This window comes from Salvelinus alpinus, chromosome 22, assembly GCF_045679555.1.
Source record: "Salvelinus alpinus chromosome 22, SLU_Salpinus.1, whole genome shotgun sequence".
Lineage (NCBI taxonomy): Eukaryota > Metazoa > Chordata > Actinopteri > Salmoniformes > Salmonidae > Salvelinus > Salvelinus alpinus.
Window position 1 is genome coordinate 27,079,610 of NC_092107.1, and position 70,866 is coordinate 27,150,475.

The following is a 70,866-nucleotide window of genomic DNA, read 5'->3' on the forward strand; positions in this document are numbered from 1 at the left end:
AGGGCCCTGGTCTACCTGAAGGCCTATAATGATGAGAGGGATGCCAACCTAAACTAAGCCTTGACACCAAACATATGATCTAACAACAGACAGACAAATGGCCATTACTTGTAGACTAAGACGTTTTTCCTTATAGCCTACATGATACAAATCTATCCGTATTTTCTAAATCTTCAAGAGTTCAAATCAAATGTCTTGTTCATTTCATCCCCAGTCCTCTAGAGGGAGTTTCATTGGAATGTCGATAGGAGGGGCTATTCTCCCACATCGGCGGACAGATGTTACAACGAGCAGGGAAAGCGGTGTCCGCCGATGTAGAGCGCAATCCGAGGCTCATAACAGGGGCAAATGAACCCAATTCCGTTATTTTGTGATGAGAGACTGCAACGAACAAAAATAATACCACGTTTTTACGTGTTTTATTTGGACACATCTGTCCGCAGTTGGCGTCGTGCAGGGTCCGCCTCACGAAGTGGAGCGAAGAGTTGACAACAGCCGGGAAACAGGCTAGAGGAGACACTGTGGAATATCCAACGCCAGGGAGGGAGAGAGCGGACACGGGGCTGGATGTAACCGGATTTACCCTCCCCAGCGGTTCGCCATGGGGGAGACCAAAATTATCTATCATTTGGACGACCAGGAAACTCCGTACCTGGTCAAGTTGCCCATCGCTGCCGACAGGGTTACTCTTGCCGACTTCAAAAATGCCCTCAATAAACCCAACTATACATTTTTCTTCAAATCTATGGACGATGATTTCGGGTAAGACCATTGTGCAAAGTAACTTACTTTGCTGCTCTTCCATATAAATACGGGGCGTAGAAGTGGTGTATTTATCTTTCCTGTTATTGATACTGTTGCGTAGATACTGAGATTTTACATTCCCGTACTCATTCTCTGCGCCCCGCTTCTCCTGTCAATGTCACTTGATAGCCTATGACTTTTAGAGCGCCTTTACGCATTGCTAAAATACAGTAAATAGCTTTACCACCAGTGTTTTGAATAGACTACAAATATGTAATCCAATCTGATCAAATGGGATAGATTGTAGTTTATTTCATATATCAAGAGCGTCCATTTTGGAAATGGAGGACCCCGGTTATTGGCATCACTGAGGATACTGGGTGGGGGGGCAGTGGTGCGGTTGGAAGTCAGATTTTTGTATGAGGGACGGAGTTGTTCCAAACGCTTGCTTTTCTGTTAATGCCACATAGGAAGTGTTGATGGTTTCCGAGGTCTCCCTTCCCACCCCCTAAAAAACAGACTATGCTTTGGGGAGGCTAGAGGGAAAAACGGGTCAATCGACAGCTTTTAATGGTGAGTTAAGCGCACGGCTTTGCGTTTTCTCAGAAGAGCGGCCGTCCGTTGTGATCAATTTCGAGCGTAAAAAGGGTTTTACGAAATAACGAAACTTTGTGGAATTTTCCTAAATTCGATAGTTTACAGGGCAACTCCATCATGCACACGAGACAGTAGTCCTCGGTTGTCACTAGTTACCACAGCCACAAAGTCTTAAACACCCCCGCCTATTCTACAATTGATCTTCTTAACATGTGATTGTAAACCTAACCTTAACCACAGTGCTAACCTTATGCCTAAGCCTAACCTTAATACTAAAAAGCTGATTTTTGTTTTCATTAAGTTTTAAGAATTTTGTCTTTGACTGTGCTATCTAGTGGACATCCTAGTTCTCCCCATACTCTGATTTACTGAGGGTATTGTCTGTCTGAGCTGGTGGATTTTACTGTTCCGTGCTCTGTAGAGACTGATTTAACAGTAGTCAAAAAAAAAAATGCTTGGAAGAGGATGAACTTGATATTGTCCATTCCCAATGCCTTAGTTTTTCTTGAAAATGGAGACTGGAAAGCGACCATGGAGAAGGTTTCTCTTTTGTAGAAAATGAGGTTTAATCTCCTTGCCCTCATAAATCCAACCGTCATTACAGTGTGTGTGTGTGTGAGAGCTTAGCTTGAATGTGTTGGAGAAAGATAAAATACATTTTGTGATCTGTGCTTATGGCTACTTTGTAGCATCTAGTAAATTGGACTTGGAAATATTGTGGACAGGGATTGGGATTACCCTATTCATGGTTGATACCAAGACACACACAGACATACACACAGGCTAGACAAAGTGTGGTCAGCAAGTGGTATGGTTTCATCCTCCTTCTGCCCAGCAGTGTACAGTGCATTCGGAAAGTATTCAGACCCCTTGACTTTTTCCACATTTTGTTACGTTACAGCCTTATTTTAAAATGTATTAAATAAATAAAAAATCCTCATCAATCTACACACAATACCCCCATAATGACAAAGCAAAAACAGGTTTTTAGACTTTTTGGAAATGTATTAAAAATATAAAACAGATACCTTTCTTACATACATTTTCCGACCCTCAAAATTGAGCTCAGGTGCATCCTGTTTCCATTGATCATCATTGAGATGTTTCTACAACTTGATTGTAGTCCTCTTACGGTAAATTCAATTGATTGGACATGATTCGGAAAGGCACATACCTGTCTATATAATGTCTCACAGTTGACAGTGCATGTCAGAGCAAAAACCAAGCCATGAGGTCGAAGAAATTGTCCTTAGAGCTCCGAGACCGGATTGTGTCGAGGCACAGATCTGGGGAAGGGTAAACGTTTCTGCAGCATTGAAGGTACCCAAGAACACAGTGGCCTCCATCATTCTCAAATGGAATAAGTTTGGAACCACCAAGACTCTTCCTAGAGCTGGCCAAACGCCAAACTGAGCAATCGGGGGAGAAGGGTCTTGGTCAGGGAGGTGACCAAGAACCCAATGGTCACTCTGACAGAGCTCTAGAGTTCCTCTGTGGAGATGGAAGAATCTTCCAGAAGGACGGCCATCTCTGCAGCACTTCACTAATCAGGCCTTTATGGTAGAGTGGCCAGACGGAAGCAACTCCTCAGTAAAAGGCACATGACAGCCAAAAGGCACCTAAAGTACTCAGACCACGAGAAAAAAGATTGAACTCTTTGGCCTGAAATGCCAAGTGTCACGTCTGAAGAAAACCTGGCACCATTCCTACGATGAAGCATGGTGGTGGCAGCATCATGCTGTGGGGATGTTTTTCAGTGGCAGGGACTGGGAGACTAGTCAGGATCGAGGGAAAGATGAATGGAGCAAAGTACAGAGAGATCCTTGATGAAAACCTGCTCCAGAGTGCTCGGGACCTCTGACTGGGGCAAAGGTTTACCTTCAAACAGGACAATGACCCAAAGCACACAGCCTAGACAACGCAGGAGTGGCTTCGGGACAAGTCTCTAAATGTCCTTGAGGGGCCCAGCCAGAGCCCGGACTTGAACCCGATCGAACATCTCTGGAGATACCTGAAAATAGCTGTGCAGCAAAGCTCCCTATCCAGCCTGACAGAACTTGAGAGGATCTGCAGAGAAGAATGGGAGAAACTCCCCAAATACAGGTGTGCCAAGCTTGTAGCGTCATACCCAAGAAGACTCAAGCCTGGATTCGCTGCCAAAGGTGCGTCAGCAAAGTACTGAGTAAAGGGTCTGAATACTTATGTAAATGTAATATTTCTGTTTTTTTTATTTTATAAATTTGCTTTGTCATTATGGGGTACTGTGTGTAGATTGATGAGGGGGACAAACCAATTGAATCTATTTTAGAATAAGGCTGTAACATAACAAAATGTGGAAAAAGTCAAGGGGTCTGAATACTTTCCAAATGCACTGTATCTGTATATCAATGTAACACCATGGAGGAATACAATAATAATGAAGTGGATGGCTCAGAAAAAAAAATTATGCACTTGAATTATTACTCAGGTAAAAAGTAACCTTTTTACAGAATGGCATTAAAGAATTGCAGTTCCACATGTGGGAACATTGCTACTGCAACATGTTAACACAACCTTTTCACATGTGAGGGGAATAACACTATTTCACCCCCAAATGTGAACTTACAATTCCACATTCGAAAGTTAGATTTTCACATGTGAACTTGTGATTTCACATGCCAAACTACAATTCACGTGTGAGGTGAAACGACATGTTATTCTCCTCGCACGAGAAACGGTGGTGTCAACTCTATTTAATACCATACTTTCACGTGAAATTAAAGCTCAACATGTGAAAACAGCCATTTCACATTTGAAACTGCACATTTAAAGTTTTTTTTTGTAAAGGCAGGTGCTGCTTCTGCTGCAGACCTGTAGCTGAGCAGGCATAATTATTTGATGTGCTATTCCTCCCTTCCTTGCAGTAATCACTGATCTTACGGGCATGAGCGGATTGGTGGAAGCTATGGCGTGATATCCTTGCGCCCACCTATCCAATCGTGTTAGATTAGTGATTACTTTAAGGAAGGACTGAAGGATGCATTGGAGGATGGTATGTTAAATAAATACAAAAAATGTATGTAAACAGAAGCCTGGTGTGGACCACTAGATCCTCACCCTACCGCTCTAGACCCCCAACCGGGTACATCTGTTTCTATAGTTGTGTGTGTGTGTGTGTGTGTGTGTGTGTGTGTGTGTGTGTGTGTGTGTGTGTGTGTGTGTGTGTGTGTGTGTGTGTGTGTGTGTGTTTAGTGGAGCAGAGTGCTCGCTCTCTCGCTCTCTCTCAGGAAGCTGACCTACTTTCCTCCCTTCTTCCTGTTTTATTTTCCTGTCCTCTTCTCTGTTGACTTGAGACTATTTGCATATTAGATGTGTGCGCATGTACTGGGGGAATAGGTTAGCTGTCTTTGTCTCTGTGTTTGTGTCTGGTCTCTGTGGATTTTTAATCGGTCTCTCAGTCCCATTTGTGTTGTTCATGGCTGGGAAGATAAAAGGATGCAGACTCTGAACCTCAGAGATTATTACCCTCCCTTCCCCCCCCTTTCACCTCTGTCCCTTCCCTCCTGCTCTCTTTTCCATTCCTCCTGTCCCTCTTTTTCATCCTCCCTCTTTTTCATAGCTCTTCCCTCCTCCCTCCCTCCATCCGTGTGTGTCCAGAGCAGCATCCGTCTTTTTTGTCCGTAGTCAATCTGATCAGGGTGTGCTTCACTGCTTTTCCACATCAGTGGAGTAGTCTGCACCTGCAGGCCTGGATAGATGAACCAGTCAAACAACCCATATCATGCTGTCCTTTGAGGCTCAGTTGGTAGAACATGGCGCTTGCAAAGCCAGGATTGTATTTTCGATTCCTGCTGGGGCCACCCAATACAAAAAAGTATGCATGAGCTACTGTAGGTCACTTTGGAACAAGGATGCATGCACTACTGTAGGTGTCTTTGGAACAAGGATGCATGCACTACTGTTGGTCACTTTGGAACAAGGATGGATGTACTACTGTAGGTGTCTTTGGAAAACAGTTGCTATATTATTATTATGTTTTAACCAACTCACAGCACAGGCCAAGAGGTACACATTGGTAATAGCTAACAACTGCCTGATTCAGAATGACAAACAATCAGAATTGCAATGAGGTTACAACAAAACATTTTTGGGGAGAGAGTCCATAAAGTGCTAATGTAATAAAAGTGCTAATGCAAGTTCACGTGTCCTCTCCTTGTCTTGGTATGTGTGACTGGGAGTGTGGATCTATGCAGATGTGTTGCCAGAGTTCTATTTGTTGTCCTTTGGTGTTGTGACAGGTCCGTGTGACCTGACCAGAGAGAACTCTGGGCTCTATTTATATAGGCTATAGAACCCAATTACTGATCAATAGTTTCTTTCTGGCCATATCACTTGGTGAGGAATCAGGGAAGATAGGGCATAGAGGACAGGGGTAGATGATGATGGAGATGGATGGTTTCAGGGACAAACAAAGAGGGGCAAAGGGATTGAAAGAAGGGTGGTTGCGAAGTGTGGACAGAACCAGAAGATGTCTGAACAATTTGTGTGTGACGGGCGTGAGATGAGAAAGGTTGAGGTTAGGCTGAGAAACATGGACTACGATCCAATATCCATACTAGCATATTACTTAGAATGCACGCCAATACATTACCCAATTTTAAGAAGTATGCTAGTGTTCATATTGACCACACATGGGTTGTCAATGTGTCATTCACGGAATGACCCAGCAGAGTCGAGGTAAAAATGTATTGAAGATTTTGGAGAGTTTATGTTTTTTTATTCAAAGGCCAGTTCAGAACAAGTTCTCATTTACAACTGTGACCTGGCCAAGATAAAGCAAAGCAGTGCGACAAAAACAACAACACAGAGTTACACATAAACAAACGTACAGTCAATAACACAATAGAAAAGAAAAATGGAAAAATCTATGTACAGTGTGTGCAAATGTAGGGAGGTAAGGCAATAAATAGGCCATAGATGTGAAATAATTACAATTTAGCATTAATACTGGAGTGATAGATAGAGATACTGGGGTGCAAAAGAGCAAGCGGGTAAGTAATAATATGGGGATGAGGTAGTTGGGTGTGCTATTTACAGATTGGCTGTGTACAGGTACAGTGATCGGTAAATTGCTCTGACAGTTGACGCTTAAAGTTAGAGAGGGAGATATAAGACTCCAGCTTCAGAGATTTTTGCAATTCGTTCCAGTCATTGGCAGCAGAAAACTGGAAGGAAAGGCGGCCAAAGGAAGTGTTGGCTTTGGGGATGACCAGTGAGATATACCTGCTGGAGAGCGTGCTACGGGTGGTTGTTGCTATGGTGACCAGTGAGCTGAGATAAGGCGGAGCTTTACCTAGCAAACACTTACAGATGACCTGGAGCCAGCCAGTGGGTTTGGCGACGGATATGTAGTGAGTGCCAGCTTACGAGAGCATACAGGTAGCAGTGGTGGGTAGTATATGGGACTTTGTTGACGAAACGGATGGCACTGTGATAGACTACATCCAGTTTGCTGAGTAGAGTGTTGGGGACTATTTTGTAAATGACATCGCCGAAGTCAAGGATGGGTAGGATAGTCAGTTTTACGAGGTTATGTTTGGCAGCATGAGTGAAGGAGGCTTTGTTTGCGAAATAGGAAGCCGATTCTAGATTTCATTTTGGATAGGAGATGCTTAATGTGAGTCTGGAAGGAGAGTTTACAGTCTAACCAGACACCTAGGTATTTGTAGTTCCACGGAAGGAGTGTTGTATGGCGTTGAAGCTCATTTGCTGATTTGATAGCACAGTGTCCAAAGAAGGGTCAGAAGTATACAGAATGGTGTCGTCTGCAAAGAGGTGGATCAGAGAATCACCAGCAGCAAGAGCAACATCATTGATATATACAGAGAAAAGAGTCAGCCTGAGAATTGAACCCTGTGGCACCCCCATAGAGACTACCAGAGGTCCGAACAACAGGCCCTCCGATTTGACACACTGAACTTTATCTGAGAAGTAGTTGGTGAACCAGGCGAGGCAGTCATTTGAGAAATCAAGGCTATTGAGTCTGCCGATAAGAATGTGGGGATTGACAGAGTCGAAACCCTTGGCCAGGTCGATGAATACGGCTGCACAGTATTGTCTCTTATCGATGGTGGTTATGATATCGTTTAAGACCTTGAGCGTGGCTGAGGTGTACCCATGACCTGCTGATTGCATAGTGGAGAAGGTACGGTGGGATTCGAAATGGTCGGTGATCCGTTTTGTTAACTTGGCTTTCGAAGATTTGAGAAAGGCAGGGCAGGATGGATATAGGTCTATAACAGTTTGGCTCTAGAGTGTCTCCCCCTTTGAAGAGGGGGATGACCGTGGCAGCTTTCCTTTCTTTGGGTATCTCAGATGATACGAAAGATAGGTTGAATAGGCTAGTAATAGGGGTTGCAAAAATTTCGGTGGACAATTTTAGAAAGAGCGGGTCCAGATTGTCTAGCCCAGCTGATTTGTAGGGATCCAGATTTTGCAGATCTTTCAGAACATCAGCTGTCTGGATTTGGGTGAAGGAGATGCAGGGGGGGGGGGGGGGGGAAAGTTGCTGCAGGGGGTGCTGAGATGTTGGCTGGGGTAGTGGTAGCCAGGTGGAAAGCATGGCCAGCCGTGGAATAATGCTTATTGAAATGTTCAATTATCGTAAATGTATCGGTGGTGACAGTGTTTTTCCTATCCTCAGTGCAGTGGGCAGCTGGGAGGATGTGTTCTTATTCTCCATGGACTTTACAGTGTCCCAAAACTTTTTGGAATTAGTGCTACAAGAAGAAACTTTCTGTTTTGTAAAAGCTAGCCTTAGCTTTCCTAACTGAATGAGTATATTGGTTTCTGACTTCCCTGAAAAGTTGCATATCGCGGTGGCAATTCGATACTAATGCAGAACAGCACAGGATTGTTTTTGTGCCGGTCAAGGGCAGTCAAGTCTGGGGTGAACCAAGGGCTACTATATCTGTTCTTAGTTCTACATTTTTTGAATGGAGCATGCTTATTTAAGATGGAGAGGAAAGCACTTTTAAAGAATAACCAGGCATCCTCTACTGACGGGATGAGGTCAATATCCTTCCTGGATACTCGGGCCAGGTCGATTAGAAAGGCCTGCTCGCTGAAGTGTTTTAGGGAGCATTTGACAGTGATGAGGGGTGGTCATTTGACCGCGGACCCATTACGCACGCGGGCAATGAGGCAGTGATTGCTGAGATCCTGGTTGAATTTAGCAGAGGTGTATTTAGAGGGCAAGTTGGTCAGGATGATATCTAAGAGGGTGCCCATGGTTACGGATTTAGTGTTGTACCATAATTTGTGTGAGATTGAGGGCATCTATCTTAGATTCTAGGACGGCCGGGGCGTTAAGCATGTACCAGTTTAGGTCACCTAACAGTACGAACTCTGAAGAAAGATGGGGGGCGATCAATTCACATATGGTGTCCAGGGCACAGCTGGGGACTGAAGGGGGTCTATAACAAGCGGCAACGATGAGAGACTTGTTTGGGCACAGAAATGGATAGTATGACAGAACTCTGCAGGCTAACTCCGCCCCCTTTGGCAGTTCTATCTTGTCGGAAAATGTTATAGTTAGGGATGGAAATTTCAGGATTTTTGGTGGCCTTCCTAAGCCAGGATTCAGACACGGCTAGGACATCCGGGTTGGCGGAGTGTGCTAAAGTAGTGAATAAAACAAACTTAGGGAGGAGGCTTCTAATGTTAACATGCGTGAAACCAAGGCTTTTACAGTTACAGAAGTCAACAAATGAGAGGAATGGGATTGATGCTGGGGGCTGCAGGGCTTGGGTTAACCTCTACATCACCAGAGGAACAGAGGAGGAGTTGGATAAGAGTACGACTAAAGGCTATAAGAACTGGTCGTCTAGTGCGTCCGGAACAGAGAGTAGAAGGAGCAGACCATTTAAGCCAGGTGAGGTCACTGCATGTGTGGGGGGAGGAACAAAAGGGCAAAAGGGCATATTGAGCAGGGCTGGAGGCTCTACAGTGAAATAAGACAAACATCACTAACCAAAACAGCAATGGCCAAGGCATATTGACATTAGGGAGAGGCATGTGTAGCTGAGTGATCATAGGGTCCAGTGAGTAGCTAGGCGAGCTGGAGGCACGGCGATTCAGACAGCTAGCAGGCTAGCAGATGGGTCTCAGGGGGACGTCGCAACGGGAGAGCCTGTTGAAACCCCCTCGGACGGTTTCATCGGCAGACCAGTCGTGATTGATCGGCGGGGCTCCGTGTTGGCAGCAAATGGTCCAGGCTCTGGGTTGATATCGCGCTGTGCAGACTGGCAGGAATTGACCGGGCTGAGGCTGTCAGATACCCGAGTTAATGGTGAAGGCCGCTAGCAGTGGCTTACTGACTACTAGCTAGTAGCTAGTTAGCTGGCTATCTTCTGATGGGGGTTCCGGTTCTAAAGTATAGAAAATAGCAGATCCATACCACATTGAGTGAGGCGGGTTGCAGGAGAGTATGATCAGTCCGTAGATGGAAATTGAGATTAAAAATTGAAAAAATTTGTACGAAGAAAAACGATATACACAGGACGGGACAGGACAATCAAAACAGACATCCCACTGCTACGCCATCTATGTAATATAATCCGTTTTTTATGGCCTGTACTGCTGCTGGATTAGTGCTCACTCAGTGCTAGAACAATGGTAAATCCTGTGCTGCTGCTGGATTAGTGCTCACTCAGTGCTAGAACAATGGTAAATCCTGTGCTGCTGCTGGATTAGTGCTCACTCAGTGCTAGAACAATGGTAAATCCTGTGCTGCTGCTGGATTAGTGCTCACTCAGTGCTAGAACAATGGTAAATCCTGTGCCGCTGCTGGATTAGTGCTCACTCAGTGCTAGAACAATGGTAAATCCTGTGCTGCTGCTGGATTAGTGCTCACTCAGTGCTAGAACAATGGTAAATCCTGTACTGCTGCTGGATTAGTGCTCACTCAGTGCTAGAACAATGGTAAATCCTGTGCGGCTGCTGGATTAGTGCTCACTCAGTGCTAGAACAATGGTAAATCCTGTGCGGCTGCTGGATTAGTGCTCACTCAGTGCTAGAACAATGGTAAATCCTGTGCTGCCGCTGGATTAGTGCTCACTCAGTACTAGAACAATGGAAAATCCTGTGCTGCTGCTGGATTAGTGCTCACTCAGTGCTAGAACAATGGTAAATCCTGTGCTGCTGCTGGATTAGTGCTCACTCAGGTCTAGAACAATGGTAAATCCTGTACTGCTGCTGGATTAGTGCTTACTCAGTGCTAGAACAATGGTAAATCCTGTACTGCTGCTGGATTAGTGCTTACTCAGTGCTAGAACAATGGTAAATCCTGTACTGCTGCTGGATTAGAGCTCACTCAGTGCTAGAACAATGGTAAATCCTGTACTGCTGGTGGATTAGTGCTCACTCAGTGCTAGAACATTGGTAAATCCTGTGCGGCTGCTGGATTAGTGCTCACTCAGTGCTAGAACAATGGTAAATCCTGTGCTGCTGGTGGATTAGTGCTCACTCAGTGCTAGAACATTGGTAAATCCTGTGCGGCTGCTGGATTAGTGCTCACTCAGTGCTAGAACAATGGTAAATCCTGTGCTGCTGGTGGATTAGTGCTCACTCAGTGCTAGAACAATGGTAAATCCTGTGCTGCTGCTGGATTAGTGCTCATTCAGTGCTAGAACAATGGTAAATCCTGTGCTGCTGCTGGATTAGTGCTCATTCAGTGCTAGAACAATGGTAAATCCTGTGCGGCTGCTGGATTAGTGCTCACTCAGTGCTAGAACAATGGTAAATCCTGTGCGGCTGCTGGATTAGTGCTCACTCAGTGCTAGAACAATGGTAAATCCTGTGCTGCCGCTGGATTAGTGCTCACTCAGTGCTAGAACAATGGTAAATCCTGTGCTGCTGCTGGATTAGTGCTCACTCAGTGCTAGAACAATGGTAAATCCTGTGCTGCCGCTGGATTAGTGCTCACTCAGTGCTAGAACAATGGTAAATCCTGTGCTGCTGCTGGATTAGTGCTCACTCAGTGCTAGAACAATGGTAAATCCTGTGCGGCTGCTGGATTAGTGCTCACTCAGTGCTAGAACAATGGTAAATCCTGTGCGGCTGCTGGATTAGTGCTCACTCAGTGCTAGAACAATGGTAAATCCTGTGCTGCCGCTGGATTAGTGCTCCTGACCTCTTTTACAACTACATGGAGGCCCTAAACCTCCCGGCTTGGCAGTGGGTTCAGAGGCTGAGTCAATGTCAATCACCACCACACTATGGAGAGTTAATATCCCTCACCGCTGCTGCTATTAACTTGGAGTCACATGTAATCCAATGGACACACACATTAACGCACACACCGATTTACGAACACACACTCACACGCACAGTTTGCTGTTCTGTTCTTATTCTGGAAATAGGAGAAAGGGAGCGAGTGAGTGTCAAAAAAGGTAGCATGAGATGGAGGGAAAGAGAGGAGGATATAGACGAGAGATAGAGGTGGAGAAACTGAGGGAGGGAGAATGAGATCACAGCTTGCTCAGGCCCGGGGATCTCAAGAGTAGTGAGTAAAAAGATTTTGGATGGGGGATAATCAGTTCTCAAGCATTTAATTTGCCTGCCCTGCGTGACTTAGGTAGCAGTCTGTGTGTGTATCCATTTTTTATATCGAAAACCCTGCTGAGGCACTTTGGAGTTAATTAAAACACAACATTTCATGTCATTGCGTGGCCTCATTTAGTTGCACTGTTTTCTACCTATTACAGAGGTGACTATGCCAATGTCGTGTTTCAATCATGGCTTTGCATGAGGTGAGGGAGAGTGAGGGAGAGATAAAGAGAAAGGGATGACGAGCAGAACTGTGTGTGAGAGATTGAGCGTCGGGTCGGGGGGGAGAAAAAGGCATTAAAAGAGTGAGAGAATTAGAGGGAGGGATGGATAGAGATGCAGAAAGAGAGAGTGAGAGAGATTAGTATTGTTTTTCATGTGCTTAATAAAATCAGCCGCAGGGCTCGGCCACCAGTGCTCGGGACTGCCACACCATGCATCCTAAAAGGCACCCTACTCCTTTCATAGTGCACTACGTTTGACCAGAGCCCTCAAAAGTAGTGAACTATGTAGGGAATAGGGTGCCATTTAGGGTGCCTGTGTTCAGGGAACAGGAGACTCCTTCTCTTCTCTATGGCTCTTCGTCCGCCAGGACAAATGGTAAAGTCATTATTCAAAGCATCTTTGTGTCTGAATGCATCGCCAGGTGTGTGTGTATGATAGAGGAGAGTTCCTGTCAGATTACTTGTGTGTGTGTGACTTCTCTTACTCATGAACAGAAAATACAGACGTGCTATCTTCATTTGAACAGGTTCACGCAGCAGGAAAGTAATCCTGCAGCAACAAGAAATGTGAATTTGATTTTGAATTATTAGGTGGATAATAATTAATGGACATTTGTGTAGGGGCTAATACATTTTTCGTTAGGGAAAATCAAGTCTGACATTTTTAAGTGGAAATGATAAACTACAGAATCCTTTTTAAACCTTGAATACAGTAGAAGTTAGCATTTCATGCTGCGCAGGAAAATTCGATGCGACACAACATAGTCATCAAATAAAAACATCTGTCCAGTATCTTTACACACATTCAAACGTGGCTCAGGAGCAGGACAAAACTAGGTCAGGTAAATACATAAGGTAAATGTCTACTCACTGCTCATGATTGTCTACTCGTGTTTGTACGCATGGGTAAATGTTTGTGTAAAGGAAGACATTTTAAGTGATGTATTAAACTAGCCATATTTCTTTCTATGCTTATTTTTTATTTTCCATATATGTTATGCTCTTCACCTCTAACAACGCTCTAAACAGCAGTCTGTCTGTCTTTTCCCCTTCCTCTTGGTGGTTTCTATGGCAACAGGGTTCACTCGGGGTCAGCACTTTTTCACGGAGCAGCTGGGGAGGGGCTAGTGGCATGAGCAACTTTTTATAGGTTTGTGTTAATGTTTGAGAGAGACACACTGAGAAAAATGTGTGGTATTGTAGAGCCTGTAGTGTATTGTTGCCATCTGGCCGTTGTCATTTCATGTATTTATTTGCCCCACACAACCACGTCAACTCAATTTCTCTTTACTATATGTCTTTGTTATTTTATTATTATACAGACACAATTGTTGGTATTAAAGGTCCAATGCAGATGTTTTTATCTCAATATCAAATAATTTCTCTGTAACAGTTAAGTACCTTACTGTGAAATATTTGTTTTTCAATTAAAATGCTCAAAAATAGCTTCTTAGCAAAGAGCAATTTCTCGAGCAAGAATTTTGCTAGGACTGTCTGGAAGTGGTGTCAGTTGGGAGGGGAAAACTAGCTGTTATTGGCAGAGAGATTTGGAGATTGGTCTATTAACTCCTTTAACGTCTGGTGATGTCACCAGGGCAGGCCAAAACTCCATCCCATCAAAACAGGCTGAAATGGCAGTCTTTTCAAAAAGCTCTTACACTAAAAGGGCCTTATCATTTTCACACTACTATTCCAACCTCATAGTGTGGAAATATTCACTGAGGATACAAAACATGACAGACTGACCAGGTGAAAGTGATGATCCCTTATTGATGTCACTTGTTAAATCCACTTCAGTCAGTGTAGATGAAGGGGAGGAGGCAGGTTAAAGAAGGATTTTTAAGACTTGAAATAATTCAGACATGGATTGTGTGTGTGCCAGCACACAGCAGTTCGACACATACAACAACACAGAGTTACACATGGAATAAGCAAACATACAGTCAATGTGTGAAAATGAGGTAAGATAAGGGAGGTAAGGCAATAAATAGGCCATGGTGGCAAAGTCATTACAATATAACAATTAAACACTGGAGTGATAGATGTGCAGAAGATGAATGTGCAAGTAGAGATACTAGGGTGCAAAGGAGCAAAATAAATAAATACAGTATGGGGATGAGGTAGTTGGATGGGCTATTTACAGATGGGCTATGTACATTGATCTGTGAGCTGCTACGACAGCTGGTGCTTAAAGCTAGTGAGGGAGATATGAGTCTCCAGCTTCAGTGATTTTTGCAGTTCGTTCCAGTCAAAGGAGGAATTGGCTTTGGGGATGAACAGTGAGATATACCTGCTGGAGCGCGTGCTACGGGTGGGTGCTGCTATGGTGACCAGTGAGCTGAGATAAGTCGGGGGTTTACCTAGCGAAGACTTATAGATGACCTGGAGCCAGTGGGTTTGACGACGAGTATGAAGCGAGGGCCAGCCAATGAGAGAGTACAGGTCGCAGTGGTGGGTAGTATATGGGGCTTTGGTGACGAAACGGATGGGACTGTGATAGACTGCATCCAATTTTATGAGTAGAGTGTTGGAGGCTATTTCGTAAATGACATCGCCGAAATCGAGGATCGGTAGGATAGTCAGTTTTACGAGGGTATGCTTGGCAGCATGAGTGAAGGATGCTTTGTTGCGAAATAGGAAGCCAAGTCTAGAATTAATTTTGGATTGGAGATGCTTAATGTGAGTCTGGAAGGAGAGTTTACAGTCTAGCCAGACACCTAGGTATTTGTAGTTGTCCACATATTCTAAATCAGAACCGTCCAGAGTAGTGGTGCTGGATGGGCGGGCAGGTGCGGCCTGCGATCGGTTGAAGAGCATGCACTTAGTTTTACTTGCATTTCAGAGCAGTTGGAGGCCACGGAAGGAGAGTTGTATGGCATTGAAGCTCGTCTGGAGGTTAGTTACATTTACATTACATTTAAGTCATTTAGCAGACGCTCTTATCCAGAGCGACTTACAAATTGGTGCATTCACCTTATGATATCCAGTGGAACAACCACTTTACAATAGTGCATCTCAGTCTTTTAAGGGGGAGGGGGGGGTTAGAAGGATTACTTTATCCTATCCTAGGTATTCCTTAAAGAGGTGGGGTTTCAGGTGTCTCCGGAAGGTGGTGATTGACTCCGCTGACCTGGCGTCGTGAGGGAGTTTGTTCCACCATTGGGGTGCCAGAGCAGCGAACAGTTTTGACTGTGCTGAGCGGGAACTGTTAACTTCTTTGGTATAGGGGGCAGCATTTTCACTTTTGGATGAATTTCGTGCCCATAGTGAACTGCCTCCTACTCTGTCCCACATGCTAATATATGCATATTATTATTACTATTGGATAGAAAACACTCTGAAGTTTCTAAAACTGTTTGAATGATGTCTGTGAGTATAACAGAACTCATATGGCAGGCAAAAACCTGAGAAAAAATCCAAACGGGAAGTGAAAATTCTGAGAGTGGTCGTTGTTAAAGTCATCGCCTATTCAATTCCCTGTAATATATGGATCTGAATGCACTTCATACGCCTTCCACTAGATGTCAACAGTCAGTAGAACGTGGAATGAAGCTTATGCTGTGTTGTGGGACCGGATGGGAGGGGAATGAGTCAGTGGTCTGGCAGATTGCCAGTTCTTGGTCACGCGCTTTCCTCATATCTTCTTGCGTTCCATTACTTATAGAGACTGAAAAGAATTCTCCGGTTGGAACCTTATTGGATATAAATGATAACAACATCCTGAAGATTGATTCTCTACTAAGTTTGACCAGTTTATTCGACCTAGAATATAACTTTTTGAAGTTTTCGTCCGACGTTTGCCTGCATCTGCGCGAGCGTTTGGACACGTGTACTACACATGCTAGCAAAATTAGCTAATTGGACATAAGTAATAGACATTATCGAACAAAACAACGATTTATTGTGGAACTAGGATTCCTGGCACTGCATTCTGATGAAGATAATCAAGGGTAAGGGAATATTTATGATGTAATTTCGTATTTCTGTTGACTCCAACATGGCAGAGAAATGTTGTTACATCTGAGCGCCGCCTCAGATTATTGCATGGTGTGCTTTTTACGTAAAGTTTTTTTAAAATCTGACACAGCAGTTGCATTAGGAACAAGTGTATCTTTAATTATATGTAAAACATGTATCTTTCATCAAAGTTTATGATGAGTATTTCTGTTATTTGACGTGGCTCTCTGTAATTACTCCGGATATTTTGGAGGCATTTCTGAACATGGTGCCAATGTAAACCGAGATTTGTGGATATAAATATGCACATTATCGAACAAAACATAAATGTATTGTGTAACATGATGTCATATGAGTGTCATGTGATGAAGATGTTCAAAGGTTAGTGATTAATTTTATCTCTATTTCTGTTTTTTGTTACTACTATCTTTTGCTGGGAAAATGGCTGTGTTTTTCTGTGGCTATGTACTGAGCTAACATAATTGTTTGGTGTGCTTTTCCCGTAAATCCTTTTTGAAATCAGACATGTTGGCTGGATTCACAACATGTGTAGCTTTAATTTGGTGTGTGATTTCATTTCATGTGTGATTTTATGAAAGATTGATTTTTATTATAATATATTTGAATTTGGCGCGCTACATTTGTTCTGGATTTTGGCCAAGACCTGGCCAAAAAATCCTAGAGAAGTTAACACAGTGTCCAAAGAAGGGCCAGAAGTATACAGAATGGTGTCGTCTGCATAGAGGTGGATCAGAGAATCACCAGCAGCAAGAGCGACATCATTGATGTATACAGAGAAGAGAGTCGGCCCGAGAATTGAACCCTGTGGCACCCCCATAGAGACTGCCAGAGGTCCGGACAACAGGCCCTCCGATTTAACACACTGAACTCTGTCTGAGAAGTAGTTGGTGAACCAGGCGAGGCAGTCATTTGAGAAACCAAGATTGTTGAGTCTGCCGATAAGAATGTGGTGATTGACAGAGTCAAAGCCTTGGCCAGGTCGATGAATACGGCTGCACAGTAATGTCTCTTATCGATGGTGGTTATGATATCGTTTAGGACCTTGAGCGTGGCTGAGGTGCACCCATGACCAGCTCTGTCTAAATTGTTTCAATACCTTTTTGAAATGTAATTACTTGAATTGTAATTACTTGCTACTATGGCCTAATTATTGCCTTAGCTCCTCAGGCCATTTGCACACACTGTATATAGACTTTCTTTTTTTTCTATTGTGTTATTGACTGTACGCTTGTTTATTCCATGTCGCACTGCTTTGCTTTATCTTGGCCAGGTCACAGTTGTAAATGAGAACTTGTTCTCAACTAGCCTACCTGGTTAAATAAAGGTGAAATAATAAATAAAAAATAATGTATGTATATAAATGTATGTAAAAAAATTAATATTTAATTTACCTCACCTTGCGAGGGCATCTGCACTTTTTAGTTTTTTTTTTCTTTTTTCGGGGGCGGGGTTTCAGATACAATATTTCAATTCATATCAATTAATATTCCGCTCATATAATTTCAATTCATTATTTCACACATTGTTTTTTCAACATTCCGATGAAACAGGCACATTGTGTTCAGTTTTCTGTGGGTTAGCAGAATTCTCCATCAACGTCCCACCAAACATACACAGAACATGTGTCCAAAGAAAAATTCATTACACATCACCTCTTGTTACTGTTGCCGAGCCAATCAAGGCCTTGATTGGTGAACCTCTGATCCATTCATAGCTCTTTGTCTGTTGGAAAGGTTCGGGATACTCACACACTTTTTAACATTGAGTGCATTCGGAAAGTATTCAGACCCCTTGACTTTTTCTACATTTTTTTACGTTACAGCCTTATTCTAAAATGGATTAAATATCTCTTTGGCCTGAGTGGCTTCCGTCTGGCCACTCTACCATAAAGGCCTGATTGATGGAGTGCTGCAGAGATGGTTGTCCTTCTGGAAGGTTCTCTCATCTCTACAGAGGATCTCTGGAGCTCTGTCAGAGAGACCATCGGGTTCTTGGTCACCTCCCTGAGCAAGGCCCTTCCCTGATAGCTCAGTTTGACCGGGCGGCTAGCTCTAGGAAGAGTCTTGGTAGTTCCAAACGTCTTCTATTTAAGAATGATGGAGGCCACTGTGTTCTTGGGGAACTTCGATGCTTCAGAATTTTTTCTACCTTTCCCCAGATCTGTGCCTTGACACATTCCTGTCTCGGAGCTCTACGGACAATTCCTTAGACCTCATGGCTTGGTTTTTGCTCTGACATGCACTTTCAACTGTAGGACATCATATACAGTTGAAGTCGGAAGTTTACATAAACATTAGCCAAATACATTTAAACATAGTTTTTTTTCTTTCAATTCCTGACATTTAATAAAAGTACAAATTCCCTACTACATACAGTTGAAGTCAGAAGTTTACATACACCTTAGCCAAAGATATTTAAACTCCGTTTTTCACAATTCCTGACATTTAATACTAGTAAAAATTCCCTGGCTTAGGTCAGTTAGGATCACCACTTTATTTCGAGAATGTGAAATGTCAGAATAAAAGTAGAGAGAATTATTTCTTTCAGCTTTTATTTCTTTCATCATATTCCCAGTGGGTCAGAAGTTTACATACACTCAATTAGTATTTGGTAGCATTGCCTTTAAATTGTTTAACTTGGGTCAAACATTTCGGGTAGCCTTCCACAAGCTTCCCACAATAAGTTGGGTGAATTTTGGCCCATTCCTCCTGACAGAGCTGGTGTAACTGAGTCAGATTTGTAGGCCTCCTTGCTCGCACATGCTTTTTCAGTTCTGCCCACATATTTTCTATAGGATTGAGGTCAGGGCTTTGTGATGGCCACTCCAATACCTTGATTTTGTTGTCCTTAAGCGATTTTGCCACAACTTTGGAAGTATGCTTGGCGTCATTGTCCATTTGGAAGACCCATTTGCGACCAAGATTTTAATTCCTGACTGATGTCTTGAGATGTTGCTTCAATATATCCACATCATTTCCCTACCACCTGATGCCATCTATTTTGTGTAGTGCACCAGTCCCTCCTGCAGCAGAGCTCCCCCACAACATGATGCTTGCAGGCCTCCCCCCCTTCTCCAAACATAACAATGGTCATTATGGCCAAACAATTCTATATTTGTTTCATCAGACCAGAGGACATTTCTGCAAAAAGTATGATCTTTGTGCAGTTGCGAACCTGGTCTGGCTTTTTTTATGGCGGTTTTGGAGCAGTGGCTTCTTCCTTGCTGAGCGGCCTTTCAGGTTATGTCGATATAGGACTCGTTTTACTGTGGATATAGATACATTTGTACCTGTTTCCTCCAGTATCTTCACAAGGTCCTTTGCTGTTGTTCTGGGATTGATTGTCACATTTCGCACCAAAGTATATTCATCTCTAAGAAACAGAATGCGTCTCCTTCCTGAGTGGTATGACGGCTGCGTGGTCCCATGGTGTTTATACTTGCATACTATTGTTTGTACAGATGAACGTGGTGTTTGGAAATTCAGGTGTTTGGAAATTGCTCCCAAGGATGAACCAGACTTGTGGAGGTCTACAATTTTTTTTCTGAGGTCTTGGCTGATTTCTTTTGATTTTCCCATGATGTCAAGCAAAGAGGCACTGGGTTTGAAGGTAGGCCTTGAAATACATCCACAGGTACACCTCCAATTGACTCAAATTATGTAGAAGCTTCTAAAGCCATGACATAATTTTCTGGAATTTTCCAAGCTGTTTAAAGGCACAGTCAGCTTGGTGTCTGTAAACGTCTGACCCACTGGAATTGTGATCCAGTGAATTATAAGTGAAATAATCTGTAAAGTCTGTAAACAATTGTTGGAAAAATTACTTGTGTCTTGCACAAAGTAGATGTCCTAACCGACTTGCCAAAACTATAGTTTGTTAACAAGGAATTTGTGGAGTGATTGAAAAACGAGTTTTAATGACTCCAACCTAAGTGTATGTAAACTTCCGTCTTCAACTGTAGATAGGTGTGTGCCTTTCCAAATCATGTCCAATCAATGGATTTTCCCACAGGTGAACTCAAATCAAGTTGTAGAAACATCTCAAGGATGATCAATGGAAACAGGATGCACATGAGCTCAATTGAGAGGCTCATAAGTCTAAATCTAAAAACATGTTTCTGCTTGGTCATTATGCAGCACTGTGTGTAGATTGATGAGGATTTCTTTTATTTAATCAATTTTAGAATAAGTCTGTTACGTGGAAAAAGGGAAGGGGTCTGAATACTTCCTGTGTGTGTGTGTGTGTGTGTACACCTTGCCTTGATGACAGCTTTGCACACTCTTGGCATTTTCTCAACCAGCTTCATGAGGTAGTTACCTGGAATGCATTTCAATTAACAGGTGTGCCTTGTTAAAAGTACATTTTTGGAATGTCTTTCCTTAATGCGTTTGAGCATATCAGTTGTGTTGTGATAAGGTAGGGGGGTTATGCAGAAGATAGCCCTATTTGGTAAAATACCAAGTCCATATTATGGCAAGATCAGCTCAAATAAGCAAAGAGAAACAGCAGCCCATCATTACCTTACGACATGAAGGTCAATCAATGTTGAACATTTCAAGTTCTTTGAACGTTTTTTCAAGTGCAGTCGCAAAAACCATCAAGCGCTATGATGAAACTGGCTGTCATGAAGACCGCCACAGGAATGGAAGACTCAGAAATTGCAGCCCAAATAAATGCTTCACAGAGTTCAAGTAACAGACACATCTCAACATCAACTGTTCAGAGGAGACTGCGTGAATCAGGCCTTCATGGTCGAATTGCTGCAAAGAAATCACTACTAAAGGACACCAATAAGAAGAAGAGACTTGCTTGGGCCAAGAAACAGGAGCAATGGACATTGAGATTTTTGGTTCCAACCGCCGTGTTTTTGTGAGACGCAGAGTAGGTGAATGGATGGTCTCCGTATGTGTGGTTCCCACCGTGAAGCATGGAGGAGGAGGTGTGGGTGTGCTTTGCTGGTGACACTGTCTGTGATTTATTTAGAGTTCAAGGCACGCTTAACCAGCATGGCTACCACAGCATTCTGCAGCGATACGCCATCCCATCTGGTTTAGTGGGACTATCATTTAGTTTTTCAACAGGACAATGACCCAACACACCTCCAGGCTGTATAAGGGCTATTTTACAAGAAGGAGAGTCATGGAGTGCTCCATCAGATGACCTGGCCTCCACAATCACCCGACCTCAACTCAATTGAGATGGTTTGGGATGAATTGGACTGCAGAGTGAAGGAAAAGCAGCCAACAAGTGCTCAGTATATGTGGGAACTCCTTCAAGACTGTTGGAAAAGCATTCCAGGTGAAGCTGGTTGAGAGAATACCAAGAGTGTGCAAAGCTGTCATCAAGGCGAAGGGTGCCTACTTTGAAGAATCTAAAATATATTTTGATTTGTTCAACACTTTTTTGGTTACTACATGATTCCATATGTGTTATTTCATAGTTTGATGTCTTCACTATTATTATATATTGTATAAAATAGTAAAAATATAGAAAAACCCTTGAATGAGTAGGTGTGTCCAAACTTTTGACTGGTACTTATCTCTCTATATCTATCTCTCTATATCTATCGATCGATCGATCGATCGCAGGTCTATGATTTTTAAATTCTCTCTCTTTCTGTAGGACAGTGTGGTGGACTGTCAGCTCTCAGACCTTTGTGAGGAGGACACTGTAGAAGCTGTCCCCACGGTGACAAGGACAGGCAGAGACTGGACAACATGCTGATGCTGAGGGACAATCACACCCTCTCTGCCCAAGTGAGCACAATACAATAAGCCAGGGTAACAGAACACACACACAGGACAGGACAGAAAGTTGAACATTGACTGGCAGAGAATCAACATTTGGCTAGCCTTGACCAAGATCTGTTTATCCTATTGTATGAATGTTGTCATGCCATGTTACCATCGAAGTTGGCTATACATAGGAGTTGGCTAAATGCCACCATCTGATAGTTGGCTATATGGCACCACACTAACATTTGGCTGATAGTCAGAACAGAAAGAGTGAAACTTCAATGTACTGGAGGACTACTCTAGAAATTGTTGGCGTTGTTACAGGATAGATAGAAAGGAGAATAGGATGTGGTTTGTTTGAGTAGCACCTGAATGCGAGGGCAAGCGGTTATGCATAGCAGAGGACCACATTTTTTTTAGGTTGAGGCACTCCAGGTAGTATGAATCAGGTTACTATTAGAGATGTCTACACTGATGCCCCATCTAAGAAATAGGGTACCATTTGGAACGTATCCCTAGCATTGAAAGATGATCAACTATTGTTCCTCCTGTGCAGGTTGAACCTGGCATTGGCCTACACTGAGCTAACAGAGGAGTGTAGGGCAGCCCCCGAAGGTACTCATCAATATCATGCAAGAATTTTCCTCTGTGTTGCCTTAGGAATAAATCTCTCTCTACCACAGGAGCTGGGTCGTGTCAGAGGTCTGACTGTCAAGCAGACTGAGAACCTGAGGAAGGGATCCCATGAGCAGATGGCTCAGTATGTCCGGACACACGATGCAAATATTAAAGATTATACTCCATATTGATGTTGAATGAAATAGATTGACCACTGTGTTCACACTGGTTTAGGGAAGTTAGAGAAATACATTATTCTTGATGCCATGCCAACTGATGCCTGTCCCCCTCCCCCATCCTCCAGGTCTAAGAGGCTGCCCAGCGTCGCTCCTCGGCCAGATCAATTTTGATTACAATATCCCTGAGATGAATGTTGCATATACTGTAACGTTATGGCTATGATGGAGATAACTTGTATCTTTTTTTTTACAGGTTTGAATGAGACAATGTATTCCCCTAACCTTATTCTTTCAATAAAGTTCATATTTTATTAATATTATAGTACTTGTTTGTCTTTCTTTGTCAAATGTAAGACTAAGTGCTATTTGCAATTCATTTTGGTTTAGATTTTTGTTTAATATACTATCCAGATAAAGTGTCTGATCAAGGAACATTACATAGAAAATGCGATCGGTCACTAAAACAGCTGTAACGTGTTCACAGTAAAAGGTATTTCTATTCTGATTGCAGATGTTCAATCATTACAAAACAAGGAAGACTCAATAAGGTTTTCTCTATCTTCATTAGAAAGTTGTGTAAATGGCAGTTGTTTGGGGGAAAAAGTATTGATTTTCATGTAAGATACATATTTTCACAGGTGTTATTTCTTGACTGATTACAATTGTATTGATGGGGATGTCATATCATTTGAAAGGCTTTTTCTCAGCTTTCAAATGATGTATCATGTTTTCATATGTGGTTTTACACCAACTAATTATACACGCAGAGCTCATTAATGCACGCATAATCATGATCCACCAAGAAATGGATCATTTCGCTCAGGCTGTAAAGGGTTAGTGTTGTTTGGAGGTCATGGAGTCCCCCTCTGTCACATTGGCCGCTGTCTCCAAACTTTCCGCTTTAGTTGAGTCGTTATCCACTTTAGAAGTAAGCAGTGCAAGATATTTATTTACCGGATATAATTGCAAGTCGAGGGCAGAGGTAATTTCCTGATGGTAGTGGCCGACTCTTTCTGTTGTCGGGTGTTGAGAGCCGACATGTTCCCACAGGTGAACTGTGAATGGACAGATTATGCTCCCTGCTGGAGTGTAATAGCTACAGTGTTGCTCCTTGTAATACAGTGAACGTCCCACACCGTAATATGGTGTTATATGTTGACAATTATTTGAAAATATGTCAGTTAACTCATAGTTATGTTGCATGCCACCGGAACCGGACGTTCTGTTTTCAATACCTTTCAATATGACACCTTGCGAGGATAATGCCACTGAGAAAGTCTCAGTGCCATTATCCTCGCAAGGTGAGGTGTTGAAAACAGGCGTCAATCATTTTGACTCCTTCCGTTTTGATAGGAAAAATATTTGTATTACTTGTTAAACAAAGTCTCTTTCTCTGAGCAATTGTATTAGTATAAAATAATATAATTTACTAATATAGCTCAGTATTTGAATAGTTAATTTTATTACATTCCTTTTTGCTCATCTTTATAAAATGTGTCAATAATTTCAGAGCCGACTGTATACACTCACCGGACAGTTTATTAAGTAAACACATCTAGTATTGGGTCGAACCCCCCTTTGACTCCAGAACAGTCTGCATTCTTCGGGGCATTCTTCAAGGTGTCAAACATTCCACAGCCCGTTACATTTCATCCCAAAGATGCTCTATTGGTTTGAGGTCTGGGGACTGCGTAGGCCACTCAAGAAAACTGAAATCGCTGTCATGCACCAGGCAATGTTTCCCCTCCTCAATTGTCCAGTGTTGGTGATCGCGTGCCCACTGGAGCCGTTTCTTCTTGTTTTTAGCTGATAGGGTTGGAACCCGGTTTGGTCGTCTGCTGCAAAAGCCCATCCGTGACAAGGATCGACGAGTTGTGTTCCGAAATGCTGCTCTGCACACCACTGTTGTACTGCGCCGTTATGTGTCTGTCTGTGGCCTTCCTGTCAGCTTGCCCGATTCTTGCCATTCTCCTTCGACCTCTAACATCAACAAGCTGTTGTTGCCCATACACTGTCGCTGACTGAATGCTTTCTGTCTGCCGCAGCTTTCTCGGTCAACCCTAGACACAGTCGTGCATAAAAATCCCAGGAGGCCGGCCATTTCTGAGATATTGGATCCGGCGCGCCTGGCACCGACGATCATGCCATGCTCAAAGTTTCTTAGGTGACTCGTTTTGCCCGTTGGTAACGTTCAATTGATCTGTAACTGAATTCCTCAACGCCTGTCTGCCTGCTTTATATAGCAAGCCACGGCCACGTGACTCACTCTCTGTAGGAGTGAACCATTTTCGTGAACGGGGTTGTGTACTTAATAAACTGGCCACTGAGTGTGTATATATACAGTGGGGAGAACAAGTATTTGATACACTGCCGATTTTGCAGGTTTTCCTACTTACAAAGCATGTAGAGGTCTGTCATTTTTATCATAGGTACACTTCAACTGTGAGAGACGGAATCTAAAACAAAAATCCAGAAAATCACATTGTATGATTTTTAAGTAATTAATTTGCATTTTATTGCATGACATAAGTATTTGATCACCTACCAACCAGTAAGAATTCCGGCTCTCACAGACCTGTTAGTTTTTCTTTAAGAAGCCCTCCTGTTCTCCACTCATTACCTGTATTAACTGCACCTGTTTGAACTCGTTACCTGTATAAAAGACACCTGTCCACACACTCAATCAAACAGACTCCAACCTCTCCACAATGGCCAAGACCAGAGAGCTGTGTAAGGACATCAGGGATAAATTGTAGACCTGTACAAGGCTGGGATGGGCTACAGGACAATAGCCAAGCAGCTTGGTGAGAAGGCAACAACTGTTGGCACAATTATTAGAAAATGGAAGAAGTTCAAGATGACGGTCAATCACCCTCGGTCTGGGGCTCCATGCAAGATCTCACCTCGTGGGGCATCAATGATCATGAGGAATGTGAGGGATCAGCCCAGAACTACACGGTAGGACCTGGTCAATGACCTGAAGAGAGCTGGGACCACAGTCTCAAAGAAAACCATTAGTAACACACTACGCCGTCATGGATTAAAATCCTGCAGCGCACGCAAGGTCCCCCTGCTCAAGCCAGCGCATGTCCAGGCCCGTCTGAAGTTTGCCAATGACCATCTGGATGATCCAGAGGAGGAATGGGAGAAAGTCATGTGGTCTGATGAGACAAAAATAGAGCTTTTTGCTCTAAACTCCACTCGCCGTGTTTGGAGGAATAGAAGGATGAGTACAACCCCAAGAACACCATCCCAACCGTGAAGCATGGAGGTGGAAACATCATTCTTTGGGGATGCTTTTCTGCAAAGGGGACAGGACGACTGCACCGTATTGAGGGGAGGATGGATGGGGCCATGTATCGCGAGATCTTGACCAACAACCTCCTTCCCTCAGTAAGAGCATTGAAGATGGGTCGTGGCTGGGTCTTCCAGCATGACAACGACCCGAAACACACAGCCAGGGCAACTAAGGAGTGGCTCCGTAAGAAGCATCTCAAGGTCCTGGAGTGGCCTAGCCAGTCTCCAGACCTGAACCCAATAGAAAATCTTTGGAGGGAGCCGAAAGTCCGTATTGCCCAGCGACAGCCCCGAAACCTGAAGGATCTGGAGAAGGTCTGTATGGAGGAGTGGGCCAAAATCCCTGCTGCAGTGTGTGCAAACCTGGTCAAGAACTACAGGAAACGTATGATCTCTGTAATTGCAAACTAAGGTCTCTGTACCAAATATTCAGTTCTGCTTTTCTGATGTATCAAATACTTATGTCATGCAATAAAATGCAAATTAATTACTTAAAAATCATACAATGTGATTTTCTGGATTTTTGTTTTAGATTCCTTCTCTCACAGTTGAAGTGTACCTATGATAAAAATTACAGACCTCTACATGCGTTGTAAGTAGGAAAACCTGCAAAATCGGCAGTGTATCAAATACTTGTTCTCCCCACTGTATATATATATACACCCACGTTATTGAGGTTGCCTTTAATGTTGTGATGTGTGTAAACAGGTGGATTTTGACTCCCTCCTTTCTCCCCTCAGGGTGGTGAAGGAGGAGATCTCAGACGACAATGCCAAACTTCCCTGTTTCAATGGCCGGGTCGTGTCATGGGTGAGCTTCTGTTCTTCATGTTTATCACCATCATCACCTATGCCCTCTCTCAATTCCACCGCAGTTCAGTGTTTCTCTCTCTCATTTCAACCACAGCCCGATTTTTCGTTCTCTCTCCATCTGTCTCTCGGTCTCTCTTTCTCCCTCTCTCTCCGTATATCTGCATGACCCCTCTGTATGCAGACGTCCCTCATCAGGAGGTCGAGAAGAGGCCTGTGTATGTTAACACTCCTTTACACTTTTGAAATGCATCACACCGTGGTGTTACTGTATGTAAAGGTTACATGACGGTATACCTCACAATTATTATCAGAATTGAGCTGTAAAACACTACTTGATAGGATGCATGTGTGGACTTGTGGAATGTTAGGAGCAGACTGTGTGTGTGTGTGTGTCTACATCACGTATGTGTGTGTGTGACTGTTTACTAGCTAGGCAACAGCTAACAAACTTGTTTAATTGGGTTTTGGTGAGATCTGTTTTGGCTTCAGATGGTTCGCTCATTTGGGAGCTGTGTGTCTGTCCTGCTGTGTGTTGGCAACTGTGTGTGATGATGCTTTTGTGCGTGCATTTGAGAGCTGTGTGTGTAGTTGGATGGTTTTTGTCATTCATTTGTGTACTCTCGGTTGTGCTCTAGAAACGAAAGTCCATCGCTGTCTGATAGGTGAGATGGAATGACTCAGCCAAGACCAGCTACAGTGCATTCAGAAAGTATTCAGACCTCTTGACTTTTTCCTCATTTTGTTACATTACAGCCTTATTCTAAAATGGATTAAATACATTCCCCCCCCGCAGCAATCTATACACTATACCCCATAATGACAAATCAAAAACAGGTTTTTCGAAATGTTTGCAAATGTATTAAAAATTAAAAAAAACAGATACCTTATTTACAGGCTGGTAACTAACTTATCCTCTGCAGCAGAAGTACATTTGAGTCTTCCTTTCCTGTGGCGGTGCTCATGAGAGCCAGTTTCATCATAGCGCTAAATGGTTTTTGCGACTGCACTTGAAGAAACATTCAAATTCTTGACATTTTCCGTATTGACTGACCTTCATGTCTTAAAGTAATGTACTGTCATTTCTCTTTGCTTATTTGAGCTGTTCTTGCCATAATATGGACTTGGTCTTTTACCAAATAGGGCAATCTTCTGTATACCACCCCTACCTTGTCACAACACAACTGTTTGGCTCAAACGCATTAAGGAAAGAAATTCCACAAATTAACTTTTAACAAGGCACACCTGTTAATTGAAATGCATTCCAGGTGACTACCTCAGGAAGCTGGTTGAGAGAATGCAAAGTGTGTGCAAAGCACTTATCAAGACAAAGGGTGACTACTTTGAAGATTTCAGCAAATTCTAAAAACCTGTTTTTGCTTTGTCATTATGGGGTAGTGTGTAGATTGATGGGAGACAAAAAACAACAATTTAATCAAATGTCAAGTGGTCTGAATACTTTTCCGAATGCACTGTAGCCTAGGCAGGCTGGGCTGAAACTCACGGAATATGACTTCAAGAGAACACTTATGTAGAAAGAACGAGACTAGCTAAATTCTTTAGAAACTGCTAGAATGTATCTACTCCTCTCACATCCATGAGCTAACTAACATACAGTGCATTCGGGAAGTATTCAGACCGCTTGACCGCCATTTTGTTTTTACATTACAGCCTTATTCTAAAATGGTTTAAATATTTGTCTCTCAAATCTACACACAATACCCCATTATGACAAAGCAAAACGTTTTTGCATTTTTTGCAAATGTATTAAAAACAGAAGTACCTTATTTACATAAGTATTCAGACCCTTTGCTATGAGACTCGAAATTGAGCTCAGATGCATCCTGTTTCCATTGATCCTCCTTGAAGTTTCCACAACTTGATTTACCACCTGTGGTAAATTCAATTGATTGGACATGATTTGGAAAGGCACACACTTGTCTATATAAGGTCCCACAGTTGACAGTGCATGTCAGAGCAAAAACCAAGCCATGAGGTCGAAGGAATTTTCCGTAGAGCTCCGAGACAGGATTGTGTCAAAGCACAAAACAATTCTGCAGCATTGAACGTCCCCAAGAACACAGTGGCCTCCATCATTCTTAAATGGAAGAAGTTTGGAACTACCAAGACTCTTCCTAGAGCTGGCCGCCCGGTCAAACTGAGCAATCGGGGGAGACGGGCCCGATGGCAACTCTGACAGAGCTCCAGAGTTCTTCTGTGGAGATGGGAGAACTTTCCAGAAGGACAACCATCTCTGCAGCACTCCACAAATCAGGCCTTTATGGTAGCCTGGCCAGACGGGAGACACTCCTCAGTAAAAGGCACATGACAGCCTGCTTGGAGTTTGCCAAAAGGCACCTAAAGACTCTCAGGCCATGAGAAACAAGATTCTCTGGTCTGATGAAACCAAGATTGAACTCTTTGGCCTGAATGCCAAGTGTCACATCTGGAGGAAACCTGGCACCATCCCTACAGTGAAGCATGGTGGTGGCAGCATCATGCTGTGGAGATGTTTTTCAGTGGCAGGGACTGGGAGACTAGTCAGGATCGAGGCAAAGATGAACGGAGTATAATACAGAGAGATACTTGATGAAAACCTGCTCAGGACCTCAGACTGGGGCGAAGGTTCACCTTGCAACAGGACAACAACCCTAAGCACACAGCCAAGACAATTCAGGACTGTCTTGAATTGTCAAGTCTTTGAATGTCCTTGACTGGCCAAGCCATAGCCCGGACTTGAACCTGATCGAACATTTCTGGAGAGACCTGAAAATAGCTGTGCAGCAACATTCCCTGCCCAACCTGACAGAGCTTGAGAGGATCTGCAGAGAAGAATGGGGAAAACTCCCCAAATACAGTTGTGCCAAGCTTGTAGCGTCATACTCAAGAAGACTCGAGGCTGTAATCAATGTAAAAAGTGATAGCCGCACACAAGCCTAAGATCACCATGCGCAATGCCAAGCATCGGCTGGAATGGTTTAAAGCTCGCCGCCATTTGACTCTGGAGTAGTGGAAATGTGTTTTCTGGAGTGATGAATCACGGTTCAACATTTGGCAGTCAGTCGGACAAATCTGGATTTGGTAGATGCCAGGTGAACTTTACCTGCCCCAATGCATAATGCCAAATATAAAGTGTGTTGTAGGAGGAATAATGGTCTGGGGCTGTTTTTCATGGTTCGGGCTAGGCCCCTTAGGAAATCTAAACCCTACAGCTTACAACGACATTCTAGACGATTCTGTGGTTTCAACTTTGTGGCAATAGTGGGGAAGGCCCTTTCCTGTTTCAGCATGACAATGCCTCCTTGCACAAAGCCAGGTCCATACAAAAATGGTTTGTCGAGATCGCTGTGGAAGAACTTGGCTGGCCTGCACAGAGCCCTCAACACCCGTGGAACACCTTTGGGATGAGTTGGAACACCGATTGATAGCTAGGCCTAATCGCCCAACATCAGTGCCCGACCCCACTAATTCTCTTGTGGCTGAATGGAAGCAAGTCCCCGCAGCAATGTTCCAACATCTAGTGGAAAGCCTTCCCAGAAGAGTGGAGGCTGTTATATAGGGGGGGAATTCCATATTAATGCCCATGATTTTTGGATTGAGATGTTCGACGAGCAGGTGTCCACATACTTTTGGTCATGTAGTGTATTTGGCCTGGTCTACTGACTCCTTCCCTCTTTTCTGCCCTCTGCCTTTCCCCTGCCCCGGGATGAAGTTTCCCCTAGGTACAGATCTAGAATCCGTTTGCCCTCCCCCAATCATAACCTTAACCATTAGTCAGAAAAATGCAATACTGACGCAAGATCAGCGTCTAAGAGGGGTGAGGCTGAATCAGGCTGCATTTTTGATCGAGCTTTGGTCATGACCATCACTGAGCTGGCTAGACTCCCTGTTCACGATTGAACACTGTATTTTGGGTGTGTGGTTGGACCTCATTAGCTCCCCTTGTTGGCCGTAAGAGAGAAGTGCAGATGCCACTCCCCTCGCTCTACTTCCTCTCCTCCCTTCCCTTCCCTTCTCCTCTCTTTTCCCTTCTCCTCTTTTCTGTATAAAGCAAGCTGAGGAAGCAGTGAAGCATATCAGGGAGATATGCATTTCCCAAACTTTAGAACGCTGGTGTTGGTCTGCAATGTGCTCTAGGTTAGTGTTTCCCAACCCTGGTTCTTGAGTACCCCAACAGTACACATTTTCATTGTAGCCCTAGACAAATCAACCTCATTCAGCTCATTAGTTTTGGATACACCAAAAATGTATACTGTTAGGTGACCTCGAGGACCAGGGTTGGGAAACACTGCTCTAGATAAAGAAAACGATTACACAGTGGTATCGGGAGATTTTTACCTTTCGCAAAAAGTGGCGCTAGGAGGAAAGGAAAAAATGTATACATGTGTACTAAAGTGTGGCAGCCAATGCTGGACCATTTGCCTAGAGATTTAGTTGGCCTGTTAGATAGGCAGAGAGGGTGCAGCTTGGGGCTTGAATGGGCAACCTTAAGGGGATACAGTACTGTTTATGCCGATATGTAAGCTTACTGCATGGTGAAATATGAGGTGTGTATCTGAACAGAAACTACAGTTCCTTCAGAAAACATTCACACCACTTGACTTTTTTCCACGTTTTCTTGCTTTACAAAGTGGGATTCAAATGGATGAAATTGTCATATTTTTGTCAGCGATCTACACTAAATAGCCTAATGTCAAAGTCAGGGGAGTGGGACAAGAACTTGGCCCTGGCATTATATCCACACCAGCCCACATCACTGCGTGCGCCAACAACTCTATACTGTTTTATGAGATTGGAGAACACAGTGGGAGGGATCTTAGACTATTCCTCCTTGCATAATATTTCCAGGTCCTTGAAATACTTCAACTGCGACAATGGACTGCCCACCTTCAATTCCAACCGGAGGTTTTCAATGGTGTTGAAGTCCGAAGACTGAGGTGGCCATTGAAAAATATTGATGAACCATTCCTTTGTGGATTTGATATGTGCTTGGGGTTACTGTCTTGCTGGAAGATCCACTTGCGGCCAAGTACGTTTTTTTTTTTTAAACCTGTTAATTGAAATGCATTCCAGGTGAATACCTCATGAAGCTGGCTGAGAGAATGTCAAGTGTGTGCAAATCTGTCATCAAGGCAAAGGGTGGCTACTTTGAAGAATCTCAAATATAAAATATATTTTTGATTTAACACTTTTTTGGTTACTACAATACATGATTCCATGTGTTTTTTCATAGTTTTGATGTCTTCACTATTATTCTGCAATGTAGAAAATAGTCAAAATAAAGAAACTTTTGACTGGTACTGTATATATAAAAAAGAAAGAAAAATGAGGCCCGCACATAGTATAATGCTGCTCCCCAGTGCTTTATTCCTGCACTATGTTGGTGGATGCTTAGGAGGCAGACCAGAACACTTCTCCCTACTTCCCCAGCTGATTAGATTAGCTAACTGGAATCACAGGATGCTCCACAACACTCCTGAAATATCCTGGGCCTTACTGATTGAATCTGAGAAAAAGGGGATGGGAGGGTGGTTGGGGGGACATTCCAAATAAACAAGGGAATATGTGTGTGTGTGTGTGTGTGTGTGTGTTTGTGTGTGTGTGTGTGTGTGTGTGTGTGTGTGTGTGTGTGTGTGTGTGTGTGTGTGTGTGTGTGTGTGTGTGTGTGTGTGTGTGTGTGTGTGTGTGTGTGTGTGTGTGTGTGTGTGTGTGTGTGTGTGTGTGTGTGTGTGTGTTTGTCAATGGTGGACTGTATCTGTGTCTGTCTTGTGTCCACCTAGTCAATAAGCACATTTACAATTCCGACAGACTGTCGCGCATACAAACTTATACTCAAAATCATGACTGACTTTGTTGCTCACTATCTGTATGTGTCTCACTGTGTCTGTGTCTCAAAGGATTCCCGTTTCCTCTTATAGTGCACTACTTTTGAATACAGCCCTAGACAGAGAATAAAGTCAGTAGTATAATGACAAACATAGGACTCTGGTATAAAGTAGTGCAATATAATAGGGAATAGGGTTTTATCTGAGGTTTGTCTAAGCCCCCTTCACCTCTCTCTCTCTCGCAATCATTATCTCACTCACTCATTCACTTTCTCTCTCTCAATTCAATATACTTTTTGGACATGGAAAGTTAAAGCACTTACAGTGTCAAAGTAAGCACAGGCAATAATAATAATTTCTCTGTCATTCTCTCTCTCTCGCCCCAGTTGGTGTCAGCAGATGGTTCTCATGGGGGTTCCGATGGGGGTTCTATGTGTGCAGACAGCCAGGCAGAGCTGCCACCCCCTTTGGAGAGGACCGGCGGAATCGGAGACTCAAGACCCCCCTCTTTTCAGTCAGTATCTGCAAAGTGTGTGTCTGTGTATGCGTGTGTGTGACTCTAGTTGATCCATCTGACCTAACCCCCCCCCCCCCCCCTCTCTAGTGTGTTGTGGAAGTGGCCTTGACTTAGCTATGGTGAGGTGTAGAGCTAAATACTGTGTGTGTGTTTCTGTGTCTCTGTGTGTGATTTTTGTATTTTATTGAAATCATATCTAGAATCTGTCTGTCTGTGTCTCTCCTCTGCCTACCCCCTGGGAACTCGGGTCAATATTAAATCAGCCAGCTGGGAAGGTCTTAATCAGACACCCACAACATACACACACAGAGAGAACACCCCTTTTCCTCTGCTGGTCAGCACTGGTTACTGCAATTTTGCCCACTGCAGCGCTCAAATGTACATACACATATGCTCATCCTCATGCATAATACACACACATGCACGTGTGTGTCCGTGTATGCATGCGCAAACACACAAACACACACACACACGTATGCATGCATGTACATAACCACACATACATGGTGTGCACATGCATGCAGCAGTTAGAAACAGACGGACAGACACACACACAGACAAGCGCTCACGTTCTCTTTGTAGCTAGCTCCTCTCTGGTGAGGCTGACGCTAACACATACTGACATTCTGGTAGCAGCACTTGACACTTAAACGGCATGGGTCTGCAACAAAGACTTGTCTGGGACTTGCTAGTGTGTCTGTCAGACGGTTGGGTGTAGGAGAAGGGAAAATAAATATAATCCCTTCTCTTTGAATTCATTTATTTTCTTTCTCTTTCATCTCTTCTACTCCTCCTTTGACTTTTTATTTAACCTGCCCATCAGTGCGAACGCTGCCGGAATTCAGGACAACGAGACAGAGACTGAGTCGGCCGTGTTGCTAGAGAGAGAGAGGGAGCGGGAGAGAGACCGGGGCAGGGAGAGGGAGAGGCCGCTAAGGAAAGAAAAAGACACTCATGACCATAGTAAGTCTTAGTGTCTGTCCATCTGCCTTCATGTCACAGCCTATCCCACTTACAGTCCATGTGCCAGCAGAAAAATGTGTCCAATTTGGTGTGGCAAAGGTTTGATGGTATTACATTGTTCCCCACAAGCCCCTGATCAAATTGATATATGATAACCGCTTTCTATGTTTTTAACACCTTTCATATACAGTGGGGAGAACAAGTATTTGATACACTGCCGATTTTGCAGGTTTTCCTACTTACAAAGCATGTAGAGGTCTGTAATTTTTATCATAGGTACACTTCAACTATGAGAGACGGAATCTAAAACAAAAATCCAGAAAATCACATTGTATGATTTTTAAGTAATTAATTTGCATTTTATTGCATGACATAAGTATTTGATACATCAGAAAAGCAGAACTTAATATTTGGTACAGAAACCTTTGTTTGCAATTACAGAGATCATACGTTTCCTGTAGTTCTTGACTAGGTTTGCACACACTGCAGCAGGGATTTTGGCCCACTCCTCCATACAGACCTTCTCCAGATCCTTCAGGTTTCGGGGCTGTCGCTGGGCAATACGGACTTTCAGCTCCCTCCAAAGATTTTCTATTGGGTTCAGGTCTGGAGACTGGCTAGGCCACTCCAGGACCTTGAGATGCTTCTTACGGAGCCACTCCTTAGTTGCCCTGGCTGTGTGTTTCGGGTCGTTGTCATGCTGGAAGATCCAGCCACGACCCATCTTCAATGCTCTTACTGAGGGAAGGAGGTTGTTGGCCAAGATCTCGCGATACATGGCCCCATCCATCCTCCCCTCAATATGGTGCAGTCGTCCTGTCCCCTTTGCAGAAAAGCATCCCCAAACAATGATGTTTCCACCTCCATGCTTCACGGTTGGGATGGTGTTCTTGGGGTTGTACTCAACCTTCTTCTTCCTCCAAACACGGCGAGTGGAGTTTAGACCAAAAAGCTCTATTTTTGTCTCATCAGACCACATGACCTTCTCCCATTCCTCCTCTGGATCATCCAGATGGTCATTGGCAAACTTCAGACGGGCCTGGAAATGCGCTGGCTTGAGCAGGGGGACCTTGCGTGCGCTGCAGGATTTCAATACATAACGGCGTAGTGTGTTACTAATGGTTTTCTTTGAGACTGTGGTCCCAGCTCTCTTCAGGTCATTGACCAGGTCCTGCCGTGTAGTTCTGGGCTGATCCCTCACCTTCCTCATGATCATTGATGCCCCACGAGGTGAGATCTTGCATGGAGCCCCAGACCGAGGGTGGTTGACCGTCATCTTCAACTTCTTCCATTTTCTAATAATTGCGCCAACAGTTGTTGCCTTCTCACCAAGCTGCTTGCCTATTGTCCTGTAGCCCATCCCAGCCTTGTGCAGGTCTACAATTTTATCCCTGATGTCCTTACACAGCTCTCTGGTCTTGGCCATTGTGGAGAGATTGGAGTCTGTTTGATTGAGTGTGTGTACAGGTGTCTTTTATACAGGTAACGAGTTCAAACAGGTGAAGTTAATACAGGTAATGAGTGGAGAACAGGAGGGCTTCTAAAAGAAAAACTAACAGGTCTGTGAGAGCCGGAATTCTTACTGGTTGGTAGGTGATCAAATACTTATGTCACGCAATAAAATGCAAATTAATTACTTAAAAATCATACAATGTGATTTTCTGGATTTTTGTTTTAGATTCCGTCTCTCACAGTTGAAGTGTACCTATGATAAAAATTACAGACCTCTACATGCTTTGTAAGTAGGAAAACCTTCAAAATCGGCAGTGTATCAAATACTTGTTCTCCCCACTGTATCTTGTTGTATGGGAGTCGATGCAATGGAATGTTCGCTGGCTGAAAAAAGAATGGTGAGACAAGTTGGGAAGTTCACATGCTCATTGAAAATGATTGAATCAAACAACAATAGAACATTCTATTGGGTGAATCTCATCTTAAAAACCATGCGATTTGTAAAATAAAATTGGTATCACATCTAATGATTCAACTAGACTGACTCATCAGTGAAACAACAATGTTACAATTAGCAGAACTACATACAGTTGAAGTCAGAAGTTTACATACACCTTAGCCAAAGATATTTAAACTCCATTTTTCACAATTCCTGACATTTAATACTAGTAAAAATTCCCTGGCTTAGGTCAGTTAGGATCACCACTTTATTTAGAGAATGTGAAATGTCAGAATAAAAGTAGAGAGAATTATTTCTTTCAGCTTTTATTTCTTTCATCACATTCCCAGTGGGTCAGAAGTTTACATACACTCAATTAGTATTTGGTAGCATTGCCTTTAAATTGTTTAACTTGGGTAAATGTTTCGGGTAGCCTTCCACAAGCTTCCCACAATAAGTTGGGTGAATTTTGGCCCATTCCTCCTGACAGAGCTGGTGTAACTGAGTCAGGTTTGTAGGCCTCCTTGCTCGCACACGCTTCTTCAGTTCTCCCCACATATTTTCTATAGGTTTGAGTTCAGGGCTTTGTGATAGTCACTCCAATACCTTGACTTGGTTGTCCTTAAGCCATTTTGCCACAACTTTGGAAGTATGCTTGGGGTCATTGTCCATTTGGAAGACCCATTTGCGACCAAGCTTTAACTTCCTGACTGATGTCTTGAGATGTTGCTTCAATATATCCACATAATTTTCCTGCCTCATGATGCCATCTATTTTGTGAAGTGCACCAGTCCCTCCTGCAGCAAAGCACCCCCACAACATGATGCTGCCACCCCTGTGCTTCACGGTTGGGATGGTGTTCTTCGGCTTGCAGGCCTCCCCCTTTTTCCTCCAAACGTAACGATGGTCATTTTGGCAAACAGTTCTATTTTTGTTTCATCAGACCAGAGGACATTTCTGCAAAAAGTATCATCTTTGTCCCCATGTGCAGTTACAAACCATAGTCTGGCTTTTTTATGGTGGTTTTGGAGAGGTGGCTTCTTCCTTGCTGAGCGGCCTTTCAGGTTATGTCGATATAGGACTCGTTTTACTGTGGTTATAGATACTTTTGTACCTGTTTCCTCCAGCATCTTCACAAGGTCCTTTGCTGTTGTTCTGGGATTGATTTGCACTTTTTGCACCAAAGTATGTTCATCTCTAGGAGACAGAACGCGTCTCCTTCCTGCGCGGTATGGGCTGCGTGGTCCCATGGTGGTGTTTATACCTGCGTACTAAAGATAAAGATGAACGTGGTACCTTCAGGCATTTGGAAATTGCTCCCAAGGATGAACCAGACTTGTGGAGGTCTACAATGTTTTTTCTGAGGTCTTGGCTGATTTCTTTTGATTTTCCCATGATGTCAAGCAAAGAGGCACTGAGTTTGAAGGTAGGCCTTGAAATACATCCACAGGTACACCTCCAATTGACTCAAATTATGTCAATTAGCCTATCAGAAGCTTCAAAAGCCATGACGTAATTTTCTGGAATTTTCCAAGCTGTTTAAAGGCACAGTCAACTTAGTGTATGTAATTTTCTGACCCACTGGAATTGTGATCCAGTGAATTATTAAGTGAAATAATCTGTCTGTAAACAATTGTTGTAATAATTACTTGTGTAATTATGCACAAAGTAGATGTCCTAACCGACTTGCCAAAACTATAGTTGGTTACTAAGACATTTGTGGAGTGGTTGAAAAATGAGTTTTAATGACTCCAACCTAAGTGTATGTAAACTTCCGACTTCAACTGTATTTGTTTTAGGAAAATTGGTCATACTGGGAAATAATAGAGGAGGCCAAGTCCCACCCAATTAGAATTCAGGAGCTTCCTTCTGGGATAGAGCAAAAACTGCCTAATCTTTTATGGGATCTATTCGGGGAAAATATTTTTTGACGGTTTGTTTCCAAGTCAATAATTATCTGGGCACAACTTGTAATTTTCCCGAGTTATCTCCTATTTGGAATAACAATTTAATTTTATCTGGCTCTATGCCCTTTACATTCCCTCATCGGTCTGTTTTTAAGGATATTTTCAACCTGCAAGGTCTTCGTTCCTTTCAAGATCTGAAAGAGTCGTATTTTCTCCCTGGTTCTTCCTGTTTTATTTTTTTTTAACTCTCAGACCGTAGATAACCTACAGGGTACCATAGGACACCAAAAGCATGCTCCCACTCTTTATTTAAATAATGTAATAAATCTACCTGTTATGGAGGTCAGGGAGAATGACCTACAAATCAATAAAAATAAATTATAAAGCCCTTCTTACATCAGCTGATGTCACAAAGTGCTGTAAATAACCCAGCCTAAAACCCCAAACAGCAAGCAATGCAGGTGTAGAAGCACGATGGCTAGGAAAAACTCCCTGGAAAGGCCAGAACCTAGGAATAAACCAAGAGAGGAACCAGGCTATGAGGGGTGGCCAGTCCTCTTCTGGTTGTGCCGGGTGGAGATTATAACAGAACATGGCCAAGATGTTCAAATGTTCATAGATGACCAGCAGGGTCAAATAATAATAATCACAGTGGTTGTCGAGGGTGCAACAAGTCAGCACCTCAGGAGTAAATGTCAGTTGGCTTTTCATAGCCGATCATTCAGAGTATCTCTACCGCTCCTGCTGTCTCTAGAGAGTTGAAACCAGCAGGTCTGGGACAGGTAGCACGCCCGGTGAACAGGTCAGGGTTCCATAGCCGCAGGCAGAACAGTTGAAACTGGAGCAGCAGCACGGCCAGGTGGACTGGGGACAGCAAGGAGTCATCAGGCCAGGTAGTCCTGAGGCATGGTCCTAGGGCTCAGGTCCTCCGAGAGAGAGAAAGAAAGAGAGAAAGAAAGAAAGAGAAAAAGAGAATTAGAGAGAGCATACTTAAATTTACACAGGACACCATATAAGAGAAATACTCCAGATATAACAGACTGACCCTAGCCCCCCGACACATAAACTACTGCAGGATATAACCCCACCCACTTTGCCAAAGCACAGCCCCCACACCACTAGAGGGATATCTTCAACCACCAACTTACCATCCTGAGACAAGGCTGAGTATAGCCCACAAAGATCTCCGCCACGACACAACCCAAGGGGGGACGCCAACCCGGACAGGAAGATCACGTCAGTGACTCAACCCACTCAAGTGACGCACCTCTCCTAGGGACGGCATGGAAGAGCACCAGTAAGCCAGTGACTCAGCCCCTGTAATAGGGTTAGAGGCAGAGAATCCCAGTGGAGAGAGGGGAACCGGCCAGGCAGAGACAGCAAGGGTGGTTCGTTGCGCCAGTGCCTTTCTGTTCACCTTCACAAATTGCAGGGTTTGAATGGGATTTGACCACAATATGCAGCAATGTTTTTGCCTCTTCGAAGAGCCTCGCCCATCAACTTATTCATTTCAAATTTGACCCTAGAGTGAAGATTCGGACGAGAAATTATATGCATAGACTGGGCAATTATATTCATATGTTTTGGAGCTGTGTACTGGTGCAGTCCTTTTGGGTTCATGTTGATAGTGTTTTAAATGGTATTCTTGGCTGGAACCTACCTGTTTGTCTATCGCTCTTCCTGCTGGGATGTAGCCTTAGCATTTCATTAGCTTATCAACAGAGGTGTATTGTTATGGCTGCAATAACAGCAGACACAAAACTTGGTTTGAACCGGGTAATGCCCTTTGCAGATGTTTGTTGCTTATATACTTGGACATTGCACAGCTGGAAAGATCCACTGCCAGACGGTGTGGGGCCAAGCCCGAAACGCTGGTCAATTGGTTACATGCTATCTCCAACTTGCAAGAGCTAGTTTAACAACAATGTTCGGTCTTGCGGATGGGTGATAGCATTGCCCTACTCTGTCTTTTTTCTGTTTTGTGGCTCTGGGTTAGTAACCGTTGAGAATGACATTTGAATAGGCCGATTGAATTTGGAAATACTGAATCTGTTATGTTTTGTCCTTTTTCCATTTGTGTTGTGTTTTTCCATTGTGTTTGTTTTCCCCTTATTGACCTGTAATTGTCTAGGACATGCAAGAAAAACTAAAATACTGGGAAATATGTCCATGACATCCAAATCTTGAAGCGTATTGGTGTTATAGTTGCCACCTCTAATAGGCTGTTGTATAGCACTACTCACAATGCTAAGATGAAAGGTGTGCTCTGTAATTCTTTTGTTGTCCCAGCAACTTAACACAAAGATTTAGGTAAACACAATGATCTCTAAAAACGAAAATTGGTGATTATAAGCTCTGACTATCTTAAAATGATGCTCTCTTAACTTTACATATTTTTATGTATTTAAATGTTAATATTTATTTAAATTTTATTATGTTACCTAATCATTTTGTAGCCATCAGTTCAGTGGCTGGTTTACACATTTTATTGAAATAATGCAATTGGTGATTAGAAAAAATCCAATCTTTTAGCAATTGAACTATTGCTGATGCCCTCGACAACCCTCAGCAGCCACTAACCAATACAATTCAGTCGGCCCTATACCAATAGTAAGCAACTCTGTTCCTGGAGTACCGCAGGTACTGCTGGATTTTGTTCCAACTAGGCATCACACCTGACCAACTGAGCTAATTGACAGAGAGGAAGAGGCCCAACTGGATAGAAAATCTGTCTCCCTCCAGCATTTGGCGTTTCTTTCAATTAGTTTTTGTGTGGAGGTCAAAATGAATGGCTTATTTGCTATGTGAGGTTTATTTGATCTAATAAAAGTTTTGTAATGATTAAGTTGATACTAGTGCACTGATATAAGTAGGACACGTGACATCCCGGGCTACTTTGAGAAAAAAACCACTTCATATCGGAGTTGTCTCGAGATGGCTAGGCATATTCATGGCATGAGGCTAGTAGCATAGCATCTCTCTCCATTGAATACAGGTGGTTGACGTCAACAACCCTCATCGAATATTTAAAAAAGGATTACAATAATGAGATGCAGGGGCGCAACTTTGGTTTTAGAAGTGTGTGATGGGGGAGGGGCATTTTGTTTTCATCCAGTCGGATAAAAACTTCAAACAGCCTACCTGACCGCTCGGAGGCGTCCGCATGGTCCTAAAGCAAACCGTTGCCTAGTTTTGTATCATATTCCAATGATAAAACTGGGGGGACAAAAAAATGCAAATTCAGAATGTTGGGGGGTCATGTCCTCCCCGTCCCCAGTGAAATTTGCGCCCCTGATGAGATGTATCCACCAATCCAGATCCGCTTTGTGGACAACGACTCCCATTATTACAGCGGAGAGACATGAATCTTGTCAGTATATCCATAATCTTTATAATTGATCAGCTCAGTGATTGCGTAAATTCAACACAACTGGTCTTCCAGGTCGGTTATATCAAAAACATGAAGTGCCAGCGGCACTCCAGGGCCAGGCTTCCCTACCCCTGCCCTATACTACATTATAAACTGGTTGGTTCGAGCCCTGAATGCTGATTGTCTGACAGCCGTGGTATATCAGACCGTATACCACGGGTATGACAAAACATGTATTTTTACTGCTCTATTTAAGTTGGTAATCAATTTATAATAAAATATATGCACCTCGGGGGTTTGTGGTATATGGCCAATATACCAAAGCTAAGGGCTGTTTCCAGGCACTCCGTATTACGTTGTGCGTAAGAACAGCCCTTAGCTATGGTATATTGGCTATATACCACACCACTTCGGGCCTTATTGCTTAAATTTCTTCCATAAATAGTGTAACTAGACACAATCTATAAATGTTGTAAACCGAAGGCTTTAATACTTTACCAGCTATGTAAGTTGATGTCCTCATCATAAGGCTGTTTGTTAGAATGTTATGTTGGAATCTAGTGTATATGACAGGATTCAATATTGTATATCATTAAAATCATCACAAAGGAGTGAAAGATCCCTTTAGGAATATTATAGATACATTTTTTATTGTTTGAAAATAAAATATAGAAATAAGAGATCCAAATACTGATCATAAACAGTTATATGAGCAGCGTTTTTGGCATATTTTTGGGAAAAATTATGATCATAAATTTTACAAAGATTATATACAGTATTTTGCAAACCTGGCTAAATTGGTTGCATTATCTCCATAACTATAATATTTTTGGTATTATCATTAGGCGTATTCCACCTATTATTGAGAGTTTTGGAAATGTCAGACCAATCCAATTAAAACCAATGGAGTCTGTTGATGGCCATATTGGAAAATGTGTACCCAAATGATTAAATAACCAATAGCTAGGCATCATTGTTTAGACATTTTCCAGCTTCATGCAAAGTTTGGTGCACTCATTATGAAGGCATTTTGCAAAAATGGGTTACCTGTACCTCTTTGCCCGGATTTCATATAGAATGCAATGTACTTGGCAGGTTTCACATCACATTTCTTGATGTTAACACAATTTATAGAATCATATATCATTTTTTATAAATATACATCAGTGAATGTTTCTTAAACATTTTCTAAGTGTTTTAATGTCAAATATTTGAAATGGCTACAAAATTCTGCAATTCAGACCGCTTTTTTGGCATATTTTCACTACTATTCTGGTAATATTTTGCTAAATACATATAACTGACATACTTGGGCCATCATTTTATGTTACCCTCATTGTAACATATATTTGAAGCCATTTTCTGTCTTATTACACCAATTATTTATTCAGTTATGGTCATGCAAAATCAATACAGTTCCTCCCCATTGAAGTTAATGGGGAAAATAGCCTGCCGGGTTGACTATATGGCAAAATAAACTTTCCCAGTGAGTGCCTTGTTCTGTGTGAAAGAGTGCATCCCAATACTGCCTATTCTGTCTCGATGTACCCCAAAATGCATACATGTATTACCTTTGAACCACCAAGGTGGGTCCATAGAGATGTCATTAAGAATTAAATTACTTTGTGTTGTATTATGAAGTTAATACGGTATAAATTGCCTTAGTATGAGAACATTTCATAACCTCAAACCTGTTGGCCAAACTAACTGCATAGGAGTCATAACATATAATGCAGTGATAACCACATTTAACCATTATGGGAGGAATAGGAGGAAGTTACCCATGGATGATGATCAAGTCATTTTTTGCATTCTCCCTTAAAGGACATAGGTGGAGTAACCTGATCCTAGATCTGTGCCTAATGGCGTGGTTTGAATCATGGGTGCCCATGTGTGTTCATTTGATGTCGTCTGTCCAGTCCACTATTTTCAGTGCACCCAACCCCAAAGATTCAATGGGTGAACCTCAAAATCACCTTGATTCCTTGCATCCTCTCTCCTCGCCTCCTTATCAAAATGTCGGGGGGGGGGGGGGGGTCTTCTCCTCCAATGCCCTGTACGCTTCTCTCTGACACTGAGGCGAAGAGAGAGGATGTTAGGAATAAAAAAATATACACTGCATTGGGAAAGTATTCAGACCCGTTGACTTTTTCCACCTTTTGTTACATTACAGCCTTATTCTAAAATTAATGAAATTGATTTTTCCCCTCATCAATTAACACACAATACCCTATAATGACAAAGCAAAAAAAGGTTTTTAGAAATTTTTCCAAATGCAGTAAAATAAAACACTGACATATCAAATTTACATGAGTATTCAGACCCTTTACTCAGCACTTTGTTGAAGCACCTTTGGCCGCGATTACAGCCTTGAGTCTTCTTGGGTATGACGCTACAAGCTTGGCACACCTGTCGTTGTCCTGTTGGATGGTGAACCTTCACGCCAGTCAGAGGTCCTGAGCGTTCTAGAGCAGGTTTTCATCAAGGATCTCTCTGTACTTTGCTCCGTACATCTTTCCCTCGATCCTGACTAGTCTTCCAGTCCCTGCCGCTGACAAACATCCCCACAGCATGATGCTGCCACCACCATGCTTCACTGTAGGGATGGTGCCAGGTTTCCTCAAGACGTGACGCTTGGCATTCAGGCCAAAGAGTTCAATTTTGATTTTCATCACAACAGACAATATTGTTTCTCATAATCAGAGTCCTTTAGGTGCCTTTTGGCAAACTCCAAGTGGGCTCTCATGTGCATTTTACTGAGGAGTGGCTTCCGTCTGGCCACTCTACCATAAAGGCCTGATTGGTAGAGTGCTGCAGAGATGGTTGTCCTTCTGGAAGTTTCTCCCATCTCCACAGAGGAACCCTGGAGCTCTGTCAGAGTTACCATCGGGTTCTTGGTCGCCTCCCTGACCAAGGCCCTTCTCCCCCGATTGCCCAGTTTGGCTGGGCGGCCAGTTCTTGGTGGTTCCAAACTTCTTCCATTTAAGAATGATGGAGGCCACTGTGTTCTTTGGGGCCTTCAGTGCTGCAGAAATGTTTTGGTACCCTTCCCCAGATCTGTGCCTTGACACAATCCTGTCTCGGAGCTCTACGGACAATTCCTTTGACCTCATGGCTTGGATTTTGCTCTGACATGCATTGTTAACTGTGGGACCTTATATAGACAGGTGTGTGCCTTTCCAAATCATGTCTGAACAATTGAATTTTCTCCAGGTGGACTCCAATCAAGTTGTTGAAACATCTCATGGATGATCAATGGAAACAGGATGCACCGTAGCTCAATTTCGAGTCTCATAGCAAAGGGTCTGAATAATTATGTAAATAAGGAATTTCTAAAAACCTGTTTTCTCTTTGTCATTATGGGGTATTGTGTGTAGATTGATGAGAAAGTGTTTTATTTAATCCATTTTAGAAGAAGGCTGTAACGTAACAAAATGTGGAAAAAGTCAAGAGATCTGAATACTTTCCGAATACACTGTATATTCTGAACCTAGCTTGGCCAGGCCAAGCCAAGCCAAGCTATGCTGAGGTTGCCTGGTTACGCAACCACCGTAGTTGAACCGTGCTAAGAAAATATCGGAACCAGCACAGTTCGGTTGGGTTGGCACATAGTATGAAAAGGTAATTATGTAGTATTCATAATGATTAGTTTTAATACTCTTATTAGAGCATACCATAGCAAAACATTTTGCTTTCAAAAAACTGCTGTTTTGAAAATGAACATTTGCATTCAGGTATTCCCTTCCCATGTCTCTGTTCTTCCAATTTGTTTCTACTGAACACTACCCGGTTGACTTTTCCTCTCTCCTGCTTGCCTGGCGCCCTCCTCAGGTGGCAGGTTGAATGGTCACACGCGTCCAGAGCGGGAGACACGGCGACCGGAGCTGGCGGGGTACGAGAGCTCATCCACGCTGATGAGTTCTGAGCTGGAGACGACGAGCTTTGTCAACTCTAAAGACGATGACGCATCTAGTCGGTGAGCACCACACGCACGCGCACACACACACACACACACACACACACACACACACACACACACACACACACACACACACACACACACACACACACACACACAGATGGATCAACAAAAAATGGCTTTTAATTATCTCAGTGAGGGGACTAAAGTGAGGGGACTAAATATCCCAAAACAACTACAGCCACGATGATAAATGGAAAAATCGAGTTAAGTTGCATTTTGAGTGGAACATCCCTTAAATACGAAGAGATCACCTCAAGGTTGTTCATTGCTGCCAGTGTCGGTTGCAATAGGCCTTGACGGGTTAGGACCAAAGGGAAGCGGTAAGGAGCGAATTGACTATCCATTAATTTACACTCACACTCGCGTACACTGTATATACAAAAGTATGTGGACACCCCTTCAAATTAGTGTATTCGTCTATTTCAGCCACACCCATTGCTGACAGGTACAAAATCGAGCACACAGCCATGTGATCTCCATAGACAAATATTGACAGTAGAATGGCCTTACTAAAGAGCTCAGTGACTTTCAACATGGCACCGTCATAGGATGCCACCTTTCCAACAAGTCAGTTCGTCAAATTTCTGCCCTGCTAGAGCTGCCCCGGTCAAATGTAGGTGCTGTTATTGTGAAGTGGAAACGTCTAGGAGCAACAACAGCTCAGCCGTGAATTGGTAGGCCACACAATCTCACAGAACAGGACCAGCGAGTGCTGAAGCGCATAGCGTGTAAATAAATTGTCTGTCCTCGGTTGCAACACTCACTACCGAATTGCAAACTGCCTCTGAAAGCAATGTCGGCACAAGAATTGTTCATTGGGAACTTCATGGAATGGTTTTCATTGGGAGCGTCATGAAATGGGTTCATTGGGATCACCATGTGCAATGCAAAGCGTCGACTGGAGTGGTGTAAAGCTCGCCGCCTTTGGACTCTGGAGCAGTAGAAACACGTTCTCTGGAGTGATGAATCACGCTTCACCATCTGGCTGATGGATGAATCTGGGTTTGGCGGATACCAGGAGAACACTACCTGCTCCAATGCATATTGCCAACTGTAAAGTTTGGTGGAGGAGAAATAATGGTTTGGGCTAGGCCCCTTAGTTCCAGTGAAGGGACATCTGAACTCTACAGCATACACTGACATTCTAGACGATTCTGTGCTTTCAACTTTGTGGTCACAGTTTGTGGAAAGCCCTTTCTGTTTCAGCATGACAATGGCCCCGTGCATAAAGCGAGGTCCGTACAGAAATGCTTTGTCGAGATCGGTGTGGAAGAACTTGACTGGCCTGCACAGAACCCTGACCTCAACCCCATCGAAAACCTTTGGGATGAATTGGAATGCCGACTGCGAGCCAGGTCTAATCGCCCAGTGCCTGACGCCACTAATGCTCTTGTGGCTGAATGAAAGCTAGTCCCCGCAGCAATGTTCCAACATTTAGTGGAAAGCCTTCCCAGAAGAATGGAGGCTGTTATAGCAGCAAAGGCGGGACCAACTCCTTATTAATGCCCATGTGGCCGAATACTTTGGTCATGTAGTGTACATTTACCCAAGACACTAAAAAGGTGTCCTATCACATGAAAACATTACATAAGCCACTTGATGTATACCTCTACGTGATCGCTATCTACTCTTATTCAAGTGCCCACAAATCATATGCTCTAGAAAACCCATACAAAAGACTGTTGCTTTTCCCTTTGAGCTCAATGGCCACGTCTAAGATTGGCTCAAATGGATGGAGTCACATGTGGCCAATTAACCACTGGCAGATGAGTGTGCATTGTGTGTCATGACACCACAGTGAGTTGTGTCACCGCTGAGATGTCATCACCCGCAGGTTCAGTGGCTCCACGGAGCAGAGCACTTCGTCGAGGCTCATGAGACGACATCGGCGGCGGCGGCGGAAACTCAAAGCGCCACGGATGGAGAGGGTAAGACACACACAATACAAAATAGAAAGAAACACACACACAGACCACACAGATGCCAGTTTGCTGTTAGTGTTCAGTGGTCCTTGTGCATGTCTTTCTCTTTCAATCATTCCTCTACTCCTCCCTCTCTTTCTGTCCAGTCGTCCTCTTTCAGTAGCGTCACAGATTCCACCATGTCACTGAACATCATCACTGTCACTTTAAATATGGGTGAGTAGTACTGTTCATCTATATCTGTGTAATGTATATAACTTTACGTCTATATGATATTTTATATATCATTGGCGAACACACACTTAAAGATTCAGAGACCACCCACTGGGCACAGAAGTCAGTTCAACATCTAATTTTGATTTACATTTGGTTGAGTTGTCAACTAACGTGAAGTCCACCTGAAATCAACAAAACATTTCACCATGTCATTGGATTTAGGTTAAAAGTTTGGTGAAAAAAATATGACTTACGTTGATTACTTTTTGCAAATCCAATTAGTTTTCCACGTTGCCTCAACGCCATCACATTGTTTTTTTGGGTTGAAATGAGGTGGAAACAACGTTGATTCAACCGGTAGATCAGAACTTCTCTGAGACGTTTCGTGTATACGAGCCCAGAGGTCAAAGACTCCCTTTTCAAAGAGGGATTCATATTTATCCTTCACTCTGTCTATTGGTTTACATCTGTAGGGAAGGTATCCTTTTTTTTATTCAACACTCTTTCTTTCTCTTGTCATTACACTTCCTTCCTCTTCTCCTCCTCCTCCCTTCATGCAGAGAAGTATAACTTCCTGGGCATCAGTATTGTGGGTCAGAGTAACGAGAAAGGAGATGGAGGAATCTACATCGGCTCTATCATGAAGGGAGGGGCAGTGGCCGCCGATGGACGCATCGAGCCTGGAGACATGCTGCTGCAGGTGTTTGTTGAGTGTCTACTTGAGTATAAGTCTAAAAGTATTTGGTTTAAATATACTTAAGTATCAAAAGTTACTGTAATTGCTGAAATTATATTTAAGTAACACATACGGAATCATGTAGTCACCAAAAAAAGTGTTAAACAAATCCAAATATATTTTATATTTGAGATTCTTCAAATTGCCAGGAAAGAAAGGAAAGAAAATCCACAAATTAACTTTTAAGAAGGCACACCTGTTTATTGAAATGCATTCCAGGTGCATTCCTCGTGAAGCTGGTTGAGAGAATGCCAAGAGTGTGCAAAGCCGTCATCAAGGCAAAGGGTGGCTATTTGAAGAATTTGTTCACCACTTTTTTGGTTACTACATGATTCCATATGTGTCCTTTCATAGTTTTGATGTCTTCACTTTTATTCTACAATGTAGAAAATAGTAAAAATAATGAAAAACCCTTGAATGAGTAGGTGTTCTAAAACTTTTGACCAGTAGTATAATTTCTAATTCCTTTCTTGTTTTTTAAATTACGGATTGCCAGGGGCACACTCCAGCACTCAGACATAATTTACAAATTAAGTGAGTCCGCCAGATCAGTGGCAGTAGGGATGAGGAGGGATGTTCTCTTGATAAGTGTGTGAATTGTACCGTTTTCCTGTCCTGCTAAGAATTCAAAATCTAACGAGTACTTTTGGGTGTCAGGGAAAATGTATGAAGTAAAAAGTACATTATTTTCTTTAGGAATGTAGTGAAGTAAAAGATGACAAAAATATAAATAGTGATGTACAGATACCCCCCAAAAAACGACTTAAGTCGTGCTTTAAAGTATTTTTAAGTGGCAAGAAAGCGAGAACAGGAGGAACGGTTTTGGGGTCTTTAATTGGACTTGGTTGGTAGGATTTCCTGGTTTCTTTCTCTCCCTTTTCTACATCACCCCGTCTCTCATCCCCTCTTCTCCAGGTTAACGACATTAACTTTGAGAACATGAGCAATGATGATGCAGTAAGAGTACTGAGGGAGATTGTGCATAAGCCAGGGTAAGGAGCAGTCTCACACACACTGAATCCTACACGCTGATACGTGCTGAGGATCACACATTGTTGCTGGTTTGTGTGTATGTGTGTATAAACTGTGTGTAAATTGAGTGTCTGCTGTGTGTAATTATTGACAGCCCTATTACTCTGACTGTGGCTAAGTGCTGGGATCCTAACCCTCGAGGATGCTTCACACTGCCGAGAAGTGAGTACTCACACACAGCATCACGTAATTAGACCTCTCCTCTTAGATTTGACATTTAATTTGCTTTTATGGGGGGGAAATAGATGTAAATGTGTTTTACCATGTTCCACAGAGACAAAACAACTCTTTTTCTGTGTAGGTGAGCCGATCCGTCCCATAGACCCTGCTGCCTGGGTGTCCCACACCACAGCAATGACGGGGGCGTACCCAGTGTATGGTATGAGCCCTTCTATGACCACCATCACCTCCACCAGCTCCTCCATCACAAGCTCCATCCCTGAGACTGAGCGTAAGTCACCCCTCCCTTTCCCTCTCCACCATCCCCAGCGGGCAAAAGTTGGCATGGGACAACCTAATGACAAAAGTTTGTGGTCGAAAACTGGTTGTGATGACATCAAGACTGGTAGAAAATAACCTAATTTGGGTTGTTTTCTGGTCGAAGCAACGTCCAAGATTACAACCAGGCAAACACGTATAATTCTGGTCTATAAAAATAAAAAGGTGTCCTATTTTAGTCAGTATAACCTGACCCTGATGACAGAAGAGCCTGCCATCTTGTCAATACATTTTGCCTAGTGGGTTGCTGCACGACAGCCACTTCTGCTTGCTTCATTTCCCGCTTGCTACTACTGCTGAATGAATAAATGAAAGGCTCCCTTGGTGTTTCCCAGTGGGCAAAACTGGGTGAAATTATTATTACAACCAGAAACTGGTTGAAATAATGTTGTTTGGATGTCATTTCAACCCGTTCTTTACAGTTTTGCCTGCTGGGTTGTTTCACTACTGCAGCTATCTGACTGTTGCTCTCTTTCCTTCTTTCCCTCCCAGGGCTCGATGACTTTCATTTATCCATTCACAGCGACATGGTAACAATCGCCAAAGCGATGGCCAATCCAGAGTCTGGCCTGGAGGTGCGAGACCGGATGTGGCTCAAGATCACAATCCCCTCCGCCTTCATAGGTATTCTTTCTCTCTTTTACTCTGCTCCCTTCACTCTCTCTTCTGTCTGTATTGTCTCGCTTTCATAGGGACTATTGTTAAGGTCTCTCTCTCACCCTCTCCAACTGTCTGTCTGTCTCCGTCCCAGGCTCGGACGTGGTGGACTGGCTCTACCATTACGTGGAGGGCTTCACTGACCGCCGTGAGGCCAGGAAGTATGCCAGCAACCTGCTGAAGGCCGGCTATATCCGGCACACCGTCAACAAGATCACCTTCTCCGAGCAATGCTACTACATTTTCGGAGACCTCTGTGGCAGTGAGTCTTATTATCTCTTTCTCTTCCATAAGATAGCTTTCTTTATGACTTCACCTCTCCATCTTCGGAGACCTCTGTGGCAGTGAGTCTTATTATCTCTTTCTCTTCCACAAGATAGCTTTCTTTATGACTCTTCACCTCTCCATCTTAGGAGACCTCTGTGGCAGTGAGTCTTATTATCTCTTTCTCTTCCACAAGATAGCTTTCTTTATGACTCTTCACCTCCCCATCTTCGGAGACCTCTGTGGCAGTGAGTCTTATTATCTCTTTCTCTTCCACAAGATAGCTTTCTTTATAACTCTTCACCTCTCCATCTTCGGAGACCTCTGTGGCAGTGCGTCTTATTATCTCTTTGCCTTCCACAAGATAGCTTTCTTTATGACTTCACCTCTCCATCTTCGGAGACCTCTGTGGCAGTGAGTCTTATTATCTCTTTCTCTTCCACAAGATAGCTTTCTTTATGACTTCACCTCTCCATCTTCGGAGACCTCTGTGGCAGTGAGTCGTATTATCTCTTTTTCTTCCACAAGATAGCTTTCTTTATGACTCTTACATTTACATTTACATTTAAGTCATTTAGCAGACACTCTTCACCTCTCCATCTTCGGAGACCTCTGTGGCAGTGAGTCTTATTATCTCTTTCTCTTCCACAAGATAGCTTTCTTTATGACTCTTCACCTCCCCATCTTCGGAGACCTCTGTGGCAGTGAGTCTTATTATCTCTTTCTCTTCCACAAGATAGCTTTCTTTATAACTCTTCACCTCTCCATCTTCGGAGACCTCTGTGGCAGTGCGTCTTATTATCTCTTTGCCTTCCACAAGATAGCTTTCTTTATGACTTCACCTCTCCATCTTCGGAGACCTCTGTGGCAGTGAGTCGTATTATCTCTTTGTCTTCCACAAGATGGCTTTCTTTATGACTTCACCTCTCCATCTTCAGAGACCTCTGTGGCAGTGAGTCTTATTATCTCTTTCTCTTCCACAAGATAGCTTTCTTTATGACTCTTCACCTCTCCATCTTCGGAGACCTCTGTGGCAGTGAGTCTTATTATCTCTTTCTCTTCCACAAGATAGCTTTCTTTATGACTCTTCACCTCCCCATCTTCGGAGACCTCTGTGGCAGTGAGTCTTATTATCTCTTTCTCTTCCACAAGATAGCTTTCTTTATAACTCTTCACCTCTCCATCTTCGGAGACCTCTGTGGCAGTGAGTCTTATTATCTCTTTGTCTTTCACAAGATAGCTTTCTTTATGACTTCACCTCTCCATCTTCGGAGACCTCTGTGGCAGTGAGTCTTATTATCTCTTTCTCTTCCACAAGATAGCTTTCTTTATGACTCTTCACCTCTCCATCTTCGGAGACCTCTGTGGCAGTGAGTCTTATTATCTCTTTCACTTCCACAAGATAGCTTTCTTTATGACTCTTCACCTCTCCATCTTCGTAGACCTCTGTGGCAGTGAGTCTTATTATCTCTTTCACTTCCACAAGATAGCTTTCTTTATGACTCTTCACCTCTCCATCTTCGTAGACCTCTTTGGCAGTGAGTCTTATTATCTCTTTCTCTTCCACAAGATAGCTTTCTTTATAACTCTTCACCTCTCCAACTTCGGAGACCTCTGTGGCAGTGAGTCTTATTATCTCTTTGTCTTTCACAAGATAGCTTTCTTTATGACTTCACCTCTCCTTTACTCTTTCTTCTTTAACACGTTTGTCCCTTTCCACTCCTTCCCATTCTCCTCCACTCTCTCCCTTCCCTTCCTCCCATTTTCTCTCCTCTCCTCCCCTCTCTCTCAGATATGGCTAACCTCTCACTGGGAGACCACGATGGGTCGAGTGGGGCGTCCGACCAAGACACCCTTGCTCCCCTGCCGCACCCTGGGGCTGCCCCCTGGCCCCTGGCCTTCCCTTACCAGTACCCCATCCCACAGCCCTACAACCCACACCCTCTGCACGAGCCTCCCCAAAGCCAACCTGGAAGGGGGGGGAGTGCAGACAGCCAGCACAGCGAAGGTGAGATGCTCAGCTACACATACACGCAAACTAACAGAGAAACACACACAGAAAGGCAAACCAAATGACTGGACTGACATACAGTGCATTTGGAAAGTATTCAGACCGCTTGACTTTTTCCACATTTTGTTACATTACAGCCTTATTCTAAAATGGATTCAATTGTTTTCCTTATCAATCTACACCCCATAAGGACAAAGAAAAACAGATTTTTAGGATTTTTTGCAAATGTATAAAATATTTAAAAAACGGAAATATCACATTTACATAAGTATTCAGACCCTTTACTCAGTACTTTGTTGAAGCACCTTTGGCAGTGATTACAGCCTCGAGTCTTCTTGGGTATGACGCTACAAGCTTGCCACACCTGTATTTGGGAGTGTCTCCCATTTTTCTCTGCAGATCCTCTCAAGCTTTGTCAGGTTGGATGGTGAGCTTTGCTGCACAGTTATTTTCAGGTCTCTCCAGACATGTTCGATCGGGTTCAAGTCTATGCTCTGGCTGGGCCACTCAAGGATATTCAGAGACTTGTCCCGAAGCCACTCCTGCATTTTCTTGGCTTTGTACTTAGGGTCCTATTAGAAGGTGAACCTTCACCCTAGTCTGAGGTCCTAAGCAGGTTTTCATCAAGGATCTCTCTGTACTTTGCTCCGTTCATCTTTCCCTCAATCCTGAGTAGTCTCCCAGTCCCTGCCGCTGAATAACATCCCCACAGCATGATTCTGCCACCACCATGCTTCACCGTAGGGATGGTGCCAGGTCTCCTGGTCTGAGAGTCTTTAGGTGCCTTTTGGCAAACTCCAAGCGGTGTCATGACTCTCTCTCCTTGGTGAGGATCAAAGGTGCCAGATCACCTGGCAGTGGCTGACAGATAGTCAGACCCCCTCTCTCCCACAGGTTAGGAGAGAGGCAGTTGTTGGGCCGGTTTTATGACTTAACAGCCAGTCATATATAGTTTGCAGAAATTCTCCCTCTGGCTCTCCAGTATGGGAAGACTGAAATCTCTTTGTTACAGATCTACTTTTTTATGATGGTGTGTATAGTGGTCGGGAACCTGAACCTGAACCTGAATAATCAACCTTGAGACCACTACGAGACCAGCCAATGTACCAGAAAACGTGAGACGGTAGTCCATACATTTGAAATGGTGAAACTCTCAATCTCTACACAAGAAGAAGAAACTCACTAGACCATAGCATTTACCAGTCTGCAGCTGGCATGTAAAGTAGTCTCGGACATTTGACCAAAGACACAAAGGGGAAGAAAGATCCCTCTATGACAGGTATACGCCTAATAAAAAGGTGAATCACATTTAAAATAAATAAATATATATATATATATATATACACTGCTCAAAAAAATAAAGGGAACACTAAAATAACACATCCTAGATCTGAATGAATGAAATAATCTTATTAAATACTTTTTTCTTTACATAGTTGAATGTGCTGACAACAAAATCACACAAAAATGATCAATGGAAATCAAATTTATCAACCCATGGAGGTCTGGATTTGGAGTCACACTCAAAATTAAAGTGGAAAACCACACTACAGGCTGATCCAACTTTGATGTAATGTCCTTAAAACAAGTCAAAATGAGGCTCAGTAGTGTGTGTGGCCTCCACGTGCCTGTATGACCTCCCTACAACGCCTGGGCATTCTCCTGATGAGGTGGCGGATGGTCTCCTGAGGGATCTCCTCCCAGACCTGGACTAAAGCATCCGCCAACTCCTGGACAGTCTGTGGTGCAACGTGGCGTTGGTGGATGGAGCGAGACATGATGTCCCAGATGTGCTCAATTGGATTCAGGTCTGGGGAACGGCCGGGCCAGTCCATAGCATCAATGCCTTCCTCTTGCAGGAACTTCTGACACACTCCAGCCACATGAGGTCTAGCATTGTCTTGCATTAGGAGGAACCCAGGGCACCAGCATATGGTGTCACAAGGGGTCTGAGGATCTCATCTCGGTACCTAATGGCAGTCAGGCTACCTCTGGCGAGCACATGGAGGCCCCCCAAAGAAATGCCACCCCACACCATTACTGACCCACCGCCAAACCGGTCATGCTGGAGGATGTTGCAGGCAGCAGAACGTTCTCCACGGCGTCTCCAGACTCTGTCACGTCTGTCACATGTGCTCAGTGTGAACCTGCTTTCATCTGTGAAGAGCACAGGGCGCCAGTGGCGAATTTGCCAATCTTGGTGTTCTCTGGCAAATGCCAAACGTCCTGCACGGTGTTGGGCTGTAAGCACAACCCCCACCTGTGGACGTCGGGCCCTCATACCACCCTCATGGAGTCTGTTTCTGACCGTTTGAGCAGACACATGCACATTTGTGGCCTGCTGGAGGTCATTTTGCAGGGTTCTGGCAGTGCTCCTCCTGCTCCTCCTTGCACAAAAGCGGAGGTAGCGGTCCTGCTGCTGGGTTGTTGCCCTCCTACGGCCTCCTCCACGTCTCCTGATGTACTGGCCTGTCTCCTGGTAGCGCCTCCATGCTCTGGACACTACGCTGACATACGCAGCAAACCTTCTTGCCACAGCTCGCATTGATGTGCCATCCTGGATGAGCTGCACTACCTGAGCCACTTGTGTGGGTTGTAGACTCCGTCTCATGCTACCACTAGAGTGAAAGCACCGCCAGCATTCAAAAGTGACCAAAACATCAGCCAGGAAGCATAGGAACTGAGAAGTGGTCTGTGGTCACCACCTGCAGAACCACTCCTTTATTGGGGGTGTCTTGCTAATTGCCTATAATTTCCACCTGTTGTCTATTCCATTTGCACAACAGCATGTGAAATTTATTGTTAATCAGTGTTGCTTCCTAAGTGGACAGTTTGATTTCACAGAAGTGTGATTGACTTGGAGTTACATTGTGTTGTTTAAGTGTTCCCTTTATTTTTTTGAGCAGTGTATATATAAACTCAGCAAAAAAAGAAACATCCTCTAACTGTCAACTGCGTTTATTTTCAGCAAACTTAACATGGATAAATATTTGTATGAACATAACAAGATTCAACAACTGAGACATAAACTGAACAAAGGGGGGGGGGGGCTGAAAATCAAAAGTAACAGTCAGTATCTGGTGTGGCCACCAGCTGCATTAAGTACTGCAGTGCACCAGATTTGCCAGTTATTGCTGTGAGATGTTACCCCACTCTTCCACCAAGGCACCTGCCATTTCCCGGACATTTCTGGGGGGAATGGCCCTAGCCCTCACCCTCCGATCCTACAGGTGCCAGACATGCTCAATGGGATTGAGATCCGGGCTCTTCACTGGCCATGGCAGAACACTGACATTCCTGTCTTGCAGGAAATCACGCACAGAACGAGCAGTATGGCTGGTGGCATTGTCATGCTGGGAGGTCATGTCAGGATGAGCCTGCAGGAAGGGTACCACATGAGGGAAGAGGATGTCTTCCCTGTAATGCACAGCGTTGAGATTGCCTGCAATGACGACAAGCTCAGTCCGATGATGCTGTGACACACCGCCCCAGACCATGACGGACCCTCCACCTCCAAATTGATCCCGCTCCAGAGTACAGGCCTCGGTGTAACACTCCTTCCTTTGACAATAAATGCGACCATCACCCCTGGTGAGACAAAACTGTGATTCGTCAGTGAAGAGCACTTTTTGCCAGTCAGACCCATTGTAATTTATTACATAAATGCCTTGTATCATAGGACGCTGTACTTACTATAAAGTCAGACCCCTGTTAATGAATTACATATATGTAAATGTCTTAAATATATGTAAATGTCAATTACTGCTTCACATACAAGCCAGTTAATTATATGCGTCACAGCTGGATGAGTCAACAGTCATGGGGGGCCTGGCACAGCTCTTGGTATATGTCCGTTAGGTTTATGGGGGGGTCAATTAAGAAAGACATCCTCTTCTGCAAACCACCGGAAACCAGGACAACATGAGAGGCTCTTTTTTAAGTACTGGACAGCTTTGTGACATCAAATGGACTTTGGTGGTCAAGATGTGTTGGTATCTGTACGGATGGCGCAAAAGCCATGACATGGAATGGTAACGCGCGTTCAAGCAGTTGCTCCCGACGCCACTTGGGTACACTGCAGCATCCACCGAGAGGCTCAAACTGCCAAGGGAATGCCTGACAGCTTGGAAGACGTTTTGGACACTACACTGAAAATGGTTAACTTTGTTAAAGCAAGACCCCTGAACTCTCGTGTATTTTCTGCATTATGCAATGATATGGGCAGCAACCACATAATGCTTATGCTTCATTATCCCTTTCATGCCCTGCCTCCAGTCCACTTACCGATATCTGAACAGGAGAGCCTCATCGAAATTGCAACAAGCGGTTCTGTGAAAATAGAATTTAATCAGAAGCCACTGCTAGATTTTTGGATAGGGCTGTGCTCAGAGTATCTTTGCCTTGGCAAAGATCTTTGCCTTTGCGCTGTTAAGACACTGATGCCGTTTGCATCCACGTACCTATGTGAGAGTGGATTCTCGGCCCTCACTAGCATGAAAACTAACTACAGGCACAGACTGTGTGTGGAAAATGATTTAAGACTGAGACGCTCTCCAATACAACCCAACATTGCAGAGCACATCCTTATTGACTGATGCCACTTTTATATGTTTACATACCCTACATTACTCATCTCATATGTATATACTGTACTCAATACCATCTACTGCGTCTTGCCTATGCCGTTCTGTACCATCACTCATTCATATATTTTTATGTACATATTCTTCATTCCTTTACATTTGTAGTTTTTGTGAAATTAAGGTAGTTTTTGTGAAATTGTTAGGTTAGATTACTTGTGACAAGTTGTGACAAAAAATCACACTCATTCTTATGTTTACCCTCTCTTGGGTAGAGGGCAGTATTTTCATGTCCGGATGAAAAGCGTGCCCAAAGTAAACTGCCTGTTACTCAGGCCCAGAAGCTAGGATATGCATATACTCTCAACCTTTCTCTCTTTCTCTCTCTCCTTTGCAGAGAGTCGTAGCAGCGGGTCCAACTGCAGTGGCAGTAAGAAGGAAGAGGCTGCTGGGGGGGCAGGCGGTGGTGCTGGTGGTGGCGAGTCCAAGTCCACAGGGAGCGGCAGCGAATCAGAGCTGAGGAAGGAAAATGCGCCCAGTGATCGCTCAGTGGCGGTGCCCCCTAAAGAGCACAGCATGCACAGCCTGATCAGCTTGGCCCACAGTGTCCACAGCACCCATTCCCACAGCGGTAGCCTGGTGTACGGACCCCCCGGCCTGCCAGCCCAGCCGCCGACCTCCCTCCCCATGACGGCCCCCCCTGGGTCGCCCCCGGGCCGAGACCTAGCCTCCATGCCCCCCGAACTCACCGCCTCACGACAATCATTCCGCATTGCCATGGGCAACCCCAGTGAGTTCTTCGTTGATGTCATGTGATGTGTGATCCAGAGGGCGGATCCTCACTGCAGGTGTTCAGGATGTCCTGGTACGGAGAGGAAGAAGGTGGTGGAGTAGGAGGAAAGGAGGTAGAGGCTAAGAGAAAGACAGGTGGTGCTGAGAGGAATATGGTTGTAACTGCATAGCTCTCTTTCTGTCTGTCTGTCGCCAGTGCTGTGGCGCCTGTACTTTCTTCAGTGAAGAAAATCGGTGTGGATGCAGCTCTCTCTCCTTAATACCCATTAAATAGACAATTTTGTTCATATGTTCTTTTCCACATCAGTTTGAGTGTGTGTGTGTGCCTGTGTGTGTTTATGAGTGAGTGAATATGTTGTTGGAATTGAATGTTTTCTTTTTGTAATTTTCTCCCTTTTCCTCTACATGTGTCCCATTCAACTGTGATCGAATCTCTGTGGATCCTCCATTGCAAACCCTCTTTAAAAATCAACACAGTCCATACTAGATGGGAGAAGGCTCAGAAAGAGAGAGAGAGAGCGATAGAGAGAGACTGTGGACCATAGAGATCCTATTAAATTACTATTCTAATTTTAAAATATATATAATTCCTAATTTTATACTGTGGACAAGGTTGTGTTCATTAGGGCATGCAACGGTTAACAAAACATTTAGCAACACGAAACAAAAATTATTTATTGGAGAAATTGGAGAAATAGGTTCAGGTAGTCCCTCCCGGTTTGTCTATTTTCTTTCATTTGGTGCCTAATGAACATGTCCCAGGTCCCATGAATGTGTTAAGGATGTTGGTGTTACTCTTTGTGAGTGTTCTCTGAGCTGACTCAAATGAACGTCCAAAATAAAACATAGAAAATGAAACTGTCTCAGGTATTTTTGTATCTTTCTATGTTGAGTTTCTCCACAAAAGTTATATGTAGACAGGGAGAGAGATTGAGAAGGGTAGAGAGCATAGATGAAAAGGTATTAAGAGGGAGTAAATTACTTCTCATGGCTGTACACTCAGTAGCAGTCATGTTAATTGTCATATAATCTCAGATAACGCTCTAACCAATCAGTGCAATTAATACTGGAAGATGAAGAGTATACGAGCTGAACCTTGCACCAAAATATTACACGACACCAGGGTTGGAGTCAATTCCTTTTCAATTCTGAAAGTAAACTGAAATCAAAGCTCCTCTGAGAAAAAAAAAAGGGAATTTCAATGTACTTCCTGACTTGACCCCATCACCCCAACCCTGCATGACACAGGGACATTTTGTGACATCCAGCATTGTAGTAAAGGAAAGTTGAGAAGCATGTTGCCCCAATCTTTTTCCATCTCTTTCTCCATATCTCTCTTGGTACATTGCAATATGTTACTGTCTTTTTCATCATCAACATCCATTTCGAGCCCTATTCTTACATGCTGACTAGACCAGGCAAGTGCATGTGTGCGCCATCGTACACATGTTGTTTTTGTCCCCCCACACCAGATGCGATCAGGACACGCAGGTTGAAATATCAAAACAAACTCTGAACCAACTATATTAATTTGGGGACAAGTCGAAACACATGAAACGTTGATGGCCATTTAGCTAGCTAGCCTTCTGTTGCTAGCTAATTTGACCAGGGATATAAACATTGGGTTGTTATTTTAACTGAAATGTACAATGTCCTTTTTCCTGGATCTTTGTAGAATTTTGACCCATTTTGAGTCACAAAATCGTGTGTTCTCAAGTAATCCACAGATGAAAGGGGAAACCTAGTTAGTTTCTAGTAATTATTTTTATTTTTATTTTTATTTAAAAAATGTTTTTATCTCTCCTCCTTCAGTCTTCTTCTGTGGACTTTATATGGCGGTTGGCAACCAACTTTAAGGTGCATACCACCACCAACTGGACTGGAGTGTGGATCTCAGTTCATCTTTCAATCACCCACGTGGGTATATGCAACTAAAAACCAATGAGGAGATGGGAGAGACGGGACTAGCAGCACGTCACGCTTCAAAAATAGAACTAATGCCTCGATCATGTGTCAAAATATAACACCTAGATCACACCAACACTGTCTTTGCATTTTGGTACACCAGAAGTACATTCATTTCCAATGGAATGCTGCGCTTGTCTTGCAGCATTGCATTGCCAAGGCAGTTGCAGTGCATTCTGTGTGGTGCATTTGTTGGATTTATTGAATGTATGCGTCAAACTGTATGCATAGACAGCTTGACAGAAATGGTAGCAGAAGATGAATGTTTAACTTTTATTGCATACATACCCAGATGATGCTGTGTACCATTTTGCACAATAACGCTATCGGTGTGATCAAGGCATAAGTTATATTTTAGCGCGAGGCTATGCAGACGCTCGTTGACGCGCAAGCGGCAGTTTAGATGAAATGATTGAATGTGTAATTTTATGATTATGATCACACTTCCTCAATTCAAATATTATGGCGACACTATACCGAAGATGGTTTGGTATGGTTTATACAATGGGTGGGTCTAATCCTGAATGCTGATTGGTTAAAGCAGCATTCCAACTGGTGTCTATTCCACAAGTTACCACTGGCTAAATCTATGACTTTAAAGTGCCTATTTACTCTGTTCCATCTGACTGCGCAATCCACTATCTCATCAGCCCAGCGAGGCAATTTATAAACTTGACCTTTACTATAAAAAGCATCTAGATGTTATCTCACATTTCTTTTAGACTAACATTTAGTTTTCAACAGCAGAGATTTGTATAAACCTTGTTGTCTGTCTCTCCAAAATTGAAAACAATATTCAAATTTCGATCTCCAGCTGTCCCATAGTAATGAATGTGTCTGGACTAGACATACATGCAGGCAGTGTTTCTCAGCCAGTCAAAATCATGAATCAGCTGGCATCATTTTTATGGATATATACAAAGAAATGTCAATTGAAAACGGTCAACCGGAAAGAAGTGCAGCTATAGTTTGCAGTCTTTCCAGCTTCAGTTTGAAGTGATTATGTTAGCTGTGTTGTTGGCTAGCTCCTCTGAAAACATTGTCCTGACGAGTGAGCACATTTTCTATGCCAGGCGAAATCGTGCCTCATTAGCTCATTGTTATGGATGTATCCCAATAAATGTCACTAGAAAAAAGCTTAAACAAATGCGAAGGCCGCTAACTTTGCTGTTATTCTGGCTGCACGTGACTGTAAGTTAGCCGTAGTTGGCTAATAAGAATAAGAACCTTGCCAGCCATAATGGCAATGGAACATTTTGAACGAACGACTGGGTCACGTCCATAGATACAGAACAAAAAGACTGAACCGACTGAGTCGCTTCTCTGGCAACCAAACCGATAGAACTACCAGCCGGCTTGTGTAGCAACCTGTGGAACGTTTCGACACCTTGTATAGTCCATGCCCCGACGAATTGAGGCTGTCCTGAGGCCAAAAGGGGGTGCAACTCAATATTAGGATGGTTTTCCTAATCTTTTGTACACTCAGTCACCCACTCAAAAAGATAACCAAAAGTTAGTTGAATTTCCAATATGTGATCACCCAAATGTTAATCACTGCGCTTTCAACCATTTAAAAGGCCGGCAAAGTCCAAATTGGAATACAGTCAGATATTTTGTTTATTTATACAACCGTTTCATGTGTCATCACTGTGCTTCATCTAATAGCAGAACCAAATGACCTGCATTGTAGTATTGGTATTTAGTATTTTATTAGGATCCCCATTAGCTGTTGCAAAAGCAGCAGCTACTCTTCCTGGGGTCCACACAAAACATGAAACATGACATAATACAGAACATTAATAGACAACAGCTCTAGACAGAACTACATAAATACATTTTTAAAAATACAAAAGGCACACGTAGCCTACATATCAATACATACACACAAACTATCTAGGTCAAGTGGGGGAGAGGCGTTGTGGAGTGAGGTGTTGCTTTATCTGTTTTTAAACCAGGTTTGCTGTTCACTTTGAGCAATATGAGATTGAACGGAGTTCCATGCAATAGTTCCATGCAATACTGGCTCTATATAATACTGTACGCTTTCTTGAATTCGTTCTGGATTTGGGAACTGTGAAAAGATCCCTGGTGGGGTAAGTGACTATGCAAACAATTTAGGATTTTCAACACATTAATGTTTCTTTTTCTCAACTCTTAATCAAGAGGGACTGGAATACATAGCATTTTTATCAGCCCTCTGATTACAATGAAGAGCAAGACGTCCCGCTCTGTTCTGGAACAGCTGCAGCTTAACTAGGTATTTTCTTGCAGCACTCGAACACACGACTGGACAATAATCAAGATAAGAAAAAAATAGAGCCTGCAGGACTTTGGAATGTGGTGTCAAAAAAGCAGAGCATCTCTTTATTACGGACAGACCTCTCCCCATCTTTACAACCAATCTATATATTTTGACCATGACAGTTTACAATCTAAGGTAACGCTAAGTAATGTAGTCTCCTCAACTTGTTCAACAGCCACACCATTCATTACCAGATTCAGCTGAGGTCTAGAACTTAGGGAGTGATTTGTACCAAATACAATGCTCTTAGTTTTAGAGATGTTCAGGACCAGTTTATTACTGGCCACCCATTCCAAAACAGACTGCAACTCTTTATTAAGGGTTTCAGTGACTTCATTAGCTGTGGTTGCTCATGTGCATATGGTTGAATCATGAGCATACATGGACACACATGCTTTGTTTAATGCCAGTGGCAGGTCATTGGTAAAAATAGAACAGAGTAGAGGGCCTAGAGAGCTGCCCTGCGGTACACCACATTTACATGTTTGACATTAAAAAAGATTCCATTAAATAAAACCATTTGAGTTCTATTAGATAGATAGCTCTGAATCCACGATATGGCAGAGGTTGAAAAGCCATAACACACACATTTTTTCAACATCAGGTTATGGTCAATGACATCTAACAGTACAGCTCTCACAATCTTATAATTTGTGTCAGTGCAGTAATTGTTGAGTGCCCTTCTCTATAGGCATGCTGAAAGTATGTTGTTCATTTGTTTACAGAGAAATAACATTGTACTTGGTCAAACACCATTTTCCCAACAGTTTGCTAAGAGCTGGCAGCAAGCTGATAGGTCTACTGTTAGAACCAGTAAAGGCCGCTTTACCTATCTTGGGTAGCGGAATTACTTTGACTTCCCTCCAGGCCTGAGGACAAAAACTTTCCTCTAGGCTCAGATTAAAGATGTTCTTAAACATTATCAGAGTAAACATTATCTTATGTTCTCAAAATATAAGATCATGTTCTAGACACGTTAAATGACAACATTGCAAGAGCATTGATGTGTCCAGTTCTGTAGGTAATGAGAATATTCCATCAACATTCCACAAAAAATAATATATGAATGTTCTAGTCACATTTCATGGAATAGTTGCAAGAACATTTGTGTACATTTTTTAATACATAGTCAGGCCCTGTCCAGAAGAAACTCTAACCCCTCCTCCCTAGGCGCTTGTGCGGATCTGAAAAGAAATTGATAGGTGTAAGCAATAGGGTGAATGCCCTTTGAAGTAAATCTCAGCTCTGTTAAAAGTTGTCACAAGCCAGCTCATAGCCTGTGACAAAAATGAGGGGACACGAACAACAGGTATAGGCCAATTAAAAATGTTCTTTATTATAAACAAAAACTATTAACTTTAAACTAAGAAAAGGAATGAGGTGTGAAAGTATTATAATGTAAGGTGTATGTAAAGTGCATGGATGCGTGAATCTGTGTGTGTGAACATGACTGAGTGAAAACTATGCAAAACTACAAAGGAACAAACAAATCATGAGCATACCTGGAGGAGCAGAGAGAGAGAGAGAGAGGTGATTAGTAAGCAGTTTTATACCGAGCCCAGGTGGCTCCAATCACTAACGACCCTCCTCTGCCTGCAGGAGGAACCGCCCCCTGCACTGCAGAGGAGGAGCCATGACAAAGTACACTCAAGAAAAACCTTTATTGATCGTAGTGATTCAGGAGTATAATTAAACAGGTTAATATGTCCCACCAACATTAGACAACTATACAGAAAGCCCTTCAATTGTTGAAATACGTCAATCAAATCAATGATGAAAGAATAGTCAAATGAACTGGTAACTGACAAAGACATGGTGGTGTAGCAGGAATATCTGAATGCCATAAACCAAGAGGTTGTGAGTTCAAATCCCAGGTGATGAAATGTTGAATAATAGTTACTGTATAAACGAACATACATAGCTTGGGGAATCTTCATGTTCCAAAAGAATGTTCTCTCAAAAAATAAGGCAAATTCTCAAAATCAACAACTGGCCCTTTATGGCAGTAACTGAACGTAAACTTAAAACACTGGGGAAGATAATATTTCACCCCAGGGCAGAGAGAAAGCCTCAAACCTTCAGCATTGGGAGCTTACTGGTCCAATGTTTGCGACAGAGGTTTGGCGTGTCCTCCTCACGGCTCGCTCTCTCTCTCCCTTTTCTGAATGGCAACGCCTCCCCATGTTCTGCTGCCCTAATTGCAGCCAGCTGTACAAGATGTGCAGCTGCATTCAAGTCTCTGAGGAGAGAAGCCACACCTTGTAATGAGTGGTTTAGCCACCAGATGAAGTCATAAGCAGGCCTTTCCCACGCCCACACCCCTCAGGTGCTCTCATCTGTTTGCTACAAACTCAGTATGAATATGGAAATTAGATCAGGTTTTTGATTAGTGTGTTAAACATTGAAATGTATCTACATAAACCTTACTTTACAGAGAAAAACACTAAACATACTAAATCTAGTAAATATACTAAACAACATGTATTCATTGTCTTTAACATGTACATACAGTACCAGTCAAAAGTTTGGACACGGCCTCCCGAGGGGCGCAGTGGTCTAAGTGTGCCACTGGAGATTCTGGGTTCGTCCAGGCTTTGTCGCCGCGACCGGGAGACCCATGGGGCGGTGCATAATTGGCCCAGCGTCGTCCGTGTTAGGGGAGGGTTTGGCCGGCAGGGACGTCTTTGTCCCATTACACTAGCGACTCCTATGGTGGCCCGGGTGCAGTGCATGCACTGTGCCCGAAAGTGCATGAAATCATTCAAAAAAACTCAAAATAAGACATGGTATAAATAACGAGCTGAAACTAGCTACTTTCGGAAAGTATTCAGACCCCTTGACTTTTTCCATACATTTTGTTAAGCTACAGCCTTATTGCAAAATTAATTAAATAGTTTTCCCCCCCGTCATCAATCTACACACAATACCCCATAATGACAAAGCTAAATTTAAGCACATTTATAAAAAAAGAAAATGGAAATATCACATTTACATAAGTATTCAGACCCTTTACTCAGCACTTTGTTGAAGCACCTTTGGCAGCGATTACAGCCTCAAATCTTCTTGGGTATGACGCCACAAGCTTGGCACACTTGTATTTGGGGAGTTTCTCCCATTCTTCTCTGCAAATCCTCTTAAGCACTGTCAGGTTGGATGGGGAGCATTGCTTTTTATCCAGAGATGTTCAATCGGATTCAAGTCCGTACTCTGGCTGGGCTACTCAAGGACATTATCAGCAACCATCACTCCTGTGTTCCAATGGCACGTTGTGTTAGCTAATCCAAGTTTATCATTTTAAAAGGCTAATTGATCAATAGAAAACCCTTTTGCAAGTAAGTTAGCACAGCTAAAAACTGGCCTGCATTAGACTAATTAAGTATCGGGAGCATCAGCATTTTATGGGTTCGATTACAGGCTCAAAATGGCCAGAAACAAAGAACTTTCTTCTGAAATTCGTCAGTCTATTCTTGTTCTGAGAAATGATGGCTATTCCATGCGAGAAATTGTTAAGAAACTGAAGATCTCGTACAACGCTGTGTTCTACTCCCTTCACAGAACAGCGCAAACTGGCTCTGACCAGAATAGAAAGAGGAGTGGGAGGCCCCGGTGCACAACTGAGCAAGAGGACAAGCACATTAGAGTGTCTAGTTTGAGAAACAGATGACTCGCAAGTCCTCAACTGGCAGCTCCATTAAATAGTACCCGCAAAACACTACTTGCCTAAAGAGTTTTCAGCTATACTTTTCTTGGCTGTTTATTTACCACCACAGACAGATGCTGGCACTAAGACCGCACTCTGTCAGCTGTATAAGGAAATGGGCAAACAGGAAACCACTCACCCAGAGGTGGCGCTCCTAGTGGCCGGAGACTTTAATGCAGGGAAACTTAAATCAGTTCTACCAAATTTATATGAACATGTTAAATGTGCAACCAGAGAGAAAAAAATTCTAGATCCCTTGTACTCCACATAGAAACGCGTACAAAGCTCTCCCTCGCCCTCCATTTGGTAAATCCGACCACAACCCTATCCTCCTGATTCCTGCTTACAAGCAAAAATTAAAGCAGGAAGCACCAATGACTCGGTCTATAAAAAGTGGTCAGATGAAGCAGATGCTAAACTACAGGACTGTTTAGTTATCACAGACTGGAACATGTTTTTTTTGTCCTATCCTCACTTAGCCTCATCCTGCAAAGGAATGACCTGATCCTCCCCCAAGCCACGTCAGAGTTGAGGAAGTCAGTGACCAGACTAGAAATACTAAATCTTAGGGCAAAGGCAGGAGGCATGCTGGAGAAAAGGTGTGTTAGGATGAGACCTTTTTAGGATGTAAGATAAATCGATGATTTTAAGACAGATTCTCAGTGTGAAAATCAATGATGTTTTAACACTTTTTTGGTTACTACATGATTCCATATGTGTTATTTCATAGTTTTGATGTCTTCCCTATTATTCTACAATGTGTGTGTGTGTGTGTGTGTGTGTGTTCGAGTTTGAGAGACAGTTAGCTAGCCTAATTCTTGAAACATGTACCCTGCAATATGGAAGTGAAGATTTTCTTGATTGATCAAAGATCCTTGTATTTTTGTGTATTTTGTATTTGACAATACAATACATTTTGCCTATCCCTCAACACTCATTCAAATGTTACACCTAACATTACACCTCTCAACTGCCTTTTTGAATGGAATGATGGAGGAGGGAACAAAGGGAAGGAGTATATATGTTCTCCAGCCTGCTGACTAATAAATGTAAATAGCTTATGCTTTGCTGTCTCTCTCTCTCCATTCCTGGAAGTTCCTGAAACATGTCAATGACTTGATGCATGGCCTCTACAGCAGTGCTTGGCCACCCACTCAGTTACTAGTGACCTATTCTGTCACATCCCAGGGAAAGGAGAGCACAGAACCACCCTTCCCTAAATCCATAGTAATTGACAGCAAGTTGTGTGCAAAATTTCATTTTTTCTGTTTGATACCCTGATCTTCAATGTGTATTGATTCCTACTAACCAGCTTTGTACTAGTTATGCGGATATAAGTAAGTAAGTAGCCAAGGCTTGTGCGAGCCGGAACAGCTCATAGGGAAGGAGCCTATCTCCTGTTTCTGTAGCGTGAGGCAGCTTTATGTACAACTACACCCCCTGTACAGGACGCTAGTCATCTCCTTAATGCTGAGTACCAGACAGAGAAGCATCAGGTCCCATTTTTAGTCTTTTTTAAATCTCGGCCTGGGATTGAACTCACAACCTTCCAATCTCAGGATGGACACTCCAACCACAACCACTGCTGATGATCATGAACTTTTTGTCTCTGCATGTCACTGAGACTGGATTCCCCAAGAGACATGCTATTCAGCTGCCCATGATTGCCTGATCTTCTACTCTTAGAAAAAAGGTGGTACCTAGAACCTAAAAGGTTTTAATGACTGTCCAATAGGAGAACCCCTTGAAGAACCCTTTTTGGAACCCCAAAAGGGTTCTACCTGGAACCAAAAATGGTTCTACCAAGAACAAAAAAGGTTTTATCTATGGGGACTGTAGAATAACCCTTTTTGAAACCTTTTTTCTAAGAGTGTAGTGTACTACAGTAAGTGGATCCAATTGAAATAGCATCGCTTCTCATAATATGTTTGTAAAGCAGGTGCAAAATCCTTGTGTCCTGATTCAACAAACACCTCCCTTGGTGAGTTCATGTAAAGTTTATCCCATTTCTCTCTTGCTCATTCTCCCTGTCACTCACCCAAACTCACACACATGTGCAGTTGCATAGAAGAGGAACAGATTTGTCAATTACACCCATTTTTAACTAGGTTTGTAGCAGGAATTATATGACAGACATATAACTTTTGAACAAGATAATTATTTTTATTGCCTCTTTACACATACTTACATTTACCTTTCTTTTTGTAAGACTGCCAAGCTGTCCTCAATTGGGGGAACCTCTGTCCGGGACAATGTCCTCAGGATTATGGAGCGGTGTGTATATAAAAAGTTGTTTGAATATTATAACATGTATTAAGATTAAGTAGAACTTCACCATTTAAAGTAAAACATTGTCATTATCCAACTACTGTCTGATTTTGAGATCCTTTTTCTTTAAAATGTTTATGTCTGTAACGGCTTTCTTCCTGGGGTGAAGGAGAGGACCAAAATGCAGCGCGGCTAGTGTTCAACATGATTTAATAAAGAAGAGACAATAACGTGAACACTATACAAAATACAAAATGTGAAAACCGAGACAGTCCTATCTGGTGCAGAACACAAAGACAGAAGACAACCACCCACAATCCCCAACACAAAACAAGCCACCTATATATGATTCTCAATCAGGGACAACGATTGACAGCTGCCTCTGATTGAGAACCATATTAGGCTGAACACAGAAACAGACAAACTAGACACACAACATAGAATTCCCACCCAGCTCACGTCCTGACCAACACTAAACAAGCAAAACACATAAGAACTCTGGTCAGGACGTTACAATGTCCGACTTCAATATGAAGGGACAGAGGAGCAAACATGCCTTTGCTACCACTTTTAGTAGATTCTGACTGTTCAAGATATTTTACTGTGCGTTATTGTTCTGTTGTGTCCTGCATGTTCACCTTTTGCCAAAAGTGAATTCATGTACTTCTCTTTTTATTCTTACAGTAAGTGTCATGAAAAGCCAGAAACCTCAGGAGGTTGATGTGTTGCTGGACCTCTGGAAAGTCCTCAAATATTCCCCTGACCGGCGTGGTGGAGAAGGACGCAAAGTATTTATATGAGCAGTTGCTCTTTTTTGAAGCTATAACTGCCACAAAATTCTTCAACTAGTACCATGGAAAAACTTTTAGCCAGCTGAGTCCACAAAGCTTCTTCGGGAATGTTCTTTTCTAGTTTTCTTTCAAATCTCAAATTGATAAAGTTGTAATGCCCTGATTCTCTTCACTGCAGATCTGACCAATCACACCACACTTTAAGAGGGCCACTACGCTACCGATCACCTTCTGTGGTCAGAGGTCCTTGATGAGGATCTACCCCATCACACCACTCTTATTAATCATTAATAAAATAAAACAAGCGGCCTTTATATACTCTGTCTCCCAATCTTTCTATGAATGTAGTTATGAGTGAGTGAATTATGAAACAATTACTGTATGCAGATGTGCGAAGAGTTGTGATTTATATATGTTTTAACCATTGCTTGATCTATTTTAAATGTAAGAATATGTTGCAGATTAACTGTAAGTGGTGACTATGTAAACAAATAGAAAAGTAATGAACAACGTTTTCAATATCCAACGATATCCTGTGCAATAGTTTTTACAGTACACTCATAGAACAATTACAAGTAACATCTGCACTGAGCTAAAGGCTAGAGCTGCCGCTTTCAAGCAGCGGGACTCTAACCAGGAAGCATATAAGAAATCCCGCTATGCCCTCCGACGAACCATCAAACAGGCAAAGCGCCAATACAGGACTTAGATCGAATCGTACTATACCGGCTCTGACGCTCGTCGGATGTGGCAGGTCTTGCAAACCGTTACAGACTACAAAGGGAAGCACAGCCGAAAGCTGCCCAGAGACACGAGCCTACCAGACGAGCTAAACTACTTCTATGCTCGCTTCGAGGCAAATAACACTGAAACACGCATGAGAGCACCAGCTGTTCCGGAAGACTGTGTGATCACGCTCTCCGCAGCAAATGCGAGTAAGACCTTTAAGCAGGTCAACATTCACAAGGCCGCAGGGCCAGACAAATTACCAGGTCGTGTACTGCGAGCATGCGCTGACCGTTTTCAACGTCTCCCTGTCCGAGTCTGTAATACCAAAATGTTTTTTGTAGATCACCATAGTCCCTGTGCCCAAGAACACTAAGGTAACATGCCTAAATGACTACCGACCCGTAGCACTCACGTCTGTAGCCATGAAGTGCTTTGAAAGGCTGGTAAGGGCTCACATCAACACCATTTCCCCAGAAACCCTAGACCCACTCCAATTTGCATACCGCCCTAACAGATCCACAGATGATGCAATCTCTATTGCACTCCACACGGCCCTTTCCCACCTGGACAAAAGGAACACCTGTGAGAATGCTATTCATTGACTACAGCTAAGCGTTCAACACCATAGTGCCCTCAAAGCTCATTAATAAGCTAAGGACCCTGGGACTAAACACCTCCCTCTGCAACTGGATCCTGGACTTCCTGACGGGCCGCCCCCAGGTGGTAAGGGTAGGTAACAACACATCCACCACGCTGATCCTCAACACAGAGGCCCCTCAGGGGTGTGTGCTCAGTCCCCTGTACCGGAGCTGCTTCTACCCCCAAGCCATAAGACTCCTGAACATCTAATCAAATGGCTACCCAGTCTATTTGCATTGCCCCTCCCCCTCTTTACACCGCTGCTACTTTCTGTTGTTATCATCAATGCATAGTCACTTTAATAACTCTACCTACATGTACATATTACCTCAATTACCTTGACTAACTGGTGCCCCCGCACATTGACTCGGTACCGGTACCCCCCTGTATATAGTATCACTATTGCTATTTTACTGCTGCTCTTTAATTACTTGTTACTTTTTATTTCTTATTCTTATTCAAAAAAAATTTAAACTGCATTGTTGGTTAGGGGCTCAAAAGTAAGCATTTCACTGTAAGGTCTACACCTGTTGTATTCGGT

The 70,866-nt window shown here is 43.2% G+C and overlaps 1 protein-coding gene across 3 annotated transcripts; it reads left to right on the top strand.

The window, feature by feature from the left end:
- Positions 1 to 255: 255 nt before the first annotated feature.
- On the top strand, positions 256 to 58,789 carry LOC139549332 (segment polarity protein dishevelled homolog DVL-3-like). 3 transcript variants are annotated; one of them, XM_071359723.1, is made up of 15 exons: positions 256 to 762; positions 26,700 to 26,769; positions 32,980 to 33,107; positions 33,934 to 34,073; positions 45,073 to 45,217; positions 47,058 to 47,151; positions 47,292 to 47,361; positions 47,922 to 48,061; positions 49,013 to 49,089; positions 49,224 to 49,291; positions 49,431 to 49,508; positions 50,120 to 50,251; positions 50,379 to 50,546; positions 52,341 to 52,556; positions 57,537 to 58,789. In XM_071359723.1, exons 1-15 carry the CDS (start codon positions 602 to 604, stop codon positions 57,953 to 57,955), a joined length of 2,106 nt encoding a protein of 701 aa, XP_071215824.1. In that variant the 5' UTR covers positions 256 to 601; the 3' UTR covers positions 57,956 to 58,789. The 3 variants fall into 3 exon arrangements, with proteins under 3 accessions (XP_071215824.1, XP_071215823.1, XP_071215825.1); XM_071359722.1 differs by having other exon boundaries at positions 257 to 762; positions 49,431 to 49,580; XM_071359724.1 differs by lacking the exons at positions 256 to 762; positions 26,700 to 26,769; positions 33,934 to 34,073 and having other exon boundaries at positions 32,985 to 33,107; positions 49,431 to 49,580.
- Positions 58,790 to 70,866: the final 12,077 nt, after the last annotated feature.

What these genes read in the sequence shown, in the direction of transcription:
- LOC139549332 (XM_071359722.1), top strand. Translation starts at nt 602, where the DNA reads ATGGGGGAGACCAAAATTATCTATCATTTGGACGACCAGGAAACTCCG. An exon ending in AAAAGACACTCATGACCATA is followed by an intron (nt 34,074 to 45,072) that starts GTAAGTCTTAGT and finishes CGCCCTCCTCAG; the next exon opens with GTGGCAGGTTGAATGGTCAC. An exon ending in AATCCCCTCCGCCTTCATAG is followed by an intron (nt 50,252 to 50,378) that starts GTATTCTTTCTC and finishes TCTCCGTCCCAG; the next exon opens with GCTCGGACGTGGTGGACTGG.